A 66,636-nucleotide genomic window follows, 5' to 3' on the forward strand; every position below is an offset into this window, starting at 1 on the left:
CCTCCCACAGTCCAAAAACAGGTCTGTTAGGTCAATTGGCTTCTCTAAATCCTCCTTAGGTGTGAGTGTGCATGAATGGTTGTTTGTCCTGTTTGTCTCTGTGTTGCCCTGCGATGGACTGGCGATCTGTCCAGGGTGAACCCCGCCTCTCACACATAGACAGCTGGAGATAGGCACCAGCACCCCTCGCGACCCCACTTGGGATAAGTGTGATGAAAAAATGGATGGATGATCACTGTTAGCCAGAGATGGGAATTAACGAAGTACAAATACTTTGTTACTGTACTCAAGTAGATTTTTCTGATATTTTTACTTTACTTTACTACTTATTTTTATGGCAACTTTTTACTTCTACTCCTTACATTTTTACACAAATATCTGTACTTTCTACTCCTTACATTTAAAAAAATTGTCTCGTTACTTTAGTTTTGAATCATTTCAATGGAGTTACCGTTATTATTTTTCACGTCATCAATACCAAATTCAATCTAATTGGATGGGAATCTACGTTGCATTTGACGCACCACTACAAGATGAATCGACAGATTCGGCGGTATTCATTGGCGGCAAATCATTGCAGCTTGGTGGCGGTGGCGTTAGCATAGTAGCATGGACGACGAGATGATTGAAAATGAACACAACGGAGATCTAGTCCTATTGGCAGACATCCATTTAAAATGTAGGCAACGGCATGAAAAAAGTGGTTTCTACTTTTACTTTTATACTTTAAGTAAATTTACAAGCCTGTACTTTGTTACTTTTACTTGAGTAAAGAAGTTTAATCAGTACTTCCACTTTTACCAGAGTATTTTTTAACACAAGTATCTGTACTTTTACTCAAGTACGGAAAGTGAGTACTTTTGCCATCTCTGCTGTTAGCCTGGATTTGTATAAGAAGGAAACCCGGTTTAGGTTGATATAAAAGATGATTTGATGATGCCCTTTTCAGAACATTTGCTAAATAAACAGATTTATGTATAATCTGTAATGTTCCAGAGGCAACATGGAAAATGAACTGCGTTAAAATGTGTGATAACAGCTTTTAGTTAATAAATGATTTCTAAAAAACAAAGTCTTTTATTTCCGGGTGGATCATCTAAATTAGTGGTCCTCCTAACTGTCAATCATTCTGGTGATATGTTTGCATAAGGCTGTCCTACTCGCTCGTCCTGTTGGTTATTTTTTGTGAGCATGTGCATTTTCAGGCGTGTATCTGTGGTGAGCTACGGTTTCAGACGGTCATTAAAGTTCACCTTTCTCACCACGGTTCTTTGAAAAACGAGGGTCGTAAAAGAAAAAGTGTTTACAAAGTGTATAAGAAGAAAATAAGGCCTCAGAAAAGGAGGATATATCCCAGAATGCTTTGTGCGGAGAGCTCTATGGGATTTGCTGGCATAGCGGCCCACTGTCGCCATAGACTGCCACTACTTGACAGCAGCAACTTATAGCAAAGATGGCGCAGACACCGTGCGGTGGAGGAGTTCAGGACCAATGGAGCAAAAAGTACTGATCCCGTTTGAACGTTCAGTTAACTGAGTTCTATATACTATGTGGACACAGTTAGCTTGTATGACCAATTAGAACAGCACATTTTAAAGAAGGCGTGCATGAGGAGAGATGGGCTCGTGCACGCTCTTGCACATGCATTTTTGTTTTTTTAATTGAAAAAGGCGAGTCTTTTAAAAAAATCCTCCTCAATACCTTTAAATTGTTTTAAAAAATCTAAAACATTTCCAGGAGACACAGCAGCTAGAGGTGGAACTGTAGACTGGAGGCGTGGTACCAATAAAGTCACTACTGAACCCGTTGGGTGAGCTTACAGGATGGGCTGGGAGGGACTGAACTTGTGATGGCATGTTTCTGACATTAAAGGAAGAAATGATGAGATTAAAGATGGAAAACCTAGATTACCCAGATCCCACATTCAGTCTGAGCTAAAGTGGCTAAAGGCTTAGATGTGCCCCTATCCACAACCCACTGTAACCAGTAGAACATTAATTCATGCTACAGTCTTCTCCATTAATGCCGCCGCCTTCTCCTTCCATCTGCTCCTTCATTTGCAATTTTTCAGAAGATGATCCAGATGATAATCCTGCTGTGGCAGATTAAAGGAATAGTGCACCCAAAACATGATTAGCCTTCATTTTCTACTCACCCCCATGCTGAACAACACTCTGGAGTACTTTTTTGATATCTCAAATGCATCTGGAGATCTGGGAGGCTTCTTGCTGTCTGCTGACATTCAAATAATGGAGGTCTATGGTGCCTGAGGCAGAAAGGTCCATAAAAGTCCACAAAAAACGTGTCAATATTCCTCCATACTGCTCGTCCAATGTATTCCAAGTGTCCTGAGTGGGTAGCGTCCATAATTTACTCGAAACGAAGTCATTTAGAATGTTTTTAGATCATAAACAGTTGTATATAGGATTTCCTGAAAGCGCGCACCTGCGCGTTCATGACGCTACGGAAGCCGGCAGACCAAACCAGATGAAAGCGCGCATTCAGCGTCTGCTCTGCCGATAATGCAAGCGTAGAAGAAGAAATGCGCTGTTTACCTGTGCAAAGAAAGAAACAACGAAAGAAAAATGTCTGAGGACTTCAGTGTTGAGGAAGAGCATGAGTTCTTTGCCGAGCTGAATGCGCACTTTCGTCTGGTTTGGTCTGCCGCGGTTTCCATAGCGTCGTGAACGCGCTTTCAGGAAATCCTATACACTACTGTTTATGCTCTAAAAACATTCTAAATGACTTCGTTTCGAGTAAATTATGGACGCTACCCATTCAGGACACTTGGAATACATTGGACGAGCAGTATGGAGGAATACTGACACGTTTCTTGTGGACTTTTATGGACCTTTCTGCCTCGGGCGCCATAGACCTCCATTATTTGAATGTCAGCAGACAGCAAGAAGCCTCCCAGATCTCCAGATGCATTTGAGATATCAAAAAAGTACTCCAGAGTGTTGTTCAGCATGGGGGTGAGTAGAAAATGAAGGCTAATCATGTTTTGGGTGTACTATTCCTTTAAATCCCAGTTTGTAATTAAGCCCTGTGATGGACTGTGACCTGAACCCAACATGCAGAATCAACCGTCTGCTTCTCTTTGTGTTTCTAGAGAAAATGTTTTCAGCTGAAACCAAAGCGTTGGTCAGATCTCTGGGCGCCAGGGACAATCTCATTGCCAACAAAAATTTAAATCACCAAGTGGAACTTCTGACGTTGGTCAGAATCAGGATGGGATATTTTTGGGAGTTTCCAAACTACAAGCTGTTTAATGACACCCTACCTGCTCTCATGGAGGAGCACGGTTTTTCACCAGGTGGGTCATTTGATGCAAACTAAATCAACAAAAGAATTAAACGATAATATTTGATCAACATCCCTGCTTCCTATCAGAGGCTGAGGATAAGGTCTTGGTGGAGGACTTCAAGACCTGGATAGAAACTGGCAGGAGCGGCAAAGTGAGTGGAGGTCATGAAGTGTCCGGTAATGCTGAAGTCTCTGCCAGCTGTGACGTCGTGGACGGTCTACTGGAACCTGTCAGCATCAGGATTAAGAAAGCCAACCTGGCAGCTGTGAGGAACAAATTCTCTGGAAGGTACTGCAGGTGTTGGTCATGATTTTTATTTGTGTTTATGTACCTTAGATACGCCGAGTCAGTCTGATAAACAGCTGGTATAGATTTCAAATTTAAAAGGCAGGACTAATTAGGTTACAACCAGTCAGAAAACTACGGGTTTTATGCAAAACTCCAAGCGACGCGCTCTGTTTTTGTAATTTTGCAGTCAGTGAAACATGTCATTGTCTCCAGTGAAAATTTCTGCAGAGTTTGCCTCAAAATTTGGGAATATAAACTTTGCTCTCTATTAATTTATTTCATTCCAGGATTTCTCCATTGGGGTCGGCTGCATGTTGTTATGCTAACAGAAAAGCGCTGCATTTAGGTCCAGATGTTCACAGAACACACACTAATACTAAATACTAAGCGACAGATATACACTGCCCTACTTAACATTTTGTGATCACACGTGGAAAGGACATCCGCTGTTCTGGAGCTTTTTTTTTTAAAGTTTACTTTGGTTGTCTGTTGTTTTCTTCTTGCTGTTATCGTCTCTGTTCTCTGTTCCTCTCGTCTCATGGACAGGTATGGAAGCAGACTTCTAGGACTTACTGTAAATCATCTGTGTTTTGTTTTTGCTGTTTTTATTCATTTTCCCTTTATTCATGCACTCTCTTTCTCTCCCTTTAGTTCTTATCCCCATTTTCTTTCTCACCGCCCTTTCTGTGTCCGTTGTATATGATTTTACTCCCCTAATAACGTTCAATAAAGTATAATAAACAAATATCAAGAAGAACCTTATGGCAACAGTCATCCTGATCTGCTTGTAATGCTGCTGCATTATGGGTCATTCTGGCACTGAGAGTCATGCATCAAAGAGTCCCGCCTCCTGCGCTGTGATTGGTCCGGCCAGAACGGGAATCTAAAGCGATTTACCAGACTGAATTTCGCGGAGCGTGATTAAGTCTAGCTGGCAATGCTACTTTCTCCTTGTAGTTTATTATGTTCTAAATGGTTTTGCCATACCCTGTTGTTATTTTTGCCATAAAGGCTGATTTTCTTTGAATTTTTTCTTTTTCTTTTTTTTTTTTTGGTTTTCCTAAAAAACCCAACCAAAAATTTTTTTAGGGGTGGGAAAACTTTGAAATTGGGGTTGAAAGGGGTTTTTGGGCAGGGGTTCTTTTTTTGGGTTTAAAAAAAGTTGGGTTTTTAAATTTAGGGTTTAAAAATGGGGGGAAATTTTAAAAGGGGTTTTTTTCGGGGGGAAAAAAGGGGGTTTTTGGAAAAAAGGGGGTTTGGGAATGGGGGCTTTGGGGGGGGTTTTTAAAATTTTTTTTAAAAAACCCCCCAAAAATTTTCCCCAAAAAAATTTATTAAAAAAATAAAAATATCTATAACCCAAATTTTAAAAACTAAAATAAAAATATATAAAAATTGGGTTTATTAAAAAATTATTAAAAATATAATTTATATAAAAATTTATATTAAAAATAAAATTATTTCAAAAATTAAAATTTTTCCCATTATTTAATTTAAAATTTTTTAAATATAAAAAAAAATAAAAATTTATAAAATTAAATATTACATATATTTAAAAAATAAATATATATTTAATATAATAAATATAAAAAATTTTTAAAAAGACTTTAAAATAAATTTTAAATATTATATTTTATTAAATAAAAATAAGATAATATTATTAACCAAAATTTAAAAATATTTTAGGATTCCTATCAAAACCCCCTTTTTTTTAACTAAAATTAAAAAAATAATTTTATTAAAATATAAAAATAAAAATTATAATAATTAAAAAAATATTAAAAGTATTAATTTAAAATTAAATTTTTATAAAATTATATAAAAATTTATATTTCTGATCCCCACATATATAAAATTTATAGAAAATCCCCAAAAATATTTTGAAATTAATATCAAGGTATTAAAAAATTTAAAAGATAATAGAGTGATCACTGGATTTTGTCAAAATAATTTAGGAAAATGATGGGGAAAAAAAATAATGACTCTCATGATCCTTAAATAATGTGCCAATTCCTCTTCCAAGGAAACTATATTATTCAATTCCATTCATATTACCATCATCCTCCAAACCATCCATCTCCAAAAATTTCCATCCCTCAATATCCATCCAAATCAATCTCATCATCACCAAACATCTTATCCCACCCAATTTATCCATATCATCCATTCCCCCATCCATCATCAATTTTAATCACATCCCTATCATCATCATCCACAAAATTCATCATCATCCCTCCATCATCCATCCATCATCCATAAAACATCCTACCCTCATCAAACAAATCCTTTCATTATCATCATCATTATCATCATCCATCCATATCAACATCATCCTCCATATAAAATCATTTCCATCCATCCCATCAAATCCATCCCTTATTAACCATCATCACAATCATATCCATCCAAATCCATTTCAATTCCCTCCATATCATCCCTTTCAATCCTCATCTCATCAAATCATCAATCAAACCACCCTTTCTATTCCCTATAAATCAAACTTCATCATATCATTCATCCATCATCATCTCATCAATCATTCCATCCATCAATCCATCCATTATAACATCCTATCTCCATCTCCATCCCAAACCATTATTACCATCCCTAATCATACCACCCTCTATCCCCCAACTCCTCTTAAACATCTTCCATCACCTCATCAATCCCAATCCATCAATCAATTCATCCATCATCATCTCAATCCATCATCCATCCCCAAATCATCATCCATTTTTTCCCCATCACATCCTTCCTCAATAATTTTAAACATCATCCACTAATTTATTCCCCCCTCATTACATCAATTTACCAAAACATCCATCACCCTCCCTATCCATCATCCATATCAAACCCAAAATCCCCTATTCCCCAAAACAACTCAATCTCTTCCATCATCATCATCCATCCCATCCATAAATTATTTCATCCATATCCACTCCATCATCCATCAATCAATCTTTCCCTCATCCATCCATCCATAAACAATCTTCCTCCAATCATCCCCATCCCCCAAAAATCATCTAAACACTTCATCATCATCCATCCATTATCCATACTATCATCCAAATCTTATCATATCCATCAAACTCATCCCAAACATATTCACTTCTCATCATCATCATCAAACCATCTATAAATCCCACAATATCATCCTCATTTCATCCCTAAACAACATCATCATTAAACCATTCCAATTATCCATCCATCAATCATTCCAATTCAACTCATCCCTCCATCCATCATCAATTTCCCTTCCATTATCCATCATAAACATCATCCTTAAAAATCATATTCCCCAAAATTTTCTATTTCATCCAACATCCATCATCCCTCCATCTCAAAAATTTCATCCATCCTATCATTATAATCACATATCCCTTAAACAAAATCTTTCCCTATCCATCCATCACCACATCCTCCATCAAACAATCTTCCATCCATCATATTAAACCATCCATATCCATATAATCTTTTTTCCTATCATTTTTCCAAAATCACCCTCATTCATCATTCATATTTCCCCCCATCTATATATCCATCTTTTATTACGATCATATCTTATATATTATCATATCATAAACATCCTCATCCATTATAAAATATCCATATATCCATCACCACATCATTATTAATATATCCCAAAAATTTCCCCTATAATCAAAACCTTTCTACAAGAATGAAGTTTTCAATTCCCAAACAATTTTAATGAATTTAAATTTTCTGTTCAAATCCCCTGAATCACCCTCCCCGAAAAACCCCCCAAAATCATTATGATCATAAAATCCATGACCACCATTAAAACATAATAGCTCCCAATCCCAATCTTACCTCACAATTATATTCATAATGATCTCGGGTCCCGGCAACTTCCCCTATATTCCCTCCCTACCCCTACAGATCTTCCCCTTTCTGGAAAAAATCACTAAATTTAATTACCCCCTCAACCCCCACATTTAAATTCTATTCCCTCCAATCATCACATCCCAAATTCTGTCCACACCAGCCTCAAATCCCCAAAAAACACCAATTTTTTTCCCCCTTTTCCCTCCTCCCCAAAACTCATCATCCATCTATCCACATCCTTCCTAATTTTTTTCATCTCCATCCTCCTCACCCTCACATACCCTCCCAATCTAACCTTCCCCAACCTCCCATCCCTTCTCTCCCATCCTCATCCATCATCCCCACATATCAAACCTCATCCACCACCAACCATCATTTCATCCCTCACCTCCCCTCATTCACCCCACATCACCATCCCATCCCATCATCATCCCTCCTCATCCACCCCATCCCTCCATCCCCATCATCCTCCTCCTCATATCCCCACCATCCTCCCCTTTATCCTCATCCCCTTTTCCCCTCCATCCATCTCCATCCATCCTATCCCCCATTCCCTCCATCAAACAATATCCCTCCACCATCCAATTTTCCTCTCATCCCATCCATAATCATTCCCCACCATCCATCATCCATCCTTCCAATTTCCCCCATCCCTCCACCTCCCTTTCCCTCCATTCCATCCATCCATTCCCCCTCCCACATCCTTCCCCATCCATCACCCAAACAACCATCCCCATCCATCCACACCATCCACCATCCCCCCATCCATCCCATCATCCTCCAAACTCCTCCACCCCACCAAAACCACCCACCAATTCTTCCACTCATCCCCTCCCATCCAATACTTCCATAAACCCCATCTCCACATCTCCCCTCCTTCCTCCTTAACCCATCCATTTCCTCACTCTCCAAACCACCATCACCTCCACCATTTCATCACCACTTCACCCCCAAACTAGACCCTCCACCTAAAAAATCCATCTATCACCTCCCCCATCCCCAAATTTCCTTGCCCCCCCACACAATCCAAACCCTTTTCACAACATTTCCTTAATAAACCATACATCCCCCCCCATCCCCCATCCTTCCACCAACCCCTCAACCCTTTCCATCCCAATTACATCCCTTACCAATCCATCCAATCCATTCAACTCCATTTCTTTTATCCATCCATTCCCCCATCTCCCAACTCTTTTCCCTTCCCCAATCACACCTTCCAAATTTTTCCTTTTCATATCCATCCCTTTTAAACCACCCCAAAAAATCTTACTCATTTCATTTAATCATTTGACCCCTTCATAAACTTTTCCCCCAACCAACCATTCATCCTTCAACCCCTCCACCCTTTCCCTTCACCCCTTTCTTCGCCCCCACATCCATCCAACCCCCCCACCCCCCATCCATCTCCCTTCTTCCCCCATCACCTTTTTCTCCACCACCCCAATTTTATCCATCCCCTCCCTCATCTCCTTCCATCCATCCTCCATCATCCTCACAACCCTCCCACTCCATTCCACCCCCATCCACCCCTCCACATTTTAACCAATATCCCAACCACCCCATACCCCATTATCCTTCTCCACATTTTCCATCCACCATCTAAAATCCATTTCATCCTCCATCCCTCCTACAACCACCTCCCATTCACCATCCATTCTGAGAAACATTCCTTTTTTTTAACCCGGGGAAAAATCCCGAGCCCTCATTTCCCCCTGGGGTTTTTCCTCCCTTTCCCCCTTTCCCCTTTTTTACTTCTTTTTTTTTTTTTGCCAAAAAATTGGGTTTTCCCCCACTTTTAATTCCAAAACGGGGGGCTTTTTAAAAAAAAAAATTTAAAAAATACTTTTTAAAACCCAAAAAAAAACCCCCTTTAAACCATCCCCTCAAAAATTAAACTTTAATTTTTTTCTTAAAAAGTGCTTTTTTTTTTTTTTGGGGGGGGAACTTTTGCCCAAATAAAAACCCACAAAAAAAAAAAAAAATCATTGTCCTTTTTTTTTTCAATTTCACAAATTTTAAAAAAAAAAAACCCATTCAAACTTATTTTTTTCTTTTTAAACACTTTTTTAAACATTTTCCCCCACAATCATTTTTAAATCAAATCACACCTATCCCCCCCCCATTCAAGACGTTTTTTTGGAACAGGTTTTAAGGAAAAAATTTAAAAAATTTTTGGAATAAAAAAAAGGCCCCTTTTTACCCGAAAATTTTATTTTACCCCAAAAGGGAAAAAACACCCATAACACCTTTACTAGCTTTTTCCCCCAAACCCCGAAAAAATGGGAACACCCCCCACCCTTCACCCAAAAAAAAACCCCAAAATTCTCCCCGGGCCCAGTTTTCAATTGTTTTCCCCCACCAACTGGGTCTTTTATTTTCCCTTTTCCCCCCCCCTTTTTTTTAAAACTTTTAAATTCCTCTTTTAAAAAAAAAAAAAAGCAAAAATTCACGGGAAAAAAAAAAAATTTAAAAACCCCAAAAAAAAAAAAGGGAAAATTTTTTCCTTTTCACCCAAACACCCCTTTTTTCCCTCCTTTTTTTTTTTTATTTCCCCAACCCGGAAAACCCTTTTTTGTCCCCTTAAAGGCCCCCAAAAAGGTCTTTTCTGCAGCTGAAGACTGGTGGCTCCTTAGGCAGGTAAAGTTAGGCCATAAGCATGCAGGAATATTGGGTTATTAGAATAATAAATCAGTCATTTTGGAAAGATGTGCTGTTTTGTGTCTAGGATAATAACTGGGACTTTAGCGCCATCTGTTGACCAAAACACCCATCACTGAGATCACAACTTCTAATGGAAACAAACCAGATGTATATTTGACATGAGGTCATCAGAGTCTGGAGTTAATCCTGGTCTAAGAATGTCTTCCCTGCAGAAAAGCTTTCAGTTTGTAGAAATCAACAAGTGTTGTTCTGTCAGGCCAACAGGAAGCAGGACACCAACTACACAGTGAGAGAAAATTCCACCTTTGCTTACAGCCTAGTGGAGATCCTCCTGGAGGATGGGAGGATGGGTAGGAGCCGTCTCTATCTGTTTCTTTGCAGAGCCATGGATGTTGGTTGAGTTAGTAATTCTTTCTACTTTCCTTTGCAGAAATCGCGTTGGAAAGCTGGACTCACAAACGCAAAGGTAAGCCAAGTAATTACTGCAGGTTAAATAGGCCTTTTCATGAACTACCATATTAAATAGACACCTAAATTAATCCTCACTGAGTTTACTTGGTCTTTCTGGAGCCTGAAAATTGTTTTTGCACCGGGCAAGATCAACAGATATAAACTTTGTTATACACTGTCACCATCTGCTAGCAGGTTATATCAGCAGATTGAAAATTTGAAAAATGGTGAATATCCTAGGAATAACATACTGTTTAAACTTTAACTAATACTGTATCGGTATTAAAAAGACAGAGAAATCGGAAATTATCTCTCGCCTCAGTGGACACCAATGTTCAGATTGTTTTCAGAGTAAAACCTTTGTCCCTTTTGGAATCAGACATGGTTTATCACGCTTGATTTTGGACTTTTCCTCTTTGTTTTAGCACCTCTTCAGGGCATAACTGAAAATAGCCAATATACATCATTAGCCTGGCCTGTCAGTCAGAGAAGGCTCACACTCTCCAGTCTAAAACTGAACAGACCTATCAGAGACCAGGAGTTTTAGCCTCGTGAGACCATCCTGATCTCGTGAGCTTTCAAGGTTTCAATCGCAGATCAGTCTGGAGATAGCCTGGGTGCCATTCCGAACTTAGTCCCGCCCACAAAGTTTGAGGTTGGGAAGTTCGGTCTGGCTCTGCTCCATAGTAGCGCGAGTATTATCGCCCACTGTCAGGCGATCCAATCAAATTGTCAGGGCGGGCTTTATACGATGATGGACAGATGACCAACAGTAACGTAATCAACCACGTGACCAATGCGCGCTTGGGTGACAACAATAATGTCTGCCGCTGGAGAGTTGAGGTGAGTAGATTCTGCTATTAGGTCTGTTCTAGAAGATATCGACAGCAACTTAATTTTAAGAGAGGAACAGAGAAACGCGATCAAGGCTCATCTTCTTATTCTAGGCGTGCAACTGCACGCTTTGATTTTTGTGGACAACAACTATGCGTCGCTTAACATACGTCACGCACTCCGTTGCTCTTGTTGGTTGTAGGTCTATCCAATTGAGTGCAGAGGCATTTTTTTTCCTGGTTCGTTCGAAACACGCCCCATAATCACAGCTCTATGGAGCAGCATCAGACTCATTCTGACTAGAATTGAGTAGGACTACGTCAGGCTAGTCTGGAGACTTTCCGTTAAAGAAAATTTGGAGCCGTTCACCAAACGAACGTCCAATCAGTGTTGGCTTTGAGGCGGGTTGAGGTGTGACGCAACGAGAGGCGCAAAACACTGCTCTGGAGGCTTTTCTTAGAGGAAAGGATGTTTTTGCTCTTCTCCCGACTGGTTTCGGCAAGAGTAGCCTGGCTTGTGGTTGTGTTTTCGTCGTCGCTCTGTTAGTACGTCATATGCTTCGTTGATCTGATTGGTTTATTTGGCCCGTCTATCACCAACATAGGCCAATCAGCTAACCAGTATTTTCGCCCCTTCCCAAAATTACTTAAACGGAAGGTTTCTAGATGGATATGTGGAGCAAATCCATCTGGCGGAGTCAGGTTACAGGAGTTTACGCTTGGAGCAGAAATACAAACAATGCCATAGTCACTTTCTGCAACAATACAAGTGAAGATTTTGTTCACAACATTTTCATTGTGTAATTGACTGTGCAAACATTGGAGAGAAAAAAAGCAGATGCAGGCTCAATGTGAGCAACCTTATGCTGAGGCTGACAAACTTCTATGTTTACTAACATATAAAGCAAAACCAGAAAATGACATCGATTGTAAGCTAACAGTGTTTCATCATTTAATCATAGAGCAACCAGAGGGAAAATCTACTCTGCAGAACATGAGCCTGAGATCAGTTGTGATTTTCTGCTTGCAGGTCTGACCAGCGATGCCCTGAGCTCTGAGCGCATGGAACAAGTCAGAGATAGTAGGACCTGGATTTTAATTGTTCATGTGAAGAACTGTTCTGATTGTTTTGGTTTTCTTACTAAAATCCTTTTTTCCTACCTCAGCTGTTGCTTTAATCCATAACTAAAGGAACGTCAGGGTCTAAATTGTTATGTTGATGAATAGATAATTTATAAGATTGAAATTTTAAACTCATTCATTTCTTAAGGAAACATTGAGCACCTCAATCTGTCCCTTTTTGCTGCTTTTGGCGGTTTCTCCTGCAGTGATAGAGATGAAGGAACCTCTTCTACAACCGCTTGAAGCTCTTCCTGAGTCGACTCGTGGTGATCTGCTCAAACAGCTCAGACAGGTTCTAGAGGAAGGAGATGCTCTGGCCGAGCTGAAGGAGGCGGTAAGATCTTTATTAATCACCCACAGCTGATAGATTTCTGTTCTCTTATTGGAAACCTAGAGAAGATCTTTAGAATAAACTCATCTATCAGTCTGGATCCGTTTTCTAACCTGCTGTAGGTCTGCTCTCAATCAGCGGCTCATTAACTCCTTCCTCCATCTTAGCTGGATCAGAGCGGCAAAGGACCCTATGAGCTTCCTGAGTCACAGGCCGTCTCGTCCTTTATGGACGTCCTGGACAAATCCAAAGTGTCCACACAGGTGAAGGATGCAGCTTTCTTGCTGGTGAACGCCATGGAAGGTCGGTCAGCTCTGATGTTCTCCTCTCATCAAATTCAGTTTTTCAGTTTTCCTTCATTAACTTTTTTTTTCTGTTTCCCGCAGTTCTTCCAGAGGAAATGCTGCGACCTTTGACCTCCTGTGGTCCTGAGACTTTAACAGTCCTCAGCCAGCTGGTTCGTCCGCTCTCACCTAAACAACCTCACATTTCTTACGTCTTGTCCTCCGATCCTCCACAGATTTATCATTAATCCAGATAAAAACACCAAAGATGAGAAACAGAAATAAAGATAAAAAGTATTTAGATCTTTTTAGTCCAGGCTGACAGAACCAAACACCTTGTAAGATCACCATCTGTTTGTTCTAGTTGATCTAATTCTAGATTGTGCTAACAAAAAGGAGCTGTGGTGTGATTCTGATTTAATGTTTGGACACTAAAGAGGAATGTCCAGCAGTGAGACCAGGAAGCTCTGATAGCTTCACTGCTGGAGGCCAAGAGAGAACAGGGCTGTCTGAGGGAAGCTGCTGCAGAACTGCAACATAGATGATAGAAACCTAGAGGTTTGTCCTGCTGACAGATTGAGATCTACGTCTAAAGAAAAGAAAAACGCAGCAATAAACGCATTGGGACGGTTTCTATGCTGACTGAGGCAAAGACGTGATTCTCAGAGAGAGACCTAGTAATTTTTTTTTTTCTATTTTTTTTTTCACACTGCAAAAAATTTTAATTGAAATCTAAAAAACGAAATAATTTTTCCTTAAAATAAGTGCATTTTATTTCAAATGCATGTTATTTAATTATCTTATTCTAAGAGTAAAAATACTAATTCCATTGGTTTATCATCTTATTGACCTACTCAGTTTAAGGGTATATACACTTAATTTAAGAAATAATTACTTATTTCTGGATTGTTTTTTTGCATTTTATAAAGAGATGAAAGAGATACGCTGTGTTCACCTGCTCTTTCTGCCCCTCATTCATTTGGTTTCTGTGAGGCTAAAAGATGATCACTACACTGCAAAAAATGGAAATCTGTATGAGTTATTTTTGCTTAAATGAAGTGAATTTTGTCTTGAATTGAGATAAGTGAGACAACTTGCCAATGGAACAAGAAAATTTACATTTAAAATAAGAAAAAAACAATTGCTTTGTCTTATTTCAAGTGAATATTAATTGTCTTATTTTAGGAGTAGAAATACTCATTCCATTGGCAAATCGTCTTATTTAACTACTAAAATTAAGGGTAAATGTACTTATTTTAAGAAATTTTGTACTTATTTCTAGATGGTTTTTACAGTGTACTTTATCCGTTTTCTGTCCTCCTGAACTCCTATGATGGGAAAATTTCTCTCGTTTTTAATGTTTCATTCATTGTTTGTGCTCCATTCTGTCCTGCTTACTATAAACACGATATGAGACTCCAAACAGACTCTCCGTGCGATTAACAGATTTTATTTGGTATTTTCCCCCAAAGCGGATGTATTTTACTTTGTAACAGCGTCTCTTCCTGTCAGACCCATGAAATTGCTGCGTACTCCAACTAAAATAGACCCGGCCGAGGTCTATCTCAGTCAGACCAACACAGCTCTGTTTGGTAAAACCGTGTCTGGTGTGATCATCCACATTGACTTTCAATAAGTGCTAAAAACCACAACCTCATTTGACACAATTCGGCTTTTGGGTATTTTGGCCTTAGTAAACCATAAATTACCATTTTTATTTATTAACCAATTAAAATGGCTGTTCTGAAACCATTGGCTTGATCAGTTTCTGAGCAATATTTTGGTTAATTGAACAAAAGTTGGTTTAACTAATTAGATGTTGCTTGTTTTTCCAACCGATCCATTCTTAGCCAGCTGGTTCTGCTGATCCCAGTCTACAAAGTTCTGTCTCCACTGTCTGTTTTCTGAGTTGTCCTCATCTGTAATGGGACCAGCTTATCCTTTAGAAGTCCCAGTTTAATGTTGTTGAAGTTGCTGGTAGGGGAACTGCAGAGGATCCAATAAAGACTCTATACCTTTTTCTGAATCCTGCTCCATCTTTCTGTGTCTCCAGGTGAACAGCCTGAAGGACGAAGGTGAAGTCTCTCTCCCAGAGTCTCCGCCCGTCTCCCTGCAGCAGGACGGGGAGCTCCGCTGGGCGGCTGAGCTCCTCTGGGCCTCTGAAGAGAAGCTAACAGAGCTGAGTGACAGCTTGGACCAACCTCCTGAGGTTCTGCTGGAGGTTCTGGCTCTGACTGTGCTGGGAGTCCACATGCTGCAGCGCAGAGAGTGAAGCTGGTTCTGCTGGTGGAGGTTTTCACACTGAGGACTTTAGATGATGGATTTTTTTTTTATGGGAAACCTTCTGCTGATCACGTCAGCGCCACCATCTGTTAGAAAGCAAAAATCCCACTAAGAACTTCCAGTCATTTCTCTTTTTTCCGTTTTATTAAAAAAAAAAACAAGACACAGATTTTATATATTTTCTACGTGAAGAATAAAAATTATGAAAATAAATGTTTAATCTCTCCTCTGATTGTTATTCAACATATAGAACATGGAAACCTAATGTTTATGAATTCCTTTTTCTATAGTTTTAAAACTAAAGTTAGAAAAAGCTTTAATCAGGAAACATAAATAAGGTTGTAAATAAAAAATATCCTTTTTCTAGAAAGAGCTCATTGATGCATCTTCAGAACAAGACCTTAGATTACAGAGGATTCACCACCTTTATTAAGTTATATTTACATTTCAAATCATTCTGGCTTAAACATGGATATGCACTTTTTATCAGACCATATTGTCCCCAAGTTCTAGTTTAAAAAAATCTTTTTGTTTTTTTGTTATCTTATGCAGGCTAATTGGTTCTACGTCAGCTTGGTCACCTAAATTCAGCCAATCGTATATCAACGTTCATCTGTCAATCAAATTTTTATCAAAAATTGTTGTGGCGGAAGGTTCGCAAGCCAGTCTGGTTGTGGCCGGTTTGTGGGAAGCATCTTGCTAACCAGTTAGCAACTTAGCGCTAGCAGGTTCCCAATGGGAAATTCCATTGGGACCAAGTAGCACTAAATTGGTGACTTAGAAACGACGCTGTCAAGGAACGCTATGGACAGCGGAAACATGCAAGAGGAGGAGAGTTTAGTGTCGGAGGTCGTGGATGAGTCTCCTCCGTCATCCATTTTTTATTTAGAGGAGGAAAGCGGGGACGAAGATGTTGTGGAAGAGGACGCCAGGGCGGCAGAAGCTTGGTTTGGTGTAGAAGGCTTCCAGCCGTACATGTTTGAGCCCTTGCCTCGCTACGCTTCCAGTTCTGTTAGCTCTACGCCTGCCGAAGACACAGACGTCCATCCCCGTGAACACTGGGACGCAACTCAATGGGAAAGGAAAGGATTCTGGTTTCAACCGTTGCGTATATTAGCTGCGACATGAATCAGGATGCTATGATCGAAAACATTAGATTGAGAGATGAGCGTTGATATATGATTGGCCGAATTTAGGTGTTCAGGCTGACGTAGAACTAACTGGCCTGCAGAAGATAACGTAAAAAACAAACAAAAAAAAGAGGATTTATTTTTTTAAATAGAAATTCTCTAACGTTTTGAACAATATGGTCCGATAAAAAGTACATTTATATACATGTTCCCGTCAGAATGATTTGACATTTAAATATGACTTTAAATATTTATTCTTATTGTGTTTTAAATAGGCCTGTAGGCTCATAGGTCTTTTATCCAAAACAAAAATATTTTCACAGCTCCCCCTGTCCTAGACTGGCCTAAAGTCTGTTTCTCTGTGTTGGGCCATAAACCATCATAATAACTTTTGACATTGAGGACCAATAGCCATATATAACCTTAACAATGTTCACTGGCATAGAGGGTGATGTTTTACCCCACAGTGCTGCTCTACTTCGGCAACCCTTCCCCCGCCCCATCTAACAAAATACTTTATAAAGGGTGATGAGCCTTTGCCCACTTCTCACATTGTTTGAGGACAGGAAACACCAAGCACAGAAGATTTTCTATTTTCCATGGTTCACATCCTTAGTATGGAAAGCCCATGATAAGAACCAGAAGGGAATGTGGTGGGATGGTGTTCCACCCTCCCCACTCTGTGCACCAGGTGTAGCAGGAAGCAAGCTGTTGATTTGTGGGCGGGGCAGGTGGTGTTATAGCTGAGCAGGCCTCTGCGAGATGCATGCTTCTTTGTTTCCCCTACCTGTCAGCTGCCTAAATGTGCTTGATCCACTCATCTGACATCCATTGCTCTGCCAGTGTTAGCGGCTACAGATGGAGGTTGTTGCGACGTGCGGCTTCCATCTTCCTCACCTACTGGTCTGCTTTCTCCCTGGTTAGGTTGTGTTTTTTATCCTGGGGTTATCTTGGAGCCGCAGCGCCGTAGACGCTCTGCTGTCTTGTTTTACCTGCGTTTGTTTGGGCCTGTTAGTGTTTGGACAGGCGGAGCGAGCGGGGCATGACTCCTCTGGCCCCATTGAAAGGCAGAGGAAATTGGACAATGACAATTTGTTCCACTGCTTGAAGTGCTTGCTTTTTTCTTTTTTACCATTTGTCTGCTTATTATAGAAATAATATAATATAGAAATGTGTTTGCTTTTATTTTGTTTTACTATTTTCTTTCATTCTGCATTGCATGTTTTGTTTGTTCATTTATTTTTGGGGAATTATTTAAATTACCCTCATTTTCCTATGATCCCTTTTCTTTCCAGGGACTGAGTAGTAGGTCCCTGTTGTTTTAATGAAATTATTAAATAAATATTGTGGACTAGTCTTTATTCTGGTGCATCTTGTTTTAAAAGTTCCCATATTTGCGGCTCACAGTAAGTCGGAACTTTCAGATGCTGACTGCAGGTGGGAGCTTTAGGAACAAGGATGCCCGTCTCCTGATGTATGGCAAGCAGAACAAAAAGCCTTCCACATGGAGATCAGCAGAGGTTTTCCGGTCTGGCACAGTTAGGGACAGATTCTCCAGTTAAACAATATGTCTTTTGATGACTTTCGATCTTTCATATGTTAACTGTTTATTATAGCCAAAGCTAACAGGATGGACCGCTTGGTACGCTATGGTTGTATGTCTTAAATCATTAATGAAAAAAAGCTTATTTTAGAAAATAACATACGTATTCAACAAATTTAATCCTTGGCCAAAGATATAGAATCTTTTGATCCAGAAAACCGAGACTCAAATATCAGTGATTATCTGCAGTAAGTTGAACACTGTCTAAAAGTCATTTCCTTCTTCTCAAGAGAAATTAAAGCTGAAATGAAAAACTACAGCTAGAAGCGTCCATGTATTCACAAATTCACCCAAAAACTAAAGAAAAAAATAAGCTCTTTGTCAAAACCTCAAAGGAAGAAATGAGGGCTTAGCTTTCTTAATGCTTTTCCAGTTCTCCAGAAAGAACATTAAACACTCAGAGAATATTATTTCAGTTTGACGAAAAGCTGTTTTCGGGGCAGCAATTCTTCAGGCCTAGAAGAAGAATTTTCAAGGCTTTGCCTCAGGTGCGTCTGTAGCTCTGTGGCGCAGGGTAATATAACATCAAACTTTTGACATTTTCCTAGAAATAAATCATATCCATTTAAATCAACAATATTTATTCATTTCATTTTTTCATTTTTTTCAGTGTCCCATCTGGCAATGTGGCAATAAGAATAATTGTCTTAATGCCAAAAAGAGCTCAGATTTTACTTTCACAAGTGGAGCAGTGTGGCAATTGCCAAGCACCTGTAGTGGTTTGTGAGAGTGCACTTGTGCATGTAAAGTTTATCCATAGAGATGAATTTTCATTAATTTCAGACGGAACTATTCACATATTTGTATTATAATAAACTGCACTTCCAATATTCACCACTGTTCGGCGCCATTTCCCTTTTTCCTCTGAGCACGGAGCAGCTGGTACTTGGAAAAGCTCAATGAATCATGGGATACCCAAGGCTACGGAGGATACACTGGACCTGTCCTTCAAAACAGGCAAAAAGAAGGACCAGTGTCGGCCGCATAACGAGGAGTCTTCCACAGTGATGGGAGTAACGGCGTTACTAACGCCGCTACCTTTTTTAGTAACGAGTAATCAAAATTATTACTCTTACTGTAACTATAACGCAGTTACAATTGCCGACACCCCGTTACTGCACGTTACTCAAGTCGCACAACTAAGCTTTTTTCATGATAGGACTCGTGCGCGCGTCATGAGAGAGGGGAGGATGGAGAGTGAGGATGACTCCAGCAGCAAAACGGCGTTTTCCAGATGGAAATACTGGTGTTACGTCGAGCTGCGTTTCCCCTGCATCTCTGCACAGCGCGGCGGCACGATTCACCGCGCAAGCGACAGGAAACGCACATGCTCACTAAAGGCGCGTAACAGCCACCCTGTGCTCGCGCCACAGGAGAACTATGGAGAGCGTGAACGATCATTAGCCTATATGGAGAAAGGGAGAAATATGCAGCTGTGAGTGCAGTATATCTATATGTGTAAAATTCCGACTGTACAAACAATAGGAGAGATGTGCTGAGCCACAGACCTGCCGCCATGATCTGAACATCGAGAAGGTCAGAACCACCTAGACATCCTAAGGTTCCTGAAAGTGCCAGCTCCCTTAAACAGCTACCAGGGGTCCAGGCATTGCCAATCAAAGAGCATTTAAATTAAGAATTACTCAGACCACTGCAAGACTTTAGTCTGTCCTTTTTTTAACCAGTAGGGCATTGAGAGCTTCTGTCAGAGGAGAATGGATCAAACAACAATGGAAGAGTTAGAGATCTGTTTTTATTTACATTTTACTATGAAGAGATCAGTAAAAGTTTGAATCACACGAAGTTTTGTAAATTTATGCAACTTCTCCAGAATAAGTTTTTTATTTTTTATTTCTGAGAACCACAAAGAAGTAGATTAATCATTAAGAGGGTTTCAATAATCTTGAGACCCTCCACCAGCAGAACCGGCTTCACTCTCTGTGCTGCAGGATGTGGACTCCCAGCACGGTCAGAGCAACAACCTCCAGCAGAACATCGGGTGGTCGGGTCCAGCTCTCACTTAGCTCCGTCAGTGTCTCATCAGAGGAGCAGAGGAGGTCAGCCGCCCAGCGCAGCTCCCCGTCCTGCTGCAAGGAGACGGGTGGAGACTCTGGGAGAGAGACATCACCTCCATCCTTCAGACTCTGCACCTAGAGACACACAGGGACATGTGGAAAAAAGTAAGAAGGCACTTAAACAAGGAGCAGGACCCAAACAGCCTGAATGATGTGCTGAGCAGTGAACCAAAGGGATACCCCCTCCCCCTGGCCAAGCAGCAAGGCACATGAGCAGTCAGAGGCATAGTGGTAGGACCACACTGTTACATCGAGTACGGCACATGTGATAAAGCACGCAGCCTCAACGCAGCTACACTGGTTCAGTTAGTTTCTATCTTTTCCCTCTCTTGAACTTTTTCCTATGCACCTACTTACAAAAAAAGCCAAATATAGAGGCCGACTGAGCCTAGAAAATAATTTTCAAAATCCTCCTTCTCACATATAAAGCCTTAAATGGCCAAGCTCCATCTGATATCAGAGATCTGATTGTTCCTTATGTTCCTAACAGAGCACTTCGCTCTCAATCTGCAGGTTTACTAATGGTTCCTAGAATTTCTAAAAGTAGAATGGGAGGCAGATCTTTTAGTTCTCAGGCTCCTCTCCTGTGGAACCAACTACCAGTTTTAGTCCGTGAGGCAGACACCCTGTCTACTTTTAAGGCTAGGCTTAAAACTTTCCTTTTTGATAAAGCTTCTAGTTAGAGTGGCTCAGGTTATCCTGATCTATCTCTATAGTTCTGCTGCTATAGGCTTAGACTGCTGGAGGACATAGGGACCCCTTTTTCATCATTCTGCTTCATTCTATCTCTATTCTCCCACTCTGCAGAATCTGTTAGGTCAACCCCTAACTTTATGTTCTCTCTGCTTTTCCTTTTCATAGCAGTAGTTTCTTCATTGGCTCTGTTCTTGTTTGGCTTTGACTCCATCTTGGAACCGTTTTGGCATTTACTTAATCATATTTAGTTACTTTAACACAATTGTTTCATGTTAGCAGGGAAGCACATAAAACAATTATGTTAAAGTAACTAAAAATGATTAAGTAAATGCCAAAAGTGGTAGCATTTTTTATCAGATGATACAATTGGGCCTGTTTTTTTGTATTTATTCCTATACTAGACTTAGCTATAGGCTAAACTTTTACTGCGGCTAACTTGTTATTCTCTTTCATACCTTTAAAAGGAAAACTGGCTCAGAACTGCTCTGCTAGTTGATTCTTTTCTAGACAGAACCATCTATAGAGCAAGTTTACTAAGAAAGAAAGTATTTATAGATCAGTTCTTCTTTGTTCTTTCTGTATGCCTGCCTCTGACTCCATTCAAACTAAGCCTTCTAAACCTTCAGCAGAACTAAGGTTCTACTGAAGGTTTACTCCTGTTAAAAGAAAGTTTTTCCTCTCCGCTGTCGCTACATGCATGCATGAGTCCCGTAAATCGATGACCTGTTTCAATCAGCTTCTCTTCCTTCATGGATATTTCTTCCTATCTGACTGTATTGTCTGTAAAGTTTCTTGACATGATATATTCTCTGATTAGGTGCTTTATAAATGAACTGAATTTAATCTAATGACATGAAAGTAAGCTAAAAAATATTTTCTGACATTTTTTTTGAGAAACTGAAAAGAATTTTTTGTTAACTTAAAAAATTTTTTGAAAAAATGAAGATACTGTAAAAAAGTGACAAGAAATATTTACAACTACTTTTCAGATGCTGCTGGCCCTTTGGTGGGCGGGGCAAACTTTAGCTGTTCCGTAAAAATTCAAAAAATATCCACTGGACTTGGTTTTCAAGGTTTGAAGACGTTTCGCCACCTCTCCAGGAAGTTTTCTCAATTCCTGGAGAGGTGGCGAAACGTCTTCAAACCTTGAAAATCAAGTGCAGTGGATATTTTTTGAATTTTTACGGAATGACTATGACCTGGATGACTGAGAACCTTCATCAGCTGGGACTAGATCTTCCCAGCTGATGCATTTGGAAACCATGGGAACTAGAACAGCTTTTAAAGCATCATTAATATTCTGTTTATATGATTGGTTTTAATTAAACTGATCTAAGCTTAGATATTGTTGGAACCATATCGCTGCTGCGTCAGTCTGACGGTTCTTCCTCTGTACTTTGAGAGCAAAGGAAATGTCCCGCAGAACTGAAAATGCTGCGCAAATTTGTGAATATCATGATTTCTCTCATTTTTGTTCAATTCTATTCAGTTTATTTCTATAGCTCCAATTCACACCACGTCATCTCAGGTCACTTTCCAGTTCACCAGATCATCCAGTCAGATTGATTCAAAGTTTTCTATCTAAGGAAAACCAGCTGATTGCATCGACTCATTGACTCTTCAGCAATCCCTCACACTAAGCATGCTTGTAGCGACAGTGGAGAGGAAAAACTCCCTTTGAACAGGAAGAAACCTCCAGCAGGACCAGGCTCAGTGTGAGCGGCCATCTGCTGAGGCCCACTGGGGTTCAGGGAGATGTTAAGTGCTAACATAAACATCTTATATCAGTGAATTATCATGTGTTTCAACTAGATTTTTTATTTTTTTTTCGTAAAAAAAAAAAAAAAATGTCTTTTTTTTAATAAACTTAATGATCCAAATTTAGCTCCATAGAATCCTTACATGGTTAAACAACAGAACTGGTTCTTGACCTGCTGTTGGGTTCAGTTCATAAAAATAAACAAATAAATAGGGTTTGACTGAGTAAAAATGTGAGAAAATTGGACCAACCATCTGACTGAGAACAGCCAGAGTTTCAGGACTGCCGGAGGTCAGAGTTCTCACCGCTCCCTCTGGCAGAGCTGCACAAAACAGAAGAAGAAGAAAGTTTAATGATTCAGATCTAGAAGATAGCAGACCATGAACGTCTCAGCAGGAGCAAAAAACACACAAAACATCCAAATTATCAAATATTCTCTAAAAGCAGCTCAGAGTTCCCTGAAATCTGAATGGCTTCCTCTGATGATGAGATCTTCAGCTGACTCACCTTCCATCGCACTGACCAGAAGATGCATAGCATCCTTTACATTGGAAGACTCTTTGGATTTATCCAGGAGGTCCATGAGGGACGAAACGGCCTTAGACGTTGGACGCTCATAATCTCCTTTGCTGCTCTGACCCAGCTGAGATGAAGAAGAAAACAGTGATCCACTGAACCACAGCAAAGACATTCATATCTGAAAGAAAACAGCCTAGGAAAATATGGAGGTGACTGTAACTCTGTTCATCAGGATGAGAGGAGCATCAGCCGTACCGTTTCCTCCAGGAGGCTCAGAGCACCTCCTTCCTCCAGAACCTCTTGGAGTTTCTCTAGCAGGTTCTTGCAGGTCGACTCAGGAAGTTTTCGGAGCGGCTTTAGAAGAAACTCTTTAACCGAAACGACTGCAGGAAAGACCATGAGATTAGTTTCCAGAGCATGGACTGTGAAAGGTCTATGAGATCCAGCAGGCTGGTTGGTTGTGATTCATGTAAAAGTTTTCATAAATTAGCTGGATCTGGAGCTAAAATAGATAACTTCAATTTTTGATGAATTGGGTTGAGCAAAGATATGCAACAGAATCAATATCCACCTCTAGTTATCATGATTAAGTTGTATTTATATTACATTTATATCCAAGTTAAAAGAAAAAACAATTACAGGCAGGAAGGAAGAGAGCAAAAACATTCAGACTCTCAAAAAGGTGAAATTAAACTGGTTTTTAAATTAAAAAAAAGATGAACATTTGCTGTTCAGCAGATTCTTATTAACTTTAGATGATGGACTGTAATGGATGCTTTACTTTAAAAGATGGAGAAAAATAAGAAAACAGAAATTATTCGTTCTTTAGACAGAAGCCAAGAGATTTTAACACGGCCTTTCTGGTGAGGCAGAAATATAAAGCTGTGTTTCACCAACAGATGGCTTTAGCTACTTCTGTGTTTAACTGCTGCATAAATGTATATAAAATTAATCCAATGTTTCTGTGGTGAGAGAGCCTCTCTTACCTTCTCTGACTTGTTGCAATAGATCTGAGTCGATGCTGTCATGTGTGAGAAAACCTGGAAACAAATTAGATCATTATTATTAATCAAAAGGTTATTTTGCACATGATTTTCAGATTAAATAAAGAAAATAAAACCTCCATGTTGTGAGCAAAACAGTTGTGGCAGTTTTTTCCATTGTCACCCTAACTGCTCTGGAGGAAAAGCCACCTGCTCGGTGGATATCTGGGGTCTGTTTCATGAAGCAGGTTTACAGAAAACTCTAAGTTGCCTAAACATGAAAACAGGGAAACTCTGATCTTTCCGGTTCACAAAGAGGTTTAATTAACCTGTCTCAGTCGCCATAGTAATATTCTCCTCATAGCTAACCTGGTACGGAGTAGGGGTGTAAATAATAGTCCTTTTGTATCGATGCATCGATCCAACAGCCGACGATCTGATGCAACGATACGTCCGCAAGAGAATCGATTCATGTTTTTTTTTCCTCCAGTCCATAGGCGGATCTACTGGGGTGGCAAGGCTGTCATTTAGGGTGGCAACTGCCACCCTAAATGACAGCCTTGCCACCCCAGCTGCCACCCCAGTTGGCGGTAGGGGTCGCGAGGCTTATAAATTATGGATCATTTGAGAATTACGGCCGCTCATTTCCAATGTCGGACTGCAGTGAATGCAGCACGAGATGACGCGAGAGCGACTGAGACTGATTGTTTTGAAAACAGAATGGGGCAAAGCGAGGGAGCCAGGGGTGATGGGGAGAGGAGACACAGGATGAAACAGGTAAAAATTGATTAACTATCTATCGAGAAATGAAATCATAATGAAAGCACAATGTTGCTAGGAGAGCTGCAACGCTGATTTTGAGATGATGAAAATCAGGTTGCAGAACGTTATTTCTCTATCTATGATGTTAGTTAGGCCTGACGTTTCAGGCTCAGAAAGACAGAGACGATCTAGTTTGTTTTTACTCAAATCAAAACGCACAAAGGCATTGGATCTAAATAAAGTTGTGAAGCATTTTGCTGAGCAACATGGAAATCACTGCATTCAGCTGTTATAGTCATGTTAACTTTATGTTTGCTCTCTGGTGAGCCTTTACAGAGCTGCTATGTTTTGTTTTGGAACCTGAGAAAATCTGATATTTCCTTTAATAAAACCAAAAGTGTTAAAAGTTAAAAATGTGATACTGGTGTAAATCCTGCTTAATATGGAGCAGTGTTGTTGTTTCTTTTTTGTATATATAATATGAAACTATCCAGAAATGACCCGTATGAACCTACTCACAAGCAAAATGTATTTTTATGTTTGTTTTATTTCAGATTTATGGAGATTTTGATGTAACATACAGAACCCGCCTTTTTGTTGATTTGTTGATACAGCAGTATGGAGGACCAACTCTGCCATATTTAAAAATAAATACAGAAATAAATGCTCAATAAATAAATTGCCACCAAAAATACAAACAACAAATAAATGCAAGTAGAAATTAAATTATACAGCTAGTCATAAAGGTATATAACTCTTTTAATTGGCTTCTTTATTTCTTTGCCTTTTTAATATTTACCTTATTTATTTTTTTGTCATTTCTTATCTTCAACTTCATTTTTTCATTACTTATATTTTTAAGTATTTATTTATGTGCATGTTATCATATTTTTGTCTGTTTTATTCTTCCTTTGTATTTTTTTACCCTAGTTATTTCTTCGCCGCTATTTCTTTCTGCCCCCCCTTTTAACATTTCTGCCTGCCATTATAATATAATTTCTAATTACATTTATTTGTTGATTGTATTTTTGGTGGCAATTAATTGTATGCTTATTTATTTATTGAGCATTTATTTATTTCTGTATTTATTTTTAAATATGGCAGAGTTGGTCCTCCATATGCAGCTCTATCTACAGCATATTTACATGCATGAAATGTCCCTTTCATGTTGCCTTAACTGCTGTATGTCAAGTTACTGAGGAACAAATGGGGTAAATGTGTGTTCAGAGTAAACATTACATAGATGTCCAGTACCTTGTTCGGGTGCCTTGACCCATTTATTTCTACTGTGTAGTTCTGCTCACTTTAGTCCAGCTCAGTCCATAGATCTATGATGGGTAACTTTTTCTTTCTATAGTTTCTTCTTGTGCAAATGCTGCAAAGCTGCCTCTCTGACAGTCAATCTCACACATCTGCGACTCAGCACTTGTGTCTTACCTTAATACCTTTCCTGCCATAAGGCCCCTCTAGAAGTAGTGTTATCATTCTTCTATCTCCTATTAAGTGAGATCTCATTGTACGATGTATTATTAATATGAACCGTTTCACATGAAACACTAGTACTGTACATACTATTCTCACCAAACTGTGATAACTGTGATTAAATTCAGTGTAAACAAAGGCCATATGTTGCCACCCCTAAAAAATTCGTGCCCCCCTCTTGCCACCCCATAAATATTTTTCTAGATCCGCCCCTGCTCCAGTCTATTTTTATCCATTTGCTCCTGGGCGTAATTCTCCCTCCCGTGCTGCGGTGGCGCTAAACCTATTTTGCCCTCCTACCGCGCTTCCTGGTTATACTACTGCAGCAGTTTGATGCAGTGAGCTTGATGCAGACATTTTTAAATTATGCTCAATATTGAAGCGTGGTCTCTGTGCTACACACTGTGGGCCTAGATACGGCCGAGGCGGCGAGGAAGTGGGGGCGAGTTTAGTCCGACGACGGAGGGACATGAGGGCCAAAAAGAGCGGAGAGCGAGGTGGTTTCCACAATTTCGGTCATAAAAACAAAACAAGCCGGCCTCCTGTCTGCGGTCAGCTACAATTAGGTAGAGGAGCAGCGGAGCGTCTGTGGAGGGGGCGGGACGCCTGAAGCCGAGGTATTGCATTGCACTCATTGCACTGATTTTCTGCAGTATTTTTTGATGCAAGGCCTTTCAGAATCTATAACGCAGGGAATTATTGTTTTTCAGTGAATGAGGTTATTTGCTATCTGTTATTTGCTGTTGTTTCTCAAAAAAAATGCATAACGATATTACAGCTTTCTTTGATTTATTTCAAATTTGAAACATTGTCTAGCCTGTAAGGTGTTAAAAAAAATATGAACAAATTAATCGAATCAAATCGTATCGTGGTGTATTCTTGAGTATTGAAAATAATCGAATTGTTGGGTCAGGAAATCGATACTGAATCGAATCGCCATGATGGATGTGATTTACACCTCTAGTAGTGAGAGGGATTTTTTACAGTAAACTAAATGTCCTCTGTCTCCGCCCTCCTTACAGCCAATCAAGCTGTTTTATGTCCTAATTTAGTCAGATTTTTGTTAATATATATATCATTCAGTAGGTCCGTTACGCATATTAGGTATTAAAAAAACATTGCATGTTCGTTTGATGAGGAGCTTATTAAAGAATGATCTGAACTTTTTCACAGAGAATCAAATATTTATAGGGAGACAGGACGTGAGTTTACTTGTTTTTGGTTTGTTTATTGTGAGCGATCATTTTATTTTTTATTTAGCTCTATTAACAGTACGTGAAGAACTACTGAAATTATTTTAAGATTTCACATAAATAGATTCATTAATACTGTGGGGGAAAAGGAATTACTTTAGGGCCAGGATTAGGTTTCACTCAATGATAAAAACCTACTGAGCCCACATGCACAATCTGAAGCCCTTCTATGGGACTAATAGCTGCTAATGACGGCCATTTTTCTGCAAACATCCACTTTACTGTGTAAAAGAAAACTGAATCAACATGAGGAGGAACCCATTAGATGATGCACAGGTTCTTTACTGCCAGAAGTTTTAACCTAAATAGATACATTGATCTACTGCCATTCAAGAAACAACAGCTATGGCAAGCCGTTTTGATATTTACTACTTTCACTGAATATGCATTCTTGAGATTTAAAAAAAAAAAAAATTTTCTTTGTTCCACAAAAAAAAAGATATTCTCCATCTAGAATAAACATTCTGAATGTCTAGAATTTAATTTCAGATATCCATATTCCTAATATTACTGGTCACAATTTGTATTATTTTAACTATGAAAAGATGTTTTTCAGATATCATAAATACATTTTCAGTGAAGCTGATAATTGTCAGAACGGCCACTTAAAATGTAAAACATTTCTAAATATATAAAACTTAATTCTTACTAGTTTGATTTTGTTTAGTTTTTTTACTTTATAAGATTCAGTTTCTGCAACTAAAATGTAAATTAGAAAATATGTTTTTTTTTTTTTTGAGAGATTCAGTAGTAAAAAAAAGAAAAAAAAGTACGAGTACGAGTTCAGTCTAGGAGTTTGATTTTGATCAAGAACAATCTTATTTTAGTGGAAACAAATGGAACAACAGAGAGGAGTCATTTTAATAAATGTAAAAACAGCCTGCCGTAGCCCTGGAGCTTTGTCATCCTCCTCTCCTTTATAGCTGTAGCGCTGTTTCTCTGTCTTTAAAACACATTCTACTTCTTTTTTTCACTTTCTTTGCATTTCTGTACTAAATAGTTTCAGTGGGGTGAAAAAGGCACTTCCTGTTGACTGTTGTAATGGTGACTCGACAAATTGGTGTTCCACTGATGATGGCTTTTCATACTTCAAGTTAGAGTTCATGACTTTAGGCTAGATCAATTTAGAGTTGCAGATTTTAATCTGAATTTTTTACACCTTCTTCATGATATGGCCCCCTGATCTAGTAACATAAATGTCCTTAGATTAGAAGGTGTTACTCTTCCTGTTATTCACTAACAAACCGAACAGTAATGACTAAGATTCAGGCACACTGTAAGCTTTGGAGACATTGGCTCCTCTGGAAGCTTAAAGACTCCTCTGCATGGATCTGGTTCTAGAACAGGTATCAGAGCCCAGTCAAGTCCAGACGGTATCTATTAGGGTGAGACTTTGGCTTCAACTGGATCAGTTTGACTTTCAATTGTCAGGCTCAACCAAACAGTGCAGACTATATACTTAAAGTCGTAGGGAAGTCATATTTAAATGTCAAATCATTCAGGCTTAAACATGTATATAAAAGTACTCTTTATCAGAACGTATTGTCCCAAAAGTTAGAACATTTCTATTTAAAAAAAATCCTGTCTTAAAATCTGTGGTGGTTTTTTCGTTATCTTCCGCAGGCCAGTTAGTTCTACGTCAGCCTGAACACCTAAATTCGCAGTGTATTCTCATTATCGTACGTATGAAATCGTACAAAAGGTTTATGCACAGTATTTCAAACGTTTTTGACGTTTTTTTTCATCGTATTTCGTCGTATTTTTACGTCTTGCCTCGAGACAAGATATCCATGCACATGCGCATCTTACGCACCATTCAAAAACATAGAATTTAACATACAGTTAACCCTAACCCTAAGATACAAAACAGCAAGCAACCTAGTGAGAGACATTATGAAGTAATTATTGCACTGTCCGTCCCAGTTTTACGTCCGTCCGCGGATCTGCTTTTTTCGTCTATCTGGCTGCGCATGCGCACTGATATGTTTTTTCGAGGAAAAACATCAAAAACGTACGAAATACTGTGCATAACTTTTTGTACAATTTCATACGAACTGATAATGAGAATATGTTGAAATTCGGCCAATCATATATCAACGGTCATCTGTCAATCAATGTTTTTTGGTCATAGCATCTTGATTCATATGTCGCAGCTAATATACGCAACGGTTGAAACCAGAATCCTTTCCTTTCCCATTGAGTTGCGTCCCAGTGTTCACGGGGATGGACGTCTGTGTCTTCGGCAGGCGTAGAGCTAACAGAACTGGCAGCGTTGCGAGGCAAGGGCTCAAACATGTACGGCTGGAAGCCTTCTACACCAAACCAAGCTTCTGCCGCCCTGGCGTCCTCTTCCACAACATCTTCTTCCCCGCTTTCCTCCTCTAAATAAAAAAGGATGATGGAGGAGACTCATCCACGACCTCCGACACTAAACTCTCCTCCTCTTGCATGTTTCCGCTGTCCATAGCGTTCCTTGACAGCGTCGTTTCTAAGTCACCAATTTAGTGCTACTTGGTCCCAATGGAATTTCCCATTGGGAACCTGCTAGCACTAAGTTGCTAACTGGTTAGCAAGATGCTTCCCACAAACCGGCCACAACCAAACATGCTTGCAAACCTTCCACCCCCTTAATAAACAACAAATCACATTCACTTTATTCACTCAGATAAAGTCGGGCACCAATCGGGAGAATTCAGAAAAGCAACGGTTGGAACAGGCTTTTCTCTACAACTTTAAAGAGTAAAACTCACCATAGTTCTTCTTGTTAGTCCAGGGTTCCAAAGGAATTTCTAAACAACACAAGAAGAAATGATAATGAAACTGCAAGAATGCAAACAACAAAGGTGGGAAGAAACAGATCTTACCCATCTTCTCTTCCTCCACCACAATCTCCTGCAGCCCATAAGCAAAGGTGGATTTTTCTGGGACGGTGAAGGATGTCTCCTCCTTTATGCTGCCCTGGAAGGACAAGTTAAGTCCAGAAGGTTTCCTTCATTTAATCAAACAACACAAACTAAAGATTTGCTGCTAACAGCAGATAATCAGAGGCCTGAACACTATTCTAGTCAGAACTCTGTGCAGGTTCCTTCACCTTGAACAGCAGCTTCACGAACTTCTGGTAGGACGCTGAGATGGATCCGTCCTGAGATGACTTCTTGATCATTTTCACAGGTCCAGTGTTATAAACCGTCTGATGAACGAACGCCAGCCTGTCCTTGTCCTTCAGTCTCAGCTGCTTCAGCTTTGCTTTCTTCAGTTTCCTGACAGACAGCGTGAGCAGAGGAACCCATTAGAACCAGTTCAGACCAGCGGCGTGAAGACCACAGCTGCATCCTGCTGTACCTGCCGTCGAACTTGGCCCTCACACCTTTAAGGACGGCCGTCTTCTTCTTGATGCTGACACAGTCAGCCAGACCATCCACAGTGTCAGAGCTTGCAGAGACATTAGCTTCCCCAACAGTTGCAACTCCTCCCCCCAGTTGACCGCTCCCCTTGGTCTCTAAGGAAGTCTTGAAGTCCTTCACTAAAAGCTCTTCTTCAACCTCTGGCAGAAAAGTTAGAGGTCAGAGAAATATTTCAGGTGGCGTTTGTGTGTCTGCCAGGGAACTTACCCGGAGAAAACTCCTCCTCTTCCTCCTCGATGAGCTCAGGCAAGGTGCAGTCCACCGCTGTGTATTTTGGATACTCAAAGAATTTCCCCTCTCTGACTCGGACCAGAGTCAGAAGATCCACTTTCTGGTTTAGGTTAGTGTTAGAAATCAGATTGTCCTCCGCTCCGACGCTCTTCACAACTGCACTGGTTTCAGATGCAAACATTTTCTTTGGGGACAAAATGGAAGATGGGAGAACCGGTAAGGTGGAGAACTTTAAATGTTTAGCTTATCTCTAAGAGTGGCAGACATAAGATAAAAAAAATAAAGAAATTGAATAAATATAAAAATGAAGTATCATGAAGCAGGAGAAAGGTTTCTATGTTTATTCGTCCCCCATCAGTTTGGTAGCCTCGTGAGACCATCCTGATCTCGCGAGCTTTCAAGGTTTCACTCGCAGATCAGTCTGGCTACTTTCCGTTAAAGAAAATTTGGAGCCGTTCACCAAACGAACGTCCAATCAGCGTTGGCTTTGAGGCGGGTTGAGGTGTGACGCAACGAGAAGCGCGACAGTTCAGTCTAAAGAACATGGCGGCTTCAGCCGATTTCAGTGAAGAATTACAGAGTATTTCTTCACTGAAAGAAGAGCAAAACACTGCTCTGGAGGCTTTTCTCAGAGGAAAAGATGTTTTTGCTCTTCTCCCGACTGGTTTCGGCAAGAGTAGCCTGGCTTGTGGTTGTGTTTTCGTCGTCGCTCTGTTAGTACGTCATATGCTTGGTTGATCTGATTGGTTTATTTGGCCCGTCTATCACCAACATAGGCCAATCAGCTAACCAGTATTTTTGTCCCTTCCCAAAATTACTTCAACGGAAGGTTTCCAGATGGATATGCGGAGCAAATCCATCTGGCGGAGTCAGGTTATCAGTTTGTGCCTGACTTTCAGAAATACTAAAGAGAATGTAAAAACTGCGGCTTCAATTGAGTTTCAGACACAGAAAATCCATCTGCATGTTGCTCTGCATATTGATGAAGCCAGAAAAGCAAAAATAAAGCTTTGCAAATGTTGTCTGCTGGCCAAGGCTTACTGTAGCTTTTAAAGCCTTTTAGAGCAGCGGTAACCAATTAAAAATCATCGGGGTCCGAATAAAGAAAATCAACAACCAGTAAAGGTCCGGAGACATTTTTAATTATAATCTGTTACTTTCAACAGAATTAAACCCTGAAATAAAATGAGGTTTTCATGCATCCATGTTATACATTGACTTTTTTAGGGATGCACGATATAATCGGTCCCCTATCGGTATCTGCCTTAAAACTGAATATCTGACATCGGCCACCCCACCGATATTTAACCCGATATTTGATCAGCTTCTCAGTTTCTAAAGTCTAAAAAAAATAAAAAATAAATACTTCTTCTTCTTCCTCAAAAACGTCTTTTTTACAGACTTAAAAACTTCTAAAGACGAGGGAAAAATATTGATCCATTAAAATATCCCAATATCTTCCTATGCTGATATATTGCCATTTAAAAACACCATATCAATCTCTTTTACTAATGAAATATTGCTATATCTCATCGTTATGCTACGAAATCCCCCGAAAATTCACCAAATGTTGCCATATTTTTATATGTTGATATATTGACGCGGTATCGATCTATTTTACTAACAAAATCTCACAAGAATTTGCAAAATATCACGAGAGTTTGTAACAGAACGATGAAATTTCACGAGATTTTGAAAGTAAAATAGATCGATACCGCGTTTTTAAAAATCTATTTGATATCAGCATATGAAAATATATTTGAGTATATTATTTTTCAAAGTGTCAGAAATGGATAACAAAACTGCTATTTTCAATGACTACTTATTTCTGTCCAGCTTTAACATCGGTATTGATATCGGTTATCGGCTACACGAGTTTTAAAATATCGGCATATCGGATATCGGCCAAAATCCCAATATCGTGCATCCCTAGACTTTTTAAATAAAAAAGTATAAACAAAAATAGAACATTTTTCCATTTTAAAATCTAAAGTGTTTTTTGAAGTAGAGAACAAAAATTGTTCAGTTTGGTTTATAGACAATTTCCTGATCAACATATTTTCTCAAACCCCTGAACTGAGCGTTTGTTATTTTCTTTCTTTTTTCTGTCTTAATGTTGGCAGTGGGCTTTAGGCTGCCCTGCAAGGCTTTAAACCTGGGTTTAACCGGAGACTAAGCCATTCTCAAGCACATATCAAGGAGCGCATTTTGAGCCTGGATCCAGATTTATTGTTGATTCTGTTCATGGTGGAGAATCCTGCTTCACAGCAGCAGGTTGAGCCAAACATCCTCTAAATGTGCAGGGTCATCTTTGAGCACGCCATTTCACTTTTCTTTCACCAGTTCACCGCTGTTCTTCCAGCAGTCCAAACTGCAACCCAGCCGGACGCTCCGGAGGGCTTTACCGTATTTACAGGAGAAGCAGTGCAATCGAAGTTAGACACTTTCGTCAGAAAACATGCAGTAATTTATAAATGTTTTAAATCAGATTGGGTCTTGGTAGACTTGGTAAATCTAACTGCAGGAAGTCATCAGATTATCATAATTTAGCCAAAATAAATGGGGAAAAAAGCATGTTTGCAGTCCTGCTTTAATGTTGGGAAGCAGCTGCTCCATCTTCGCCTTTTCCAGCGACCTCTGTTGTCCTGTGCAGCTCCTCTGTGTTGCTCTTTAGTCCAGAAAGGGTTCAGGACCTGGATTTTGTGCCCATCAGCTGTTAGTTACCAAAACACTTCAACCCTTCATAGTATCCATCTTAAAATCCATGCCAACATATTTCCTGCTGAGTTACTTCCTGCTGACAGCATAACGTTAAATGACAGAAAGTGAGAAATGCTGCTCTGGAACGCAATAAGGCCCAAAATGATTTAAATAGAAGAACTAGTTTAAAAACATTGACGATCTTTGATGTCTCTGGTGGATTTTTGTAAGAAGATAAAGTACTTTTTTTTTCTCTTTTCCATCACTACAACCTCACCTGAAGGCTGGAGCCAACAAGCTTGAAGACCCAAAGAATCAGGCCGAAACGTCCCATCGGGTAATATGTAGCGCTCAGCCTTACCTCTGATTTTATCTCAGTACCAGCAGCCGGCCGGAGTTCAGCTGAAGCTGCGTGTCTGTTTCTCCTCTGCAGCTTTTTAAGCTGCTGCAGGTTATTAAGAACAACTAAAGTGAAAGACTTCCTGCAGCAAAACTATTTTTCTTCTGAGCCTGAGAGCTTCCTCAATTTACAGCAGAGGAGACGATGCAGCCTAATGCTGCTCAAACTGTTCTGAGCTCAAGGTTTCTCTCTCTGACCAACACAGTGCTGCGTTGCAACAAGAAGGTTGCAGGTTCAACTCCCAGCCTGACTGGAGTCTTCCTGCTCAGAGGCCTTCCAATGCCTGCCTTGGTTTTCTGTTGTGCTTCTCTTAATCGCTGCTGAAAATCAAATAAACCTGCAGCCCCTTTTCTAGATTACATGTATGTTTGTGTCATGATCTGGCCTGTTTGCTCACCCTTGATTGGTTATTTCTTTCACCTGCCGTTTTCCCTCCCTGCCGCAATTATCACTTATTCCTCTCACCTGTTTCCTTTGGTTTATATTCTCTTCAGCCTGAGCATTCGGGGCCAGATCGTTATTTTTTTTCTGTTAGTCGTTCAGTTCTGTTTATTCTATGGTTCATTTCCTGAATCCTGGTGGCCAGTGGAAAGAGGGTTTTGTGTTTGTCTCGTCTCCTGATCATCCACTGTTCCTGCCCTGCTGAGTCCTCTGGGTTTTTGGCTCTTTACGCGGGGAGGTTCAGTTTTTATTCCAGTAGGCCTGGAATAAACTGGAGGAGACCAGTTTAAAGTTCCTGCATCAAGTTCTGGTTCCACGTCCTGTCTCTGCTACCCTCTACCACTGAGCCTGATGCTGTCTGCTCCTATGCGTGTCTGTCCTGTCATGCTTCTGGACTCTGTTAGACTCTGAACCTGCCTGGAAGCCTGTTATTGCTGGGAAGCCTGAATCCTGTCACCTGTCTGTTCCTGCCTGGCCTGGATCCCCGGCCTGGGTCGGCTTCCTGCTTATCCCCCACCTACTCTTGTGACTCGCGCTGCATCAGCCTTCAGTCCAGCGGCCGGATTCTGCCACCCTCTAGGGTCATGGACTGGACTGTTGAACCAGATTTTCTGTGATTGGGCGGTGCCCCGCCCGCTTCTTGCAGCATCCGCGAGCCACAGATCCTAGCAACTCCACTTTAGTTTTTGTTTTTTATTTCAATAAACGTTTTGAACTTTCCTACTGACCGTCTGTCCTTAAATACTGGGTCCATCTGTTCCGCTTCATGACAATGTGGTGATTTTGTTTAGCTTTCATTCCTCCCAGGATGCTCCTTCTTTGTCTTTTATAATTTTTTTCAATTCAGCACATATCTCAGGTTGTCTCTCTGACATATCCAAACAGATGAAAGCCCATCACACCTTCAGAACTCTGAGGCACGCAGGAGATGATGCATTAGGATTGTGGCTGATCCTTCGCACCCCAGGCACAAACTCTTTCAGTCACTTCCCTCTAGCAGGAGGCTGTGGTCCATGAGCACCAAAACCTCACATCACAAGAACCGTTTCTTCCCATCCGCTACCAGCCTTATCAACAAGGCCCAGAGACCCCCATCACCACGACACTGCCTCCATTCCCTCCCCCGCTGAGAACCTAGAAGCCACACCATTGAGCATCTCCACACCTCCTGCATTACATTAACTCTTTACTGTGTATATACACTCACCGGCCACTTTATTAGGTACACCTGTCCAACTGCTCGTTAACACTTAATTTCTAAGCAGCCAATCACATGGCGGCAACTCAGTGCATTTAGGCATGTAGACATGGTCAAGACAATCTCCTGCAGTTCGAACCGAGCATCAGTATGGGGAAGAAAGGTGATTTGAGTGACTTTGAACGTGGCATGATTGTTGGTGCCAGAAGGGCTGGTCTGAGTATTTCAGAAACTGCTGATCTACTGGGATTTTTACGCACAACCATCTCTAGGGTTTACAGAGAATGGTCCGAAAAAGAAAAAACATCCAGTGAGCGGCAGTTCTGTGGGCGGAAATGCCTTGTTGATCCCAGAGGTCAGAGGAGAATGGCCAGACTGGTTCGAGCTGATAGAAGGGCAACAGTGACTCAAATAACCACCCGTTACAACCAAGGTGGGCAGAAGAGCATCTCTGAACGCACAGTACGTCGAACTTTGAGGCAGATGGGCTACAGCAGCAGAAGACCACACCGGGTGCCACTCCTTTCAGCTAAGAACAGAAAACTGAGGCTACAATTTGCACAAGCTCATCGAAATTGGACAATAGAAGATTGGAAAAACGTTGCCTGGTCTGATGAGTCTCGATTTCTGCTGCGACATTCGGATGGTAGGGTCAGAATTTGGCGTCTACAATATGAAAGCATGGATCCATCCTGCCTTGTATGAACGGTTCAGGCTGGTGGTGGTGGTGTCATGGTGTGGGGAATATTTTCTTGGCACTCTTTGGGCCCCTTGGTACCAATTGAGCATCGTTGCAACGCCACAGCCTACCTGAGTATTGTTGCTGACCATGTCCCTTTATGACCACAATGTACCCAACTTCTGATGGCTACTTTCAGCAGGATAATGCGCCATGTCATAAAGCTGGAATCATCTCAGACTGGTTTCTTGAACATGACAATGAGTTCACTGTACTCAAATGGCCTCCACAGTCACCAGATCTCAATCCAATAGAGCATCTTTGGGATGTGGTGGAACGGGAGATTCGCATCATGGATGTGCAGCCGACAAATCTGCGGCAACTGTGTGATGCCATCATGTCAATATGGACCAAACTCCCTGAGGAATGCTTCCAGCACCTTGTTGAATCTATGCCACCAAGAATTGAGGCAGTTCTGAAGGCAATAGGGGGTCCAACCCGTTACTAGCATGGGGTACCTAATAAAGTGGCCGGTGAGTGTAGTATATAGCTATGTACTATATATTGCATATAGTATGGCGTATGTGTTACATTATATATAGCTATAGATTCTATATTCTGTATATATATCTAATTTGTCGGCACCATCAACACTAAGCCAAATTCCTTAAGAGTGAAAACCTGCTTGGCAGGAAACTTGTTTTTGATTCTGACTGCTTTCATGAGTTGTTCCAAGATGGTGGAATGACCTACCAAGCGGTGCAAGAACAGAAGCGTCTAACTTCAGGGAACTCCTAAAGACCCACCTATTCAAAGAGCATATCCTGTCCTAACTCTTATTTGCAGCCCTGTACCCCTCTACTACTCTTTCTGCACTTCCGTCTCTCTCTTTGCTGTCACCACTGATTCTGACTAAAGATTTTCCCTCAGAGAACTTATTGTCACATTGATGATAACTGTAACATTGTGTCTACTTTGTAAGTCGCTTTGGATAAAACAACTGCTAAATGCATAAACATAAATATAATTCAGACTATTTATTTATCTGTAGTGGACCAGCAGTCCGTGCAGGGTTGGACCGGTAGCAGATGAGGGTGGAAAATGTTTTCATTGTTTCCAACCTTAAATGAGTTCAAGATGAAGAATCTGGAAAACTCCCCAGAAAGAGTTCAGTGATTTTCTGCTCTTCCTGCCAAAACACACCAACCCTCATCTGCTTCTGATTAGATACTATGAATATTATCTGTTTAGAGCACGGGGAATCAGAATCATAAATACCTTAATAATCCCAGAGGGAAATTACTTTTGTTACACGCTCCACAATATATATATACACAACCATGTTGAGAACACAACTGAGGTTCTATTTCATTTATGTGGTCTGGCATCAAAACAAAATCACATCAAACTTTTTAATGATTTAAAGCAGTTGAAGATTATTAAGAAATGAAATGCAGAGGGGCAAAGTGTTCGCTGCCTGATCCAAAAGATGGTTCTCAACCCTTTGGGTTCCAGAATTTGACAAAGCTGCACATTAATAAACTGCTTTGCTGCAGAAACTTAAACACTGTGCAGGTTTATTGCAGCAGAAGCTCAGAATCCTCTGGAAAAGTGTTTGGACTGAAGCCAATATCAGTCGGCTCTGACTTCTCTGGAAGAGAAAATGAGATCATTGCTGGATTAAGAGCAAAAATGTTTCATGGAATGGGGCCAACATTCCTGCACGCAGCCGTGGCACTGGCCTGAAAACGCAGAGTGACTCCAACACATCTGGCTGCAGAACCCAGCGCCGAAAAAACAATGTGCATCGAGGGAACTTCTTTTTTCAGAGAAATTGCGTCTGTTCGTACTGATGGAACTCTGCAGTGACACTAAAAACATCCCTCTGTGAAAAAAGCTGCAGAATAAAATGAGAACATCATCATAAAATCTTACTTTCTTAGTAGTAATGTTCACACATTCACCCATCCATCCATCCATCCATCCATCATCCATCCATCCATCATCCATCCATCATCCATCCATCCATCACAGTAACCCTGGACAATCAGAATCTAGTTAAAGCTCTTTCTTCGTGCCCAGGTCAATCAAACAACAGAAGAATGTTTGAACTTTAGCTTAGTAGATGAAAAACCAGTTCATGATTCCCCAGAAACTGAAAGAAAATAAAAATGAAGACAATCTGACGAGTCAAACTGTTCATGAGAAAAACAGCATCTGTCAGTTAACTATTATAAAAGCTTTCATTTTCAGCCTGTTTGATGTGTTTAAAGATTGTATTTTCTGTTGATGGGTAAACTCCCTCAGAGACTCTGATACTTTTAGCTGCCATAACATTTTTAGAGTCTAATGGTTTGGATGAAGTCTCAATGACATGACAATCATGGAGCATAAATATGGCAGATCTGGCTGCTTTTAACCCGGAGAACCAAAGGAGCGAATGTAGCAGCACCATGGCCCGGATCACAAGAATGCAGCTCTAACAGGTGCTGATAAAACAGCTGCATGGCACAGTAAAGACAGAGCTGCAGGAATCAGCGCCGTCTTGATGGTGGTCCCTCTAATGCCCCAGTTTGTGTTCAGTTTGTACAACTGGTTGTGTTTTCCACCTTAGAGCATGAACAGATTATTTTCAAATGTCAAAAACACCACTTAATTTTTCTGTCTAACTTCAGCCAAAAACCCAACAGGTACCATGACGGTTTCTGTTGATCACCTTGACTCTCTGATTAGTGAGGAGCCAACAAGCTGTCAACATGCTGGAGAGAAGAATGCAACGATTTGTCGGCAGGATTAAAGTCAAACATCTGGTCGATTCAACGCAATCACAGAACAAAGTCAGCAAACAGGACTTGGAGATGTTGTCCTGCTGGTTCTTCTGCTCTCAGCCTCCACCAGCAGAACTGCTATCTTTGCTGGAAGCTATAATTAGGCCTTTATTAATAAGCTCATGCTGATGCTCCAGTTTTAACACAGCGTTCAGGTCTGATAATTGTTCACTTACTTCCTGTTTATCACCATAAGAATAATTAACTGGTTTCATCAAAGTTTCAGTTTTGAACAGAGACTCTGCATTGTTGTATTTCATTTTCTTTTTTTGATAAGAGTGAAGATTGTTTTACCTCTGCTGAAATCTTCACCAAGGGGCCCCCTACTGCTTTTTGGCACAAGTACAGAGCGACGAAATTAACTCTCTGCATTTCACCCATCCCCTTGGGGAGCAGTGGGCTGCCGTTGTGCGGTGCATGGGGGGCAGTGTGGGGTTAAAGGTCTTGCTCAGGGACCCAGAGTGGCAGTCTGTGGGAGTGGGGCTTGAGCTCAGAACCTCTGGATTCGAGGGGCAATGCCCTAACCACTAGGCCCAGAGGTCTTCAACGGGGGTCCGTGACCCCTAGGGGGTCCACAGAGGTACAGCATGGGGGTTGCAAAACTTTTGGTTGATTAGATTTTTTTTTTATATTCCCTCCTGCAATTTTTTCCACTAATTAAAATGTCTTTAAATCCACATTAACATGAATTTAACAGACTGTAGTAAACAGATAAATGGAGGCAGAAGATGTCTTTCAGTCATCAATGCTCACATTCAGCGACACACAGGAGCTCTTTCAAGCTGGACACCGTTTCCTTCACAACACCTGTCCCATCAATCAGGACTCAGAATCAGAAATACTTTAATAATCCCAGGGAGGGATTACTTTCATTACATTACTCCATCTGTAATAGAACGACTATAGGCAGTTTGATAGAACACAGTTTCATACAATGTATGTAATTTGGGGGTCCTTGGCCTGGAACACCCTTGAAGACCCCTGCACTAGGCCATCTCTGCGCCACAGCGCTGGGGCAAGGCGCCGACATTTCTACGATTTATAACAGAAAGGGAAATTCTGCTGATTTGGCCATATATAGTTTAAATTAAATTATTCTATTTACAAACTGAAGGCAGATCAGAGTTTTAATTTTAACTCTAATTTCAAGCTTTGGATACATGTATGACTCTGACTGCTGTTCCCACCTCTGTGCATGGGTCACATGCTTAAGCTCTGCACCCTTGTTTTGAACATATTAACGGAAGCCTCCACTTCTTCATCCATCTGTCTATCCATCTTCTTCCGCCTATCCGGCGTCGGGTTGCGGGGGTAGCAGCCTCAGTTGGGAGGCCCAGACGTCCCTCTCCCCAGCCTCTTGGGATAACTTCTCCGGGGGAATCCCAAGGCGTTCCCAGGCCAGATGAGAAACATAGTCCCAGGACACGCCTGGGCCTCCTCCCAGTGGGACGTGTCTGGAACATCTCACCAGGGAAACGTCCAGGAGGCATCCTAACCAAATGCTCGAGTCACCTCAACTGGCTCCTCTCGATGTGGAGGAACAGCAGCTCTACTCTGAGTCCTCCCCTGGATGACTGAGCCACTTTTTCGAATCAAATAAAATTAGCGTCACTCAATTAAACAGAAAAGATTTTTGCTTCATAGTGACTGACAGGTTTAAAGGTTTAAACTTCACTCAGGTTGCAAACCGAATCCTTGTATAATTGATGGTCTATATTGCAAATGCAATGCAAAATATATATCCCATCGGGAAATGGAAAAAGCTGTAAAGAATGAAATTTAGTCTTGTATACATTCCGTGAATACAAAATTACAATAAAAGTTGTCTAAGTCTAAGATCAACTTAAATCTAAGGCCCTGAACTTAACAAAACCTCATTAAATCTGTGTGGTTTATCCCCGCCCCTTAAGGCTAACCCTAACACTAGCATCGGTGGATATGAAGCCTAAACCTAAATCATGGATTTAAAATGACTTCATTTTTTAGTAATTACCTCTTGCGACCAACTTCATACATTTCATATATTGATTGAAATAATGGTGGCAGTACGGTCATCTTGTCTGAATCTTGGTCATTATGTTTTATTTACATGATCAAAGACCCTTCAGCGTTTTTCAAGCTTCTGGCTGGCTCCTTGGGGAGTATATCTATGATGATGGAGTCCTGAGAATCTGATGTTATAGAAGGTATCATCCAGGTTTACAGATATTTAGTAAATTGGTGACATTAACTCCACCTGCAGGTAATAAATAAAACTACATTTATCATGCAACTTATTCTACGATCCTACTGAAGCTAAAACCAAAAATGAGCAGGTTCAGAAAATCCAGGTTTTTTAGAATCTGCTGTAACAAGGCCCCAACATCCCAACCAAAATTATGCAACAATGATCGTGACATGTTCATAGAGCTGATCATGTTAGCCCAATATGGCCACACCTGGACGCCCCCAGGGTCGCCTGTGAACCACTTCAGGGCTCCTAGAGCACACGTCCCACACATTAAGTGTATAAAATTTGCTAACCTGACTCCGTCAGATGGATTTGCTCCGCCTATCCATCTGGAAACCTTCCGTTGAAGTAATTTTGGGAAGGGGCGAAAATACTGGTTAGCTGATTGGCCTATGTTGGTGATAGACGGGCCAAATAAACCAATCAGATCAACGAAGCATATGACGTACTAACAGAGCGACGACGAAGAGGAGCCAATTGATAGATCAAACTCTTGCTGAAACCAGTCGGGAGAAGAGCAAAAACATCTTTTCCTCTGAGAAAAGCCTCCAGAGCAGTGTTTTGCTCTTCTTTCAGTGAAGAAATACTCTGTAATTCCCATAAAACTTGCTCGATAGCCACGCTAACGCTAGTTTCATCGGCTGAAGCCGCCATGTTCTTTAGACTGAACTGTCGCGCTTCTCGTTGCGTCCAGTGGCGGCTGGTGAAAAATATTTTTGGTGGGGCTGATATAGCCTAGTGTATGTCTCCAACTAATCCGGAATAAGAATTCGATTAAACAATTGGACAATACATACAATTTAACAGTAATGATTTAATTTACTATATAATAACAGTGATGATTTGGGTCACTGTGACGGGGTTCTTTGGCCTCCAAGAATCCAGGCTCAGTCGGGTTACCGGTGTTGCTGATTTATTGAGCTCAAAAAATCAAAACAGGGTGCAAAAGAAACTAAACATATACCAGATACTCTGGGCCTCAGCCTCCCTCCAGTTACCAGCAATGTAACAAAGAAACAGACAACAAAAATTGCCGCTTTTCTTCCCACAGCCCTCATTAAATAGTTTAAGCCCCTCACCTCAGGCTCTCTTATTTCTGATTTCTTCTCATTAATCAGTTTTGTCCATATATTACCTCCACAAACAATTAATTTACAAAAACAAATAATTTTTACAACTTAATTCTTTTACACAGATTCGTTGACTTATTCAATTACACCAAACTGGATTTGAACCCAGCAAAGACGCAGCCAGACTGAAGATGACAAGTCCCCGTAGCATAAACACGTACACACCCACACCCCCCACATACCCACACACAGACACACACACACACACACACACACACACCCCCCACATACCCACACACAGACACACACCCCCCCCACACACACACACGGCTAACCCCACTGAAATATTAAGTGTGCACCCTCAATACGCCAGCAGGTAACCAGGAACAGCTTGTGTGTTTTAAGTTCATGGAGCTACTGGTCTCAGCGCGAGTGTATTGGTCCTCACAAACACAGTATAACAGGAACGTGTGTGTGGCGCGCAAAGTTAGAGAGGTTGTTTTAAGCGAGGAGGTGGATTCGTCACAGTCACAATAACCATGACATGAAATGTTCATATCCTACAACAGGGATGTTCTTCTGGCAAACGGGTAGATAAATAAGGATCTCACCGAATTTGGTGGAAGCTGCATCTTCCTTGTTACGTTCGCCATCGTCCCTCTCATTGTCTGCACCTGCGCTTGGGTTCAGAAGCCTGTAAAAGCGCAGTATTTTCAGCGCCCCAAGACCATAAAGTTCCGAGACGCTGATTGACCATTAAATTCACCTAGCAATAGTACATGATTGACAGATTCTCTGCAAATGTGGGTCAGTCTGATCAGCGCCCCCAGAACAGAGACGGTAGGAGTCTGTCTGTGGAAATCCACAAATTAATGACAGTAGATAGGGAAATGTAGTTTATATAATTTGTTTTGCTTATAGGTACACAGTCTAGAGAGTAAAACTGACATTTATGATTTAATTTCTAAAAATATATTTTACGTTTCTCTCTTCTTATCAGGGAGGGCGGTGCCCCAGCGCCCCCTATGGGCCGGCCGCCACTGGTTGCGTCACACCTCAACCCGCCTCAAAGCCAACGCTGATTGGACGTTCGTTTGGTGAACGGCTCCAAATTTTCTTTAACGGAGAGTCTCCAGACTGATCTGCGAGTGAAACCTTGAAAGCTCGCGAGATCAGGATGGTCTCACGAGGCTAAAAATTTGCTCCTTGTTAATACATATCTAAATAAGATTTTAAGTGTGGTTTTGTTTAGAAAGCAAGCTGTTATCTCACCAGTTGGAAGAAAAACAGGGCTTCCTGCATGGCATGAAGAACATTACACCATTACAGTGTCAGAGTCCAAATTCTGATTTTCGGTCTGTTTTGTTTGGATGGAGTCTCAGATCTTCCCTTTTGACCCAGATCAAACACATCATGGTCCAACCCCAGACCTGGTTCAGCTCAATTCAGAAGGACATATTTACCGAAAGCTGCAGTTCAAAGGTGGCTCTGCTGATAGAGAACAGGTCGCTGATGTCTGCACACCCCATATATGCAAAACATACAAGAACTTTAACTAGATTTGTTAATATCCGTGTTATCTTTATGAAATAGATATATTTACAGAACTCTAAGCAGTACTCCTTCGATGGACTGGAGACCTGTCTCGGGTAGCCACCGCCTCTCGCCCGTAGACAGCTGGAGATGGGTACCACCACCTCTCGTGACCCCAGCAGGCTTTTTCAGGGAACAGAAAATGAATGGATGAGCAGAATTCAGAGGTTCTGGTGTTTTCACTCTCTATAAACCTTATTGTTAAATTTCAGCGACATCTCCTGTCTCCATGGTGTCCTAAAAGCTCTTACATCAAAACAACAGACATGAAACCCTGCAACCATCTCAAAATAATCCTCCTGACGTGTTTCATGGTCTGTCCTCACAGACAAACAGGACAGCTGATGTTTTGATGTTACTGACAGAAAACTTTATTTGTCTTTCTGTGTATATGGCTTTGAGCCCAGTAATCTGAACTGGGTCAGGGTCACAAAGAGGAATAAAAACAGCAACAGGACTTAGTTTCAGAGAGACAGACAGAGACAGCAGACACCGGAGGAGCCCAGAAACATGTCTAACTGTAGGTGATTTCTCTGGTTTTACTATATTCTAACATTCAGCAGAAATTCACAATTTATTAGAGAAGAGTGTTAAAGATAAATGAGCTCCACAGTTATTTCTGCTTCTTTTGGCTTCTTAAATGTTCAGGAGAAGTTTTTCTTATTGAGGTTCCTGTAGGTCCGTCTTAGAACATGCAGGACATAGAGCTGCAAGTTATTTGATGCATTTAGGACTGATAGAAAGAGGAGCAGTCTGAGGAAATTAGCGTTTGAGGAGAAACCATTTCCATCAGCATTACTGAAGCATGATTAATACCCAGAACAATACGACATCACAACGGCTCTATTGTTTGGATGGTCCAGGTCCTGGAGGGCCGCTGTCCTGCAGGTTATAGAGGTTTCTCTGCTCCAGCACAGCTGATTTACATCGATAGGATTTTGCTGAACTGAAATCATCAGAATCAGCTGAGCTAAAGCAGGAAATCTCTAAAACCTGCAGGACAGCGGCCCTTCAGGACCAGCTGTGGGGATGCCTGGTCTAGTTGGTCCTAACCTGAAGAAACCTCAAATTAAAACCTGATATCAAACAGCTAAAGTCCAAAAAAAAAACAACAAAAAAACTCGAACCATCCAGGAGATCCGGTCCTTTGAAAACCACAGAAAGGTTCTGGGGACACAGATCAGACATTTACAATAAATGGTTCTATCCCCTAAAAAAGTGGATTGTTTAAAGTTTCCAGATGTGATAAAAAGAGAGAAAACCTTCCTGCAGATGTTTTTTTCTCTGTTTCAGGTAAGATGTGGAGCTTCTTGCTGCTGTTTATTTTATTCTGCTCCAGCTGCCACGGCTCTGTGACCTGCAAGAATAATGATGGCCATGACGTTGACTGGTGAGTAGTCTTTATTAACACACTTTCTTCCTAACATGTATTTTAATCAAATTATGGTGGGTGAGCTGACTGGATTTTATAAACTCATAAAATATATTTAAGACATTTATGTTTGTTTGTTAGAGTGAGAGAAAAATTGCATGAAGGTAAAAAGCACCTTTGTGTGGTTTGATCATTTCAAAAAGAGACCTTTCTAGGTTACTAAGTTCTGTACCGCATCGTATAAAAGGCTGATTTCCTGTTTGCAGGTGAAGGGTATGAGAACAGCTTGGTCCATCAAATTAAAAAACTAATTGGGTAATGAGTGGGACTCTAATGGCATCATTATGTTGCTTATTTTGCTTTACTTACAGAGAAAATAATTCAATAACAAAAAAAGCTGGACCTAACGACTGATTGGTTGATTAAATGGAGGCTGTAAATTTAGTAGTGGAAAATACTCATATTTTCTCTTCCTAGAAAGTCCTGATAATTAAAGGGATTATAGATTTTATTACGGCCACAATCTTCTATTTTTCTGGAGGTAGATTGAATTTGCAGAGGCTGCTGGTGTGACTGTATGTTCAGTCAATAATGGGATAAAATAAAAATAAATTCAAGTCAATATCTTTTTTCTGCAACACCAATTTAAAACATAACTTATTTCAAAGCTCTTTACAGAGACAATTAAATCAGATCATCCAGTAATATTGGTAAAAAAGTTGTTTTATCTAAGAGAAATTAGCTGTCTGTTTTTAAGATTCAATATATTTACCAAACTGGAGAAAAAATCGAAATCTAGATAAGCAATTTTTTCTTAAAATAAGTAAATTTTTCTTGGATTTAGGAGGTAAAAGAGACATTTTGCCAATGGAACAGGACAATTTACACTTAAAATAAGAAAAAAACAATTGCATTGTCTTATTCCAAGTGCATAATATCTAATTATCTTATTTTAAGAGTAAAAATAATAATTCCACTGGCAAACCATCAGATTTACCTATCGGTACTCAAATTAAGGATAAATACACTTGATTTAAGATATTTTTACTTATTTCTAGATCGTTTTTTCCGGTGCACACTGCAAACACAATCTAGAAATAAGTCAAAATGTCTTAAATTAAATATATTTACCCTTATTTTGAGTAGGTAAATGAGATTAATTGCCAATGGGATGAGGATATATACTCTTAAAACAAGATAATTAGATAATATGCACTTGAAATAAGATGATAATGAATTTGTAAGTGTCTCACTTACCCCCTAAATTCAAGAAAAAATGCACTTATTTTAAGAAAAAAATGACTTATGTAGATTTTGATTTTTTTCCAGTGCAAGCTGTATGATTCAATGATGGCATTGCTATTGTTTTATGCTGCAGGGGTGTGGGGCTTTGAGTGTTTCTATGTTCATCCCAGATCAATAAGGTATTTCTTCAGAGTTCATAAGTTCACTCCTCTCTCTGGCAGCTGCACTGAAGCAGACTGTCGGACCTTTTGTTGTGCCTAATTACAGACCCAGTAGAACAGATTTTAACCTGCATAAAATCCAGAAACTCCCTGGTCTAAAGATGTCTCACTGGAAAAAATCGAAATCTAAATAAGTAATTTTTTCTTTAAATAAGTGCAATTTTTCTTGAATCGAGGAGGTAAAAGAGACATTTTGCCAATGGAACAAGACAATATACATTTAAAATAAGTAAACACAATTGCATTGTCTTATTTCAAATGCATTTTATCTAATTATCTTATTTTAAGAGCAAAACTACTCATTCCATTGGCAAACAATTTCATTTACCTACTTGAAATAAGGATAAATACACTTAATTTAAGAAATATTTACTTATTTCTAGATCGTTTTTGCAGTGCTAGAATATTTTCAAAGGCAAATTTCATCTGGCATAAAACCCAGAAACTTCCAGGTCTAAAGATGTCTCTAGAATATTTTCAAAAGCAAATTCTCCATGGAATCACTGATGTTGTAAAATACAGGTGATCATATTAGACATTATGAGGGCCAGGTGGGAATGGAGTTTCTAAATAAAAATAAATTGAGGAAGAGTTAAGGATTGCTTGTCCAAAGAGCTTGTGTTATTTTAATTTAAAGGTCATGGTTAAACTTTTTTTTATCAAATAATACATTTTTAATAAATAATATAGCCACAGAATGTCTAGAAGGGTGCAGAATAGAATTGTGCTTTTTACTATAATAAATTAAAAAATAAAATAAATAAATAATTCAATTCAGATGCAGATGCAGACTAGATTTAATCTATTGATAATAGTTAATCCATATGTGCATTTCTGTTTTTAGACTTTCAATAATGAGGCCTTTTGGAAATAAAGATTTTTGTCTCTAGCACTCTGACATCGGGGCACTATAATAATCATCATATTATTTTTTACACCTAATATCGGTATTACTTCCATTTCCATGGCTTTGAACCTCATCTTTCTTTTACAGCCACTCCTAAACTGTTAAATATATGTCTCCTTTTAATAGGTGGCAACAAATCGGTTTGCATGTCTTAAAATTTGTTTAGCATCGTTTGTAGATCAATCATTAATTGCTTACTTACTAAAAAATGAACATGCAATTTAGTGCAATTTACTTGGAATCTTTGAAGATCGTGTTTGTACAGTAGGGTACATAGGTCTACTTTGATGGTGTAATAATGCCAGATTAGATGCATATTGAGAAACAGCTACCGCGTCACTCTGTCACTAAATAAAAGACAACTGAATTCATGACAACCAAAAAAATCATGACTTTGACCTAATTTGTAGTTGCTGAAACATCTCTTGATGTCTTTCTTTTTGTTCAGGTATATTTTATATAAGGCACCTGAAATGTCTTCTTCACGCCTCACTGGTTCAGAATTTCTTTACATCGATCCAGAAAAAAAGGAAAGGTTGAACAACATCAACAGCCCCCAAGGTGTACTTGCAAGAACGCTTCAGCCTCTTTTCAAACCAATCAGAGAAATGGTGAGTCTCTCAGAGCTGCACTAAAACACTGGCTCTTTACTGCACTGTTGGTCGAACTAAAACTTTATGAAGATTCTCAGTCATCCAGGTCATGGTCAAGCTTGAAAAGTTCAGTCTAGGCACCTGCACATGAAGTTTTCTAGAAGACGTTTCTGCTCTCATCTAAGAGGCTTCTTCAGTTCTAACTAGTGGTGGGCAGCACTGAGATAAATATACAGTAGGGGGAACCAAAAATTAGGAGAAAAACAAAAGGTTTCTCTGATCCCTCCTACTGGATTGAACAATGAAGTCAATCATGGGGGGTGTTAATGGTCCTTAGGGGGCTCTGATGGTCTCCCATGATGTCAGATCTATTCTTACTTGCATCCCTATCAAAGAAGCAGTCCCCACAGTAAGGATGCATTTATTTCAAGAGCACACTCTGGTAGACGGGACCAATCTGACGACTGGCCGCATCTTTTATCTCTTGGACTTGTTCCTCACCACCACATACTTCCAATTCAAACAAGATTTCTACATGCAGAAACATGGATGTGATGGTCTCTCCTGTGTCTCCCATAGTCTCCTGTGTCTCTCAAGCAATAGTCTCCCATTTTTATACATGGAAGAATTGGAAAGCAGGGCAGTAAACAAAATTCAGTCACTGGTTGAGATGCGTCGATGACACATGGGTCAAAATAAAGATCAACATATTTACAGAACACATCGACTGTAATGAAACATCCAGTTTAACCAGGAAGATGTGAAAGATAGCAGCCTTGCTTTCCTATACTGCACACTTCACATCATGGAAGACAGACAACTCAACATAGAAGTCTACAGGAAATCCACGCACACTGACCAGTACCTCCGCTTTGACTCACACCATCCACTGGAACACAAACTAGGCATCATCAGAACCCTTCAGAGATGAGCAGAAACCATTCCCACCACCAACTGAAGGAAGATGAGAGAACAGGGACACATTGGGACTTCCCTGAAAAACTCTGGTTATTCCCAGATGGGGTTTTTTCAAACCAACAAGAAGAAGTCTGCTGAGAAGGAAGAGAACAGAAAAAGGAACATCGCCATTCCCTATGTTGCTGGTGTCTCTGAAAAACTCAGCAGGATTTTCAACCAGCACCGGATCCCTGTGCACTTCGATCCCAGCAACACCATGAGACAAAAAATGGTTCACCCAAAAGATAAGACACTCAGAAACAAGACCGACAACGTGGTTTACGCCAATCAGTGTAGTGAAGAGTGCACAGACCTTTTCACTGGAGAGACCAAGCAACCGCTACACAGGCATATGGCTCAACACAGAAGGGCCAACTCCTCGAGACAGGACTCAACTGTTCACCTACACCTGAAGGCTAAAGGACACTCGTTTGAGGACAACAGCATCCATATTCATCCAAAGGAAGACAGATGGTTTAAGAGAGGGGTTAAGGAAGCCATCTTTGTGTGGCGGTACCACTGTGATCCAAATGGGCAACTTGAATTTAAGACCATTGTTATGATGGGTCTCAAAGATCTAACCCACATGCAGATAACCACTCAGAGGCACGGAAAAAGTTAACAGTTTATTGGTGAGGTTTACAAAACTCAGAGAGAGATAGAGAAAACAGGTTATTCTAAGATGGGAGGAATCCTGTGGTCAGGTGAACCGCAACCAGAAACTCTAGGGGGGCGATCACAGAGATGAGTTCAAGGTCTGTATGGAAATTGATCAACGGAGATGAATGGAACAGTTTTGACTCACGTAGTATGGTTCTTCATTGATCCTTGGGTCCAGTTTGTGGGCGAATTGTCCAGAGATGATGGTTACTTGTTGGTGGGCGGACAGGCAGACTAATGGAGGGTCCAGAGGAGCAGCAGAGCGGACTGTCACAGACTTTCTTGAGGAGGACTTGAACGGATCAGGTGAAGGTTTTCCCTTGTTCAGTGTGAGACGAATTATTCCTTCCAAGGGGAGAAGGACCAGGCTTATCCAGTGGATTGGGGGTTTAACCTGGCGGAGAACACAAAGAGACAAAAAGGTTAAAAAAAAACTAAGACTCAGAGAGGCAAAGACTAAAAGGTTAGACTCAGCTAAACTTAGTGAGGCTAGAGTACCCAATACTGGCAAACACTCTGGCGTCGAGGTGGTGACAGTCTGCTGCTCAAATACTCCTCTGGTGATGACCCAACGAGCCACAGGTGTGGGGGGGGGGACAGTAAGAGGCCCTCCAGGCCAAACAGGGGAAAGGGCACCATCTAGTGGGTAGGAGGTGAAACTAAAAAGAAAACACAAAAACATTCCCCACAAACAGAACCCTAACACCACTAAATTAATAAATATAAGGTTGCAATAATTCCACTTGCCTTTAAGGCATGGATATCAGCTAAAGATGAGGCTTGAAACAATTTCACCCAATTCAATACTTTTATTTATTGCACAATTGTTATCATTCTAGTCGGGACAATATACTAATTTCAAACTACTCGCACTACTCACAGATGGGCCGCCAGCCAGGAACAACAGGCAAACAGCTGGCCAAGGACAAAAAGCAGCATCTAATAAACATACGTCAAAAAATAGAATCTGGAAGCGTACAAAGAATGAGCTTTTCACTTACCACTGAGCTCTATGTAGTGCCTCTGGCAGGAAGGAGAATCCGCAGCTTGTAAGGGCCACCTGGATATACAGATAAAGCTGAGCTAAAGCTAGGCTAACCGACATTAAAGGTGTGAGAAAATTCTTACCACAAGAAGGTTCATTCATGGATTAGACTGTCAAGCGCATCATTCAGGCACTGCGCCAGGAAACACGGAGGTCTGAACCGAAAGAAAACATTATGACCAGTTGAGGGAAGGCCCTTTATATATAGACAGCGCCACAACCAATTAAATTCAGGCACTTTTGGGGCGTGTTCAGAGCCCACAGGGCATACTGCCTCATTCGTTAACCCGGAAAAACCATCTCTCAACAGAGGAGGTGGTCTTAGACTTAGCCTTTCATCTACTTACAAAGCGCTTTTAGGAAAAATACCAAGAAGATTCTCCTCTCACCTGCCCCCACCTGACTCACACTTCAATGCGGCATATGACTGGAAATATTCTGATTAGAGTTACCTATCAGAGGCCCCTAACAACCATTAACACCTCCCAGTTGACCTCCATGGCCAATCCAGTAGTAGGGATCAAAGCCACCCCCCTAATTCTTTGTTCCACTTAGAGTAAATTAATCTCAGTGCTGCCCACCACTAGTTAGAACTGAAGAAGATGAAAGGAGAAACGTCTTGTAGAAAACCTTATGTCCAGCTGCCTAGAGTGGACTTTTTCAACCTTGAACAAAAAATGTAGAACTGTAGGATCTGTCAACTTTGAGTGGATGATGAAGGTTTTATTTGTTCATCTTTTGTAGGAGCCCAGCTTTGGATTCATCAGCTATAGTGACCAACCTCCAGGATGTAGCGCAGATCCGAAAAAGTTTGGACACAGCAAAGGTAAACCTTTGGACTGATGGACAGCAACAGGAACTGTTGCTGATCTCTTCCCCCCACACTAAAATACTCCAGACCATTGGATCCCTTACTAGAGACACTAATGAAGATCACTTAACTGGTGCATCTGGTCTACAGATCATTAGCAAGTATTTCTTCACAAATACATGCTGTATGAGGCACACAGCGAATATATTTATAGATCTGGAGCGTTAACGTACAAAGAATCGACAAGACGGGGACAATTAATTCATACACACACACATTGTCGTGATTGATCAATCTTTGAATGAGTTCTTCCCTAAAATGTTAAATTTTTTAAGTAACCTTTTTTGGAAGCAAGAGAAACATATTGTATAGTTAATTAAATGAGTATTTATCAAGCATTAAAAAATTATTTTATTTATTTATTTAAATGTTTACATTTACAAATAGAGATGTTCTCAGGTGTTAATTTATTAAATATGCGGGACATTCGGCTTTCTATACCTGCTGCGGTTGCATTTGGTTCCATTTATAGATTTTTACTTGTGTGACGTATTTAAAGGAATAGTACACCCAAAACATGATTAGCCTTCATTTTCTACTCACCCCCATGCTGAACAACACTCTGGAGTACTTTTTTGATATCTCAAATGCATCTGGAGATCTGGGAGGCTTCTTGCTGTCTGCTGACATTCAAATAATGGAGGTCTATGGCGCCCGAGGCAGAAAGGTCCATAAAAGTCCACAAAAACCGTGTCAATATTCCTCCATACTGCTCGTCCAATGTATTCCAAGTGTCCTGAGTGGGTAGCATCCAGAATTTACTCGAAACGAAGTCATTTAGAATGTTTTTAGAGCATAAACAGTAGTGTATAGGATTTCCTAAAAGCGCGTTCACGACGCTCAGGAAACCGCGGCAGACCAAACCAGATGAAAGTGCGCATTCGGGCGCCATAGACCTCCATTATTTGAATGTCAGCAGACAGCAAGAAGCCTCCCAGATCTCCAGATGCATTTGAGATATCAAAAAAGTACTCCAGAGTGTTGTTCAGCATGGGGGTGAGTAGAAAATGAAGGCTAATCATATTTTGGGTGTACTATTCCTTTAAAGTGATGGCGCTGCTGCCTGAACATGTGCAGAGGAGAAGATTCAGGTTCTGTATTTCCCTTTCTCCACCTGCAGCGCAGCCAGCCTTATGTAGAGCAGCTTGATAAACTTCAGAGAAACTGCATTAGCAGCATAACCTGTTAGAAGCAATGGCTGTTGGGGGTACTTCCCAATACTGCAATAATATGAAAATATTTTATGAACGTAGCATAACTGTCAAGAAGCACTTTCAAACAGCTTCTCCTGCTGTACTTTTCTACTGGGCACTTTGGTACACAAGGCTCTGGATGTTTTAAAACAGTAGAAACGCAATAGATATACACAGTTTTTTAAACATTTTCAAACTTAAAAATATGAAAAAGTTGAATTTGTCTTAATCTTAGGCGGTCATCACTAGATCAATTTCTTGAGTACACTTAACATAATATGCATTATATTTGTGCCCTACAGTTGGTGTGATCTGCTTGCTGTGACAGTGAAACATTGCAAATCTTCTGTGTTTTCTCTTTCCTGCAGGAGTTGTGATGGTGGACAGAACCAGTACGGGAGTCTGGCTCTTGCACAGCACTCCACAGTTCCCTTTCAGAAGAGAACAGAGCAGCTTTTGGCCTCAAAGCTGAAACAAAAACGCTCAGACTTACATTTGTGTGACATTTAACTACGACCAGTTCAGTGCAATAGGTATTAGCTCCCTGAAAATACTGCAGAAATAAGACCTAATACAAAGAGACTGACTTTTATAATAATAACAATGTCGTAATAATTTTATTATTTTCAGGAAGACATCTAAAGAAAATCCATATATTTCCATTTGAACATTATATTCCGAATGATTTTCATCGAGAGCTTCAAGATGCTGTGAAGTGGACAGAAGGAGCTACACCAGCCATTCCCGACTATACTGTTGAATCCCTGACTTTTAGAAGGAAAGAGTTTAAAATTTTTTCTAAAGCAAATTCAGAAGACAGAGATGAAGAAGGTGAGATTCCCTGCTTTTATCATACAACAACGAATTGATCTTGTAATTCTCACATCAAAGCTGTACCAAGACACTAAAAGTACGGTGGCCCTGAAGTGCAAACTGCGACTACAAATCTAAAAGCGCAACTACATTAAGAAAAACACAATTACATTAACCTACCGGAAAAGGTAGGTACCAGTGGAAAACATGAGACTGATTGGACGACGGCGCCGTTTGACCCTTGAACCGGAAGTCATTCTGCCTGCTGCGGCTTTTGAAAAATTGGATATTGTCGGCGCCCCAAACATAGCTGCCGTTATCCAGGAATATTTTGAATCAGGACATACGTACGAGGTGATACTGGATATGCTCAAGACTAATCACGAAATTTCAGTTAGTATCCATGTTTTCAAAAGCCGCAGCAGGCAGAATCAATCAGCGATGTCTCATGTTTCCCACTGGTACCTACCTTTTCCGGTAGGTTAATGTAATTGTGTTTTCCTTAATGTAGTTGACCTTTGCTTTATGTAGTTTTGTTTTTCTTAATTAAGTTGCGCTTTGCTTTATGTAGTTGCGATTTCCTTAATGTAGTTGCGCTTTGCTTTTTGTAGTTGCGATTTCCTTAATGTAGTTGCGATTTGCTTTATGTAGTTGCGATTTCCTTAATGTAGTTGCACTTTGCTTTATGTAGTTGCGATTTCCTTAATGTAGTTGCACTTTGCTTTATGTAGTTGCGATTTCCTTAATGTAGTTGCGCTTTGCTTTATGTAGTTGCGATTTCCTTAATGTAGTTGCACTTTGCTTTATGTAGTTGCGATTTCCTTAATGTAGTTGCGCTTTGCTTTATGTAGTTGCGATTTCCTTAATGTAGTTGCGCTTTGCTTTATGTAGTTGCGATTTCCTTAATGTAGTTGCACTTTGCTTTATGTAGTTGTGATTTCCTTAATGTAGTTGCGCTTTTAGATTTGTAGTTGCAGTTTGCACTTTAGGGCCACCGTACTAAAAGTGATAGAACTCAGTTAGGTAATGGTGCATTCATACCAAAAGCGGATAGAGGAGAGGAGAAGAGAATAGCTGGAAACACCTGATCATGTCTTTTGTTCTTGCAGTTGGAGATCTGTACATCAGCATTGCAAAGAACCTCAGGAGTGACGTGTACGTCCAGACTTGGGGCTGCCAGCGGGACCGCACGGAGGACTACTGTCCCAGAGAAGACTTTAAAGTCACCAACGTCGAAGAGTTATCTATCAGTTCTCTTGGAGCATGGAAGCCTACGGCAGACCATTCCAAGTGGTGTGTAGCTGTGGATCAGAACAAACACTGGACCTGCATCGCTGATGTGAATAGGGCCATAAGTCAGTTCAAGCGTTTCGGAGGCGCACTCTGCATCAACGATCAGCGGGTTCACAATGAGTTTCGGGCTTTCACTAGACTTCCTACCTGTCGGAAGCGTCCTTACCCCCTACCACCTGAATGTGGTTCAATCTCTGATGATGGCAGTTTGCATTTTTTAAGTGGTTAAATAAACACGGCTATAACTTCCTGCTCTGTAGACCTTTAAATGGGGTAAACATGGATTAAACTGAGCAGAATTGATTCATTGAATTTGCTAAATACCTGTTGCTTTATCCTTAGTGAAGTGTTGTTGCAAAAGGTCAGATGTTGTAAGAGTTGCTGTGTTCTGAAGTTAACCCCTGTGTCTCTGTGAGGAATGAAAAAAGTTGCATCTGACTCTTTGTTTTTGGTCTCCTAACAGGACATAAAGTTTTTCACTGTTTGATTATTTTTTATTAACATTAGATTTCCTCTCAGAGAGGGCTTTACTGCAAATGTTTTAACTTTCATATGTTTGTTCTCCTCATTAATCTCAGTCTTTCAGTCTCTTGTCTCACTCAAATCTAGCCACTGTGAGACAATACAGCCTTTTCCAATCTGGCCCCATCATGTATTCCAACCTGTCTGTAGGTTAAAAGATTAACTAAAGACAGAGATATTACATGAGTTTTTAATCGTTTAAATAATGAAATGGACAAATTTTAGAAGACACCACAAGAAGATCAGGTCTCCTTGAGGCCCTCTTGGCCTCAGCAGGAGGCCACTAGTCATGGCTCAGAACAGAGGACCCTGTATTCAAGGCAGACAGACAGTCGGATAATTCAAAAGGGTTTATTTTAAAATGGTGGTTCTACAGACACAGCAAGGACGTCCAAGTCAGGAACCTCTGGTTTTATAGTTCAGTCTGTGCCCAGAGAACATGGTTGAATCCAGACGGTCAGCTGCCAACAAGAAGCCAAAGCCGGCGCCGAAGACGTGCTGAGGATTCAGAACAAGGAGATCAGAAGTCCGTAGAGGTTCCGAAGGGAAATCCAGAAAGGTGACAGGAAGCAGCCCCAAGTTCAGCAAACAGGAAGAATCCAGCAGGAGTCCATATACAGTTCAGGCAAACACAACAGGTTGGAGCAGGCAGGCTCAGTGGTAGAGAGGCAGAACAGATCAAGATCGGGTAATCAGAAAAAGTTAACACTGAAAACGCTCTCAGCACTGGCTCGAGAGATAATCTAGCCTGATAACACTGGCAAGAGAGCTCCTACCGAAGGCTCGAATAATCTGGCATTGATGAACGGTAGCAGGCAGGCTAAATAGAAGCTGGAGCAGGTCGATCAAAAAGAGCAGTAATGAGCAACCGGGCAGAGTTAGACAGGTGAATAAAATTTGTAAGTAAGCCAAGATCATTAGCGCTCAGATCATTACACAGGCTACTGCGGGAACTATTTAATGAAGATGCCAGTTGGGGACCTGTAAGGCGTCTGTTTCTCAAACTAGAGACTCTAATGGATTTATCTTCTTGCTCAGTTGTGCAACGCGGCCTCCCACTTCTTTTTCTACTCTGGTTAGAGCCTGTTTGTGCTGTCCTCTGAAGGGAGTAGTACACACCGTTGTAGGAAATCTTCAATTTCTTAGCAATTTCTCGCATGGAATAGCCTTAATTTCTAAGAACAAGAATAGACTGTCGAGTTTCAGATGAAAGTTCTCTTTTTCTGGCCATTTTGAGCGTTTAATTGACCCCACAAATGTGATGCTCCAGAAACTCAATCTGCTCAAATGAAGGTCAGTTTTGTAGCTTCTGTAACGAGCTAAACTGTTTTCAGATGTGTGAACATGATTGCACAAGGATTTTCTAATCATCAATTAGCCTTCTGAGCCAATGAGCAAACACATTGTACCATTAGAACACTGGAGCGATAGTTGCTGGAAATGGGCCTCTATACACCTATGTAGATATTGCACCAAAAACCAGACATTTGCAGCTAGAATAGTCATTTACCTCATTAGCAATGTATAGAGTGTATTTCTTTAAAGTTAAGACTAGTTTAAAGTTACCTTTATTGAAAAGTACAGAGCTTTTCCTTCAAAAATAAGGACATTTCAATGTGACCCCAAATTTTTGAACGGTAATGTATATATGTATATATGCAGTGTTGTGCCTGAACGCGTTCATTGAACGAAAGTTCATGAACTCGTTCATATTTTGGGCGAACGTGAACTGAACGTACTGCATTATTGCCTGATGAACGTTATTGTGAACTCGTTCATTCTGGTGTCTGTGAACGGCACGGTCTCTCAGTTCAACTCCGTTCAATAGGTTGCCAGATTTCTATAGAGTCCTCCAGGCGAAACCCCGGCTAAATCACACCGTAAACAGGCCTTAATATGTAGCGGGAAAAACACCCAATCTGGCAACAGCAGCTACCAGCGTCGTAGCCTACAGCCGCGTGCGTCATCAAAACAAAATGCAGCGTGGAAGCCACAGCAGCATGGAGGCGACTTAAAACAGTTTTATGACCAGGTGGTCGGTGAGGATGATGGCAACAAGTTTGCCCGCCGGCTTTCAGTAAAAAAATCCGCACTTCAGTAACCTTAAATTCCTACCTCAGCCTGGTCCCTCAGTTTGTGTTAGTAAAATCTTCTTGAGCGGAGGTCTTCAACAGGGGATCCGCGACCCCTAGGGGGTCTACGGAGGTACTGCATGAGGGTCTGCATGGTTAGTTGATATTTTTATATTCCCCCCCTGCATTTTTTTTCCCACTTATTGAAATGTCTTTAAATACTCATTAACATGAAATCAACACACTGTAGTAAACAGATAAATGGAGGCAGAAGATGTCTTTCAGTCATCAATGCTCACATTCAGCGACACACAGGAGCTCTTTCAAGCTGGGCACCGTTTCCTTCACAACAACCAGGAATCAGAATCAGAAAAACTTTAATAATCCCAGGGAGAAATTCATTTCTTTACATTACTCTATCTGTAATAGAGTGACTATAGGACACAATTTCATACAATATTTATAAATAGGGGTCCCCGCTCCATCTCACCATCAGTTTGGGGGTCCTTGGTCTGGAAAACATAGAAGACCCCTGTTCTTGAGGGTTTTACTATCCATGTAACTTGTTTGTTAAACCTGCCTGGTATAATTTTCCAGGATTCCAGTATTCCTTTTTAGTATGTATTGAAATGGAATTTCAAATGGAAAAAATTATTAAAATAAAAAAAAACATTTGCACCTTAAAGACTACTTTCCTATTTTTCTTTTAATAATTACTCATAAAAAAGACCATTCAAGTAGCACATTTTTCCTGATGTTTTTGAGAATATACTGTAGGGGTGAAAGCTGCAGCTGCTACTAGTGTGAAGTGAATGGACAGCAACAAAGCGTTAAAGCAACAATGGGGAAATGCTGTCCCCTCAATGCTAATGTAAACCCTGGTTGGATAAGGATTCAAAACTGGATATGAAGATGAAATCTGACGCACAGTTTCAGTGTTACAACTGATAAAATAATTGCTGTCTGTGGTTCTACAGTAGGCTATGGTGTAATTGAGCAATATATGAAAAAAAAAATGAAAAAAAGAACTATGAACTAGTTCGTTTTTTGGAATTGTGAACTATGAACTGAACTCTAGAATTTCCTTCTTTCATCTGAGGAACATTGCAAAAATTAGAAATATCCTGTCCAGGGGTGATGCTGAGAAACTAGTCCATGCATTTGTTACTTCAAGGCTGGACTATTGTAATTCTTTACTATCAGGAAGTCCACAAACTGTAGTTAAAAGCCTTCAGCTGATCCAAAATGCTGCAGCCAGAGTTCTAATGAAAATAAAAAAGAGAGATCATATCTCTCCTATCCTGGCTTCTCTTCATTGGCTTCCTGTTAAATCAAGAATAGAATTTAAAATCCTCCTTCTCACATATAAAGCCTTAAATGGCCAAGCTCCATCTTATATCAGAGATCTGATTGTTCCTTATGTTCCTAACAGAGCACTTCGCTCTCAATCTGCAGGTTTACTAGTGGTTCCTAGAATTTCTAAAAGTAGAATGGGAGGCAGATCTTTTAGTTATCAGGCTCCTCTCCTGTGGAACCAACTATCAGTTTTAGTCCGTGAGGCAGACACCCTGTCTACTTTTAAGGCTAGGCTTAAAACTTTCATTTTTGATAAAGCTTATAGTTAGAGTGGCTCAGGTTATCCTGAGCTATCTCTATAGTTATGCTGCTATAGGCTTAGACTTTTGGAGGACATAGGGACCCCCATTTCATCATTCTGCTTCATTCTCTCTCTGTTCTCCTATTCTGCAGAATCTGTTAGTTCAATCTCTAACCTTCTGCTCTCTCTGCTTTTCCTCAGAGTAGCTTTGCCTCGTCTGTTCCTGTTTGGCTGTGACGTCATCCTGGAAAAAAAACATCAGCTGTGCTGCTTCTATCAACACCCTTGTTAATAGATGTTGGAGATCGGCCTGTTTTCCAGTGTGGTCCTGTTTCTCTGACCGTGACTGAGTGGATGTGCTCTCTTCGTCCTCTGGCATGGGAGCTGCCTTGGAGCTCGTCTGCCTGGCTGTGTGTTTCCTGGACGGGGCCGCCTTTTACAGCTGCTTTTTGTATCTCTGCTTCTGTCTCCTTGAACCCCAGTGGGCCTCAGCAGATGGCCGCTCACACTGAGCCTGGTTCTGCTGGAGGTTTCTTCCTGTTAAAAGGGAGTTTTTCCTCTCCACTGTCGCTACAAGCATGCTTAGTGTGGGGGATTGTATTTGAGTCAATGAGTCAATGCAATCAACTGGTTTTCCTTAGATAGAAAACTTTGTATCAATTTGACTGTATGATCTGGTTGAACTGTAAAGTGCCTTGAGATGACATGTGTTGTGAATTTGGCGCTATATAAATAAACTGAATTGAATTGAATTGAACTAGTTCATTTTAAAATGTGTGAACTGAACTTTGAACTAGTTCACGTAGAAAGAGAACTTTCCCAACACTGTATATATGCAAACATTTTTCTCAGTAAATATATTTATATGGCTGCTATTGACATGATATTTTCACCAGATGTATGTAATCCACACATACAATAAAATCAAACCACATACAGTGAGGGAAAAAAGTATCTGAGGACACATTTTGCAAGTTTTATTTAGAAATCATGGAAGTATCTGACATTGTCATCATAGGTGCATGTCCACTGTGAGAGACATAATCTAAAAAAAAAAATCCAGAAATCACAATCTATGACTTTTAACTATTTATTTGTGTGATACAGCTGCAAATAAGTTTTTAAACCCCTGAGAAAATCAATATTAGTTAATATTATTAGTCAATATTATTAGTATTAATGTTTGGTACAGTAGCCAGAGGTCAAACATTTCCTGTAGTTTTTCACCAGGTTCGCACACACTGCAGGAGGGATTTTGGCCCATTCCTCCACACAGATCTTCTCTTAATCAGTCAGCTTTCTGGGCTTTCGCTGAAAAACATGGAGTGTGAGCTCTATCCAGAGTTTCTCTATTGGGTTTAGGTCTGGAGACTGAATCCTGATATACTTCTACCAGAGCCACTCCTTGGTTATCCTGGCTGTGAGCTTCAGGTCACTGTCATGTTTGAAGACCTGATGGAAGGAGGTTGTTCCCCCAAAATCTTGCAGTACATGGCCCCGGTCATCCTCTCCTTAATACAGTGCAGTCGCCCTATCCCATGTGCAGAAAAACAGGCCCAAAGCATGATTCTACCACTCCCATGCTTCACAGTAGAGATAGTGTTCTTGGGATGGTTCTCATCATTCTTTCATCATTGTTCTTTTTGGTCTTATCTGACCACATGACTATCTCCCATGACTCCTCTGGATCCTCCAAATGGTCATTTGCAAATTGAAGGCGGGCCATGACATGTGCTGTTTAAGCAGCGGAACCACCCGCGCCATGCAGGATTTCAAACCATGAAGTCTTAGTGTATTACCAACAATACACTGCAAAAAATTCAAATCTTAATAAGTCATTTTTTCTTAAAATAACTGCATTTTTTTATTGGATTGAGGGAGTAAGTGAGACACTTTGCCAATGGAACAAGACAATTTACTTTTAAAATAAGAAAGAAAAACTGTATTGTCTTGTTTCAAGTGACTTTTTATCTTATTATCTTATTTTAAGAGTAAAAATACTCATACCATTCGCAAATCCTCTTATTTATCTACTCAAATTAAGGTTAAATTCACTTAATTTAAGAAATCTTCACTTATTTCTAGACTGTTTTTGCAGCGATGGAAACTGTGGTCCCAGCTCTTTTCAGGTCATTGACCAGCTCATCGCTTGTAGTTCTGGGCTGATTTCTCACCTTTCCTTACCTCCATGCTAGATCTCACCCCACCAGGTGGGATCTAGCATGGAGCTCCAGTCTGAGGGAGATTGTTAATCATGTTTAGCTTCTTCCATTTTCTAATGATTGTTTTAGCAGTGGACCTTTTTTCACCAAGTTTCTTGGCAATTTCCCTGTAGCCCTTTCCAGCCTTGTGGAGGTGTACAATTAAGTCTCTAGTGACTTTTGACAGCTCTTGGTTTTGGCCATGTTAGTAGTTGGATTCTTACTGATTGAATGGGATGGACAGGTGTCTATATGCAGCTAACAACCTCAAACAGGTGCATCTCAGGATGGTTGTTTGAGGATAAACTCAGGATGACAAGAACTCAGTCTTACTCAGCAAAACTCAGCTTGGCTAGAGTACCCAAAACTGGCAAACACTCGGGCATCGAGGTAGTGGCAATCAGCAGCTTAAGAGCACCCTGTTAACGAGGAAACCATCAGCAGGTGTGAGGAGGCTGACCGGAACCAGGCGCCTCCTGTTCGAGGAAGGGAGACAAACACAGAAACACAAACACAAAGACTGACAGAATGAGCCTGGCCCTTTGAAATGGGGGCCGTTTGGTTTCTTTGTTAGCCTGTAATACCCAATAGCGGTATTGTCTCTGAAAGGGGGGTCATTAAAGGGAATTGTTGGCCTGGCTAAACAGGTGAGGTGTCCTGTTCTCCTGTAATGGGGTGGGGGTTGTGATGATAGCGGGAGGGAATCAACTCAGTCGCTGAATTGTAGGCTTTTAAAAATTGAAATCTGATTGAGTACATATATATATATATATATATATATATATATATATATATATATATATATATATATATATATATATATATATATATATATATATATATACAGAGATGGGAAGTAACGAAGTACAAATACTTTGTTACTGTACTCAAGTAGATTTTTCTGATATTTTTACTTTAGTTTACTGCTTATTTTTATGGCGAATTTTTACTTCTACTCCTTACATTTTTACACAAATATCTGTACTTTCTACTCCTTACATTTAAAAAAATTGGCTCGTTACTTTAGTTTTGAATAATTTCAATGGAGTTACCGTTATTATTTTTCACGTCATCAATACCAAATTCAATCTAATTGGATGGGAATCTACGTTGCATTTGACGCACCACTACAAGATGAATCGACAGATTCGGCGGTATTCATTGGCGGCAAATCATTGCAGCTTGGTGGCGGTGGCGTTAGCATAGTAGCATGGACGACGAGATGATTGAAAATGAACACAACGGAGATCTAGTCCTATTGGCAGACATCCATTTAAAATGTAGGCAACGGCATGAAAAAAGTGGTTTCTACTTTTACTTTTATACTTTAAGTAAATTTACAAGCCTGTACTTTGTTACTTTTACTTGAGTAAAGAAGTTTATTCAGTACTTCCACTTTTACCAGAGTATTTTTTAACACAAGTATCTGTACTTTTACTCAAGTACGGAAAGTGAGTACTTTTGCCATCTCTGACCACATTCATAGACAAAAAATAGAGTCTTTAGTGCCTGTCGGATACATAGACAGGTATGGGGCATTGCAGGGCAATGGGGCAAAGGGGTGGACCCATTCATCCGTTTCTATTTGCATGTTTTCTAAACAAAAACAAGGTTTTATTGGGCTGCTGTGTAAAACCTCAAACTCAATGTGATTTCTGACATTTTGAAAAGAAAAAGCTTCCTGATTGGGAAAAGAAACATCTTCAAACTTGGAAACAAAGACCAGTGGATTGTTTTTTAAAAATTTTTTGGTGCGTACAAATATCAACTTTATCTTCATGACCAATGCTGCAAATGGATTTATGCCCATGCCTAAAAGCACATGTGTAGCATTTTAGTTGCAGCCACTTGAACATTTTTAATTTAATATGTCTTGACAATAACTCCTGTATTTAGAAATTCATGAACTTAGTTTTTCCTGCATTAATAACAGCTGTTCTGAAGACTAAACACCATGGAGCAACACAGGAGGAACAGAGAATGACATTAAAATGAACATAAACAAAATCTGCATGACATGGAATGCAGCATAAAACCTCAGATCATTACTTTGGCAAAAAAAGACCAAGGGTCAAAATATGATTCCCTGAGGGGCTCCTTAATTGGAAGCAGAAAAAATTAAAGGGCTTTAAATGAAGTTGAAGAACTTGTTGTACACGGATTTTGATTTGAGTTATTCTTCTCACAGATGGAGATCTCTACATCACTATAGCCAAAGCTCTCGACAGAGAACTGAAGGTTCAGACATGGGGTCGCCAAGCTGGTCGGGAACGCTCCTTCTGTGAACCAAACCAACGTCATGTCCTCAACATTAAAGAGATCCAAACTGCTCTGGGAAATTGGAAGGCTTCAGATGATCATTCAAAGTGGACTGTGACCACAGATCAGAATAGACCATGTTTGTGTATAGCTGATATGAACAGAGCTATACCTCAGTACCAAAGACGTGGGGGGGCGCTGTGCATCGAAAATCCGTGGGTTTGGAACGAATTCAGAAGCTTCATCCGAAGCACAGAGGACTGTAACTATGTGAAGGCCTTCATTATTGATTTGGTGCAAAAAGGTTCTGACTTTTTAAAACGTTTTGTTCAGTTCATTGTTGCTTGATTCAGGAATTACTGGAAGACACCAAATAACAATAAGCTGATCGGTAACCATGGTAACTAACCTACCAATAAACATAACTAACTAAACACCAATAACTAATCCTTCAATATACATTATGACTAAGTTAACCATTACCATAGCAACAACTGACTGATCATCAACTACTGCATTTCATCAATTATCAAAATGACTAACTCATATTTCACCACATTAGCTGATCAACAGCCACAACAGCTGATCAGCTATCAACCAGCCACCAAATTAGCTTAAATTATTGTAATTGTTATTGTTAGATTAACAATCTAATCAACAAACTGTGATTTATAGAATATACCCCTGAATGACATACATAAAAATCTGAGTCACTTTCTCTGGTCTTCATTTCATTCATGTTGTAACCACCGCCTGGTCTCTTTGGCACCTCTATTGGGGAATTTATGCTTTTATATTCTATCCTTGGTTAAAAAAAAGAAAAAGCTGTTAAATGTTTAAAGAAAAATCAGCAAGAAATAATCAATGGATTATTAATTATACCTAAAACTAAAACGTTTGCGGTGATAAAAAAATGATAGTTTTCGCCAGTGAGCGGCCATTTTTGCCCAAATCAATGGGAACTACTAGACACATCTGCAATCAACAACAATTATTGAAGATTTCCAGAGTATCAGGAATCCAGTTTGTGTGGGTTGTTTCTGTGTTTCCTGTTTTCCTCCACCAGGTGGTGCCCCGTCCTCATTGGGTCTCCCTGCACACATGCAGCTCATTGCCTCATTACCTGTGGAGTGTTCTTAAGCTGCTGACTGCCACTACCTCGGGGCCAGAGTGTTGCCAATACTGGGAAGTCATCCTGCAAACTGGATTTCTCGGACTGAGCTTACTGAGCTTCAAACTGAGATGGGTTTCAAACAGGAGGTTTGGACCCACTTTCCCCAAGAGATCGTTTGAGCTTCGCACTGAGAAAGGGATTATTCTCCACTATGACACATTCAATTACTGCAGGAAATCTGAGTGGCAGTCAGCTTTCTCCGTTCACCAAGGAACAACTGCAGTCTGAGTAAATCCTGTCCGCCCAACATCAAACAAGACTATCACTGGAACATCCCACACAGACTGGATTCTATTAAGGACACCTTTGTTGGAGATGTGAGTCTGCAACCTATTCCTCCTCTTCTAGCCCAAGAATCTAATTTCCCACTGAGCCTGAACTAACCGCAGTTTCTTCCCCTCATCTTTCAGATTGAGTAGTGTTCAGAGCAGCATTGGACTCATGTCATTGTTCAAATAAACCTGTTAAACGTTTGGGTCAGACCTTTAGTAAATCATGACACAGAGGACTTCACCATTGAAATTCACCAGAGCTATAGTGAAACTGACAATGCCCACGTGCATGGCAGCTGGATGCTGGAATACATCGGGTAAAAGTGAAAAAAGGGTTCAATCAGGGTTCCTCAGTTTCAGTAATGGAGGTCCTGCATCTTTTTGATGTTTCTCTGCTGATAAATGAAACATAAATGAAGAAGGTTTAAACAACCAATAATGTTAGCTTTAACATGGTGACATCACTGATATAGAAGGAAGTTTTAAAATGGCTCCTCAGACCCAACGTTTCACCAAAATGAATAAAATTGTCCCTCAAACAACTTCATGACCTCAGATGTTAAAGCTACAGCAGGGAGAGCTGCAGGGTTTGGGTTCTAGGGTTCAGAGTAACGGTATAAAAGAGCAAGAAAATAGAAACAAACCGAGAAAAATCAAAACTTGGAAACTTGCACCGTTAGAAGCTCAAATTGCATCGGCGAAAGTTAATCTGCATATGAAAGACAATGAATTAACTGCATTGATTTAAAAGTGAATTTTAAAAAATTGGAAATATAATGAATAATTTGAAACTGAATAGAAAATGTATATAAAGATTTGGAACTGAGCTGATTTGTTTGGAAACTCAATTCTAAAATTTTAATTTTCTTGTACCACACATCTGGCTCCTTGAGAAACACCAGAGTAAATTAAATAATATCAAAATACT

General features: G+C 40.3%; 2 protein-coding genes and 1 pseudogene across 2 annotated transcripts; 2 read left to right on the plus strand and 1 right to left on the minus strand.

Moving 5' to 3' along the window:
* Positions 1-6,315: 6,315 nt before the first annotated feature.
* Positions 6,316-8,732, plus strand: LOC119774450 (annotated as a pseudogene).
* Positions 8,733-20,053: 11,321 nt separating this feature from the next.
* On the minus strand, positions 20,054-34,409 carry LOC119774451. The gene is made up of 11 exons (XM_038271973.1): positions 34,280-34,409; positions 31,279-31,486; positions 31,010-31,211; positions 30,759-30,927; positions 30,532-30,625; positions 30,418-30,456; positions 24,174-24,227; positions 23,438-23,570; positions 23,176-23,339; positions 22,920-22,990; positions 20,054-20,288 (listed from the first exon to the last, which is right to left on the minus strand). Exons 1-11 carry the CDS (start codon positions 34,334-34,336, stop codon positions 20,070-20,072), a joined length of 1,410 nt encoding a protein of 469 aa, XP_038127901.1. The 5' UTR covers positions 34,337-34,409; the 3' UTR covers positions 20,054-20,069.
* Positions 34,410-44,833: 10,424 nt separating this feature from the next.
* Positions 44,834-56,129, plus strand: LOC119774460 (cell-death-related nuclease 7-like). The gene is made up of 7 exons (XM_038271982.1): positions 44,834-44,961; positions 45,735-45,831; positions 48,635-48,797; positions 52,186-52,267; positions 53,874-54,038; positions 54,136-54,336; positions 55,428-56,129. The coding sequence occupies exons 1-5, from the start codon at positions 44,952-44,954 to the stop codon at positions 53,975-53,977; spliced, it is 456 nt and encodes a 151-aa protein (XP_038127910.1). The 5' UTR covers positions 44,834-44,951; the 3' UTR covers positions 53,978-54,038; positions 54,136-54,336; positions 55,428-56,129.
* Positions 56,130-66,636: the final 10,507 nt, after the last annotated feature.

The sequence above is a fragment of the Cyprinodon tularosa genome, unplaced genomic scaffold (assembly GCF_016077235.1).
Source record: "Cyprinodon tularosa strain WSP-4 unplaced genomic scaffold, ASM1607723v1 ctg813, whole genome shotgun sequence".
NCBI classification, from domain to species: Eukaryota; Metazoa; Chordata; class Actinopteri; order Cyprinodontiformes; family Cyprinodontidae; genus Cyprinodon; species Cyprinodon tularosa.

What these genes read in the sequence shown, in the direction of transcription:
- LOC119774451 (XM_038271973.1), bottom strand. Translation starts at nt 34,336, where the DNA reads ATGGGACGTTTCGGCCTGATTCTTTGGGTCTTCAAGCTTGTTGGCTCC. An exon ending in AGAGGAGGAGTTTTCTCCGG is followed by an intron (nt 31,212 to 31,278) that starts GTAAGTTCCCTG and finishes CTTTTCTGCCAG; the next exon opens with AGGTTGAAGAAGAGCTTTTA. An exon ending in GGTGGAGGAAGAGAAGATGG is followed by an intron (nt 30,457 to 30,531) that starts GTAAGATCTGTT and finishes TGTGTTGTTTAG; the next exon opens with AAATTCCTTTGGAACCCTGG.
- LOC119774460 (XM_038271982.1), top strand. An exon ending in GATGGCCATGACGTTGACTG is followed by an intron (nt 45,832 to 48,634) that starts GTGAGTAGTCTT and finishes CTTTTTGTTCAG; the next exon opens with GTATATTTTATATAAGGCAC. An exon ending in AAAGTTTGGACACAGCAAAG is followed by an intron (nt 52,268 to 53,873) that starts GTAAACCTTTGG and finishes TCTTTCCTGCAG; the next exon opens with GAGTTGTGATGGTGGACAGA.